General features: G+C 44.8%; 1 protein-coding gene across 1 annotated transcript; it reads left to right on the plus strand.

The window, feature by feature from the left end:
• Positions 1-33262: 33262 nt before the first annotated feature.
• On the plus strand, positions 33263-58786 carry LOC130863911 (UL16-binding protein 1-like). Its single transcript, XM_057754249.1, has 5 exons — positions 33263-33278; positions 56161-56421; positions 56733-57011; positions 57571-57702; positions 58746-58786. Exons 1-5 carry the CDS (start codon positions 33263-33265, stop codon positions 58748-58750), a joined length of 693 nt encoding a protein of 230 aa, XP_057610232.1. The 3' UTR covers positions 58751-58786.
• The last annotated feature ends 13303 nt before the right edge of the window (positions 58787-72089 follow it).

Genomic DNA, 72089 nt, shown 5'->3' on the forward strand with positions numbered 1-72089 from the left:
CTGAAACTGTAAGCCAGCCCCAATTAAAGGGTTGCCTTTTTAAAAGTTGCCGTACTCATAGTGTCTCTTCACAGCAATAGAATCCCTAAGACAGTCCTAAAGTTGGTTTGGCTACTGAGCTGAAGTCTTTGCTGTCAAAGCCATCTTCAACTGCCCTTGAGCTTGTGTGGTCCCTGGGAGGGAGATAAAGTCACACAAGTCTGGCTTTCAGATTAGAGAGCATCAGACACAAAAGAAGACTCCTCACTGATCCCTGTTAACATTTTAATAGCGCTTACAGCAATGGTCCTTCTTGAAACTGCCATGCTTGCCTTGACACACATGGCTTTGGGGCTGAGCTGAGTCAGGGCACAGAGACCTGTTCACAAGGCTGTGATCTGTGGGACGTGATCTGAGTGAGGTTTGCTTCTTTCTGTTCTGCTTTAATTTTCACTTAATTTACCTAAACAAACCTTATGAGTTGGGTCCCCTCACAGATGAGGCCATGTGCCTGCCCAGCCCTCTTCCCTCTGACTCTTCATCTACCTGGATTGGAGGCTTCTCTCATTCTAGCCCAGGGTCAGGTGTCACCTGAACAGTGAGATGTTACACTGTCGTATGTGGTAGGCCCTGGGTCAACAGAGCAAGCTTAGTGTCTGTTCTTGCGTCTCTGGCACGGTTGATGAATTTTATTTATATCACCAAGTGGTTTAACTTGATTGATAAAACATTGTGGATTTCAGATTTCAGATTACTTTGCTAAAGGCCTGCTTTCTCATTCGATTTTTTTTAACAAACACAACCTTGCCATGAATATGCTGTCAGAAATGTGGGTGTATGGATAGATATGTTTGTATCTTTCTACAATATCAGTATTTATTGAATAATGATGAATTCACAATCTTATATAAGTTTCTTTGGCTACAATTTGCCAAGGAGTTCCAATTATTTCTGATAAATGGTCACTGGCAAATATGAGTTCTTTTATTCCAATATCATTTACTAATTTTACTCTCAGATCTTATATTACATATCACACAGTATATATGTGCATGTGTGTGTATGTGTGCGTGTGTGCACCTTGCATATATATGATGTATGTGTGTATGTTAGGGAATATCAGAAGAAGATACTTGTATCATGTGTGTACTTGTATGTGATATGTGTTATGGAATGGTCATATAAGGATTAACAAATCCACACACAGAAGCTTCACTCAGCACAGAGGTAGAGATTGGTTCAGATACAGTTGTCCAGATAAGATATTATGGAGCCAGCTTGAGAGCTGCAAACTAACAGGGCTCAGCCAGGTTCAGGGTTGAATGGATCTACACGGGGTGAAGTCAGGACCATGGGATGGGGGCGGGGAGGGGAGGGACAGAGTCAGGATGACTGGACTACATGGGTAGGAACAGAAGCATGTGATAGCACTGAGCTGAAGCACGGGGGACAATCAGTTCTCTCCTTGTTGGTCTCTTGATACACGCATGGGAGTCTGCGGTGAGGTTGGAGGTGGGCATCAGCATTGTTGTGTTAGGTTGTGTTGTGGAATAGTATTTCAACTATGTCAAGATGCATTACATTATGTGAAGGTGTGTTACATTTGTTTATGATGCCTTTGCTGATGATGTAAAGATGTGTTACATTTGTTTATGTCAAAGAATAACTATGTGAAGATGTGTTACATTTGTTTATGCTGCATTGGTTTAATTCTGTAAAGATGTGTTACTGTTTCACTTTGCTGACCTAAGGCACCTGACTAGTCTAACAAAAAGCTGAATGGCCAGTAGCTAGGCAGAGGAGGGCTTGGCAGGGCTGTTGGGGAGACAGAATAACTAGGAGGAGAAATTTGGTTCAGAGATGAGGAGAGAAGAGGAGGCTAAAAGAGAAGGATTCACCTGGGGTCAGAAGACAGGCAGCCGCCAACTAGCCAGAAATAGAGACAACAGGAAAGTAAGATATACAGAAAGAAAGGTTAAAAGCTCCTAGGCAAAACATAGATGAAGAGAAACAAGTTAATTTAAATTATAAGAGCTAGTTAAAAATGAGAACAGGGGAGGGGGAGAGGAGTGGGAAAAGGGGGAGGGGAGCGGGAGGGGGTGATGTGTGGGAGGAGGGGGAGGGAAATGGGAAACGGGGAGGAGGCAGAAATTTTAATTAAAAAAGAATAAAATAAAGAAAAAAATGAGAACAGGACAAGGCCATGCATTTAGAGCCAACAATAAATTTCTGTGTCGTGATTTGGGGGCTGGTTGGTGCCCCCTACCAAATAAAAGCCTGTTACAGGTGTTTTCTTCTTTTGGGTACAGGTGAGGGTGCTGCTCCTCCTTCAGTTTGGAATATTTAAATTTTTTTCAGGTCTGATTTTCAGATATTATCTTATTTAGAGTTTATATTGCTGTAGTGAGACACCATGACCAAAAATAGTTTATTTGGTTTACACTTCCACACTGTAGTTCAACACCAAAAGAAACTAGAACAGAAATTCAAACAGCTGGACCCGAAGGCAGAAATCTAAGCACAGGCCATGGAAGGGTGATGTTTACTGACTTGCTCCATCGCTTTCTTATAGAGCACATGACCACCAGCCCAGGGATGGCACCACCCACATTAGACTGGGCTGGGCTGGATCCTCTGCCATCAACCACTAATTAAGAAAATGCCCTACAGTTGGATCATATAGAGACATTTTCTTAATTGAGGCTGCCTCCTTTCAGATAACTTTACCTTGTATCAAGTTGACATAAAACTATCCAGATTAGATACGGTTATGATATTTCCTCATTCTCATGTGTCTAATTGATTTTGATGATGTCTTTTCACTTTTAGGAATAAGGTATTTATCTGACTTTCCTTTATGGGTGGTGCTGGACGGAAAGCATGTCTATGTGCACAGGAGATGCCCAGGCATCAATCTGTTGCTTGTAAAATGGAGCCGCCATGGGCAAGACCCAGTCTGAAAGCCTTCATTTTATACAGTAAGGAGTAACCTAGAGCAGGGCACAGCACTACCTCCCCAAGGTCGTAGTCTAAGAATGAGAGAGGGAACAGGAATAAAGCAGGATAGAGTCGCTGGTGACAATGACACGTTCCCTCTTAATAAAGTGAGGCATGGAGATGGTTAACTTTAATATTTCACAACATACTTGGTCAGAAGTGACATGGCACAGATTCCCAACATCATCGGGTTTTCTTTTCTGGCTGTGATGTAGAGAGATGGGGATTGTTCCCGAGAAGTCCAAGAGGTAGCTGTTGACAATGACTGAGGATCAGACTAAGTTGAGGAAGCTGAGGAGCAGTGTGGAGAATCACCTAGTGATGAAAAAGAGGTGTCAGTCACAGTGGGCTCCTGCCCCATCTGCATCCTGCTCTACTCCATCTCAGAAGGACACTTCTCCCCTCTCACAGACTGTGCAGCTCAGCTTCCCAGGGATTTTTTTTTCTTTTTCTTTTGGATGAATTTATTTCAAACCTTTCTGCCATTTTGTCCTTCAACTGAAAATGACATTTTGAAATATATTTTAAAAAGGACTGAATAAAACTAAAACAAGTAAAAAGGTCGGTCAGTAACCAGCATTTCTGGTTCTCCGGGCCTTTTACTATAGTTTTTTGGTTCATTTGAGACTAGGTTTTATTTGTGGCCCGAGCTTGGTTGGAACTTCCTGTGTACCACAGGCTCTTACTTACCTCAGCTTCTCAAGGCCTGTGCTGACAAGTGTGTGCAACTACACCCGAGTTCACAGTTCATGAAATGTTATCTTCAATACTGACCTTCCAGAGGAGACATCACGGTCATGCAGATGGTTTCCTCAGGGCAAGGCTCACCCACTGCACTTGGGGTGTGCTGACCCCTGCGATTTCCAAAAATGCAGGAGTTTAGGAAGCATAATTTGCAGTACATCTCCCCTAGAGTGGAAAATAAATAAAAATGATCATGAGATAATTACACCTGCTCATAAAAAAAGCAAAACAAAGCACAGAACTTTGTATTTACAGATATTAGATGTCAATCTTTTTACACTAAGCATGCTTATAGGAAATATTTTGAAATAATAAATGAAAATCGGAGTCTTGTCCATCTTCACCACACTTCTCTGTGCTCACTCTAGACTGCATATGGCAAAATCTAACCACAACAGTGCTGAGAATGAGCTTCACTTTGCTTTAGTAAACAGGTCATTTCAGTTCTAAAGGACACAAATATTAGCATCGTAGATCCATGTGCACTAAAGTCTAGCATAGTACATTGATCAAACGAGATTAGGTTTTTTGTTTTGTTTTGATTGACTGTTTGCTTTGTCAGGATCTCACCATGCAGTCCAGGCTGGGCTTGAACTTGGTGATCCTTTTGCCTCAGCCTCCTGAGTGTTGGAATTCTAGGTATGTACTGCTGTGCCACCTCTTAAATAATCTTTGTCTATTCTATTTTTGTCTTAAAGACTGTCATAAACCTATAGCTACTAATGCACAGAGTATTCTATTTGGTGCTATTATCCAATAAACTTTTTATTGGGACCCATGCAATGATAATGGTGGTGATGGTGATAATGAATGATAATAATAATTCCTCATCTTCCATTTTCTTACTTTGAGATAGGGTCTCTTCCTGTAGCTTGGATCAAACTCGCTACACAATCAAAGATGGCCTTTTATTCCTGATCCTCCTGCCTTTGCTTGCCGAGCTCTGGGATTCTAGCTAAATGCCCCTGTGTTGATCAGACACTATACCAGACATTAAATATAAGTTACACTAATAGCATTTTGCCTAAACAATATGATATTACAATGCAAACATCAGAGCAAGGGATAGTCTTGTAGGTCTTTAAATGACTCCATCAGACAATTCCCAGTTCCAAACAGTTTACAATCTGAAAAGGTTTTATATGTGTCCTCTCAGGCCTCACTCCTGCTACTCACACGTCCATGTTCTTACGTAAAGAAAACTGAAGTTGAAATGCTTGAGAACAAAATAGATAAACTAGTTGACAAGTGTCTTTATTATACTCTTCCTGCTCCTTTTCCTACTGAACAGAACTGTCGAGCAGTGTCCCTGTGGTCACCCTGCTGTGCCAGAGCACACCACAACTTGTGGCCACTCCTTGTCCTAGGTCAGTGAGACAGCCCTGTGGCTAAAGAGCTGATGTTTACAAACATGGTAACCCGAGCTGAATCTCTGGAACAACAAGTAAAGATGGAAGAACTGACTCCCCAAGTTCTTGTTCTTTTGCTGTGATGTGAATAGATTCAAAGCAGGAGAACTCTACTAGAGCAAATGCAATACCCAGGACGCATACTGGGAGAGGATTTCATGCATCTATGTGGGTCACTTCCTCAGCCTAAGTTGAATGGACCTTACCAGGTGCCAATGGCCTGCCTGTACCTCACCTCCTGTAGTGTTTAACTTTTCACAGCCATGGAGACACCACAATGACTGGGCCAATGACTTTTCAGATGATAAGTCTTTCCTTATATGGAAATGAGTGGTATCTGGAAACTGTGAAGCCTTGAGGTTGTGATTCTGATCTGGGGGCAGTACTTTCCATTTTTGTCTACAGTTATATCTCATTGCATCCTTTCTGCTGGGCAGGTGCCTGGCATGTACTACTCTCCATGCTAATCCACATGTGTCTTCAAGATGTTCTTGTGTCGTGGTATTTAGTGAGTCAGTGCAGTCAATCTGTGGTTCCTTCTTGTCAGTATCAACAGTATACAAAAGAGTTTGATCACAGAGACAAATCCCACTAAACCACTATGAATACATTCCTAACTCACTGTCTCTTTAAATAAAAATGTCAGCAGCTACTCAACTGTGTGTTGTAGGGAGACAAGAGAGACAGAATGAGTAAGGTGGGGCGTCCTAATTGATTGTGTGAAAATGACTTGACCAATGTCTCTGCAGTGAGTACAAGGCAAGTGCCATGGTGGTGGCACATGCAAGTGAGGCATTCGGGAGCTGCTTTCATTCAGTTCCTAGTGTCTGAGCGGAACATAGTATATTGAACTGGCAGCTGGACTGTCAAAATGTCAGTGTTAGGGGCTGGGAGGATGGCTCAGTGGGTAAGGCCCTTGCTATGGAAGCATGAAGACCGGAATTCACATCCCCGATACCCAGTGGGACACGTGTTCCATGTCCTCAGCAGACTAACCCTACCAAGAACCAGAGTGAGACCCCAGCCTGCTCCTTACCTCCTTGGGGATGAGATTTCTTCTTAACACACTTGTAAATGCAAATGCAAATAAAGACAGACAGGACGCTGAAGCTGACAATGAAGATGACAATGGGGATGATTACTTCTGTGATGCTAGATCCTTCCTTACTGGGGGACTGCTTGGCAGATGGAAGCTGGGTGGTGTTCGTGGTAGATGGAAGCTGGGAGGGAGATGTAACAATTCCAATATCTGGGGTCCTTGATGTTGATCCTTAAAAAAAAAAGTCAGGAAAACTCTGGATAAAGCTGAAAACCAATCCCCATCAGCACCTTCTCTCCCAGGGCAGCCCGAGGGGCTCATGTGTAATAACTGTTTATAATTCCTGAGCAGAGAGAGGAGTGGAGCTGGCTGGATGAAATCCTTGCAGAGTTTATGTTATTAACAAAGAAAACAAATGTCTCTGAAACTATGAAACAAAGGACATATTAACTGTGGTTACAACATTCTGGATATCAGGGCAATTGCTGCTGTTTAATTGTGGCAGAGAAAGATAACAAATCCTTACAAAGAGATGTGTGGCTGGAGGAAGGGCAGCTATAAGTAAGAAGGAAAAGGCTGGAGGTTTACAGTGATGCATGCAGACCTCAGGCCCATTAGCAGGCCATGTAGTGCCTGGGCCATTGGTTAGTAGGGAATGAGAAATGCTGGGAGGTGAGATGGGAGGAGAGATCCTCATGGTCATCACTGACTTCCCAGGCAGGAAGACTACCAAGAACTCACTCACTCAGTCTGCCAGATCTTCCATTAGGACCATATGCTGACATCCACACAGGGAAATCATCAGATTTTCAAGGTAACTGCCATGTCTTCCCCACCATGAGGAGGTTTCCATGTGAAAATCCATCTCACTACTTACTTGTCATTTTCTCCCAGTGCAGTAATAATTTCGTGAGGCAGAGACCACAGTCTCCTATTAAGAATGTTTCTAGATGTTTTACTAGTTCGGTGTTTTTCTTCCATTTGTCTATACCCGGAATGTTATTCTGAATCACTGTCCATTTCCTGTTCTTTAGATAAAAGATGAAGGAATACTGTTCATCAAGAGTGAAATTGCAGTAGGCATCAATGATTTGTCCTTCTTTATATTGAGATTTCATGGTGACCGGCAAGCTGTGATTACCTGCAAAGGACACACAAACCGTCACCTTCTATCCTTTATAGAACCATCACCCCCTCCAAGGTCAAATGTTTCTCCACATGCTTCAGGGAACTGTATTCTTTCCTGCCCAGCTTGTTATTTCTTACCCAGTGGGTACCAAGGACTTCCAGCCTGTAACAGTATTCAGCTCTTTCATGCACATACAACCACAGCCCCCTTCCCACCTGGGCTCTGCCCTTCCTGGACCTGATTAGCAGTTTCTATCTTTGTGTCCTGTCCTATACTTACCCGTGGTCAGGACTCCCTCTTCTTCCATGGTATGTAGCTGCTTCCACAACTCTTCTTCAATGTCTTTTAGTTTGGGGAACAAATCTGCACATTCCTTTGGAGCATTTCCCACCTTTCTTGTGTTGTCCTTATCATCGGAATGGAGAGGCACTCCACTCACTGAGCACTGTGGTATGGACTCTCTAGGTTTGGAACCAGTCTTCAAAGTGAAATTGCAGCTAAAAATGTATATATCTGTGAGAGAAACATGCAGGAGAGGTACAAAGTGGGAACAGGAAGCCATAGAAACCCTGGTTATGCAACACCAAGAATCCTTCTGAAGCACAAAAGAGCAGGAAGAGAAACCTTTGTTCCTGATGTCCACCAGTTTCTGGATCTCATTTCCTTGATTGTCTGAGGGTGGTAGGACTCTCAGATACACACAGTGTCACCAAACGGTTTTATCTCACAAGTACTTTTAGTGACTTTAATCAAATGTTGAGGAATAAAATATGCCAGATAGTATCTGTTCCTGGGACTGAAAATCTACTGAACACACAGGGAAAGGAGGCATCATAGAACACGTGGTAAATTCAACATGGATCCTGGTTTTCAGGAAAAGCCTCCTGGAGTTTTGCTGCGAATTGGCATGGGAAGGGGAGCTGTCACCTGTGAGCACAGTACTCATGCGTGTACCCACTGGGCCACTTCACACAACAATGTTGGGCATCAGATGCCAGATTCCCCTTTGTTAGACCACACCCCTAACTCATTCTCAAGAAGAGATCTCTGTAACCTGCTCGAAGCCCCAACCTGTCTCCTTTTCCTCAGACAGTTGTTTCCCAGCACACTTATGGCCCCTGGTCTCCCAGAGTTTTACTAACAGCAACAGAAGACACAATATCCTAGAACTGTTCTGTTCAGCAGACCATACAAGCAAGTAGGCAAGACCCAGTGAGGCATGCACACATATATTCTCCTCTGTGTGTGTGTGTGTGTGTGTGTGTGTGTAGACTTGACTTGAAATCTAAAATAAACAATACTTTATAGTAATTTTTAACAAGTTTGCAATACCATTACACCGAAAAATGCAAAGTGATGTTTTAAAAATCCCTCTTTCCCTCCTCCCTCTCCAAAACTTCTGCTATGAGGTGTGCTGCTGCAGGTTTAGGGGCATCCTTTCCTGTCTCCTTTGACCAGCTTCCTCTTCCCACTCCTCTCTGCCTCTTCTGCCATCTTTTCTTCTATCTCCAAGGTTTCCCCCACTCTGCTTCCCCCTTCCTCCCACTCTTAAGACTTGAATTTGTCCTTTAATGGCTGGGATCCTTTCTCACTCAGTACCTCCTGCTGGGAGATTGGTGGACATGAACATGAGCCCTCCAGAGTGGAGAACTGGCTTTGTGGTTGTGAACTAAAGGTCACAACCTGGACACTTTAGATGGATCAGATAGAATATGCATCAGGGATTTCTGAGAAAAATCCAGTGAGGAGTTGATGAAAGGAAACTGATTTAGCTGAAGCAGGAACAGTGAATTATGATGGTGACTTAAAGAAAGCATCCCTGAGTTCAAAATGTGTCAAATAATAATAATAAATAATAATAGTAATAAAAATAATAAAATTGCTCTGGGAGAGTATTTTATCACAGTAATAGAAATGAAGCCAGAACAACACCAGGTCCCCTTGACATACTGCAGTGCTCCAGGAATGGCTTCCTGGACCTGGTTAAAGGATTTCCATGCCCACACTGTAAGACAAAGAAAATCTAGGCTGCTTGAATCTGGTAGTATAGGAGTGATGACCAAAAAATCTCAGAGAAGTGTATGTGCCAGAGTGGATGGAACAGCAAACATTTCCAAGGGAAGTGTGCAGAGTCCATGCTGTCTGTGGAAGCTGGAGCATCCCTGCTGAGAAGCACAGTGAGAAGGACCAGGGAGAAGAGCATCAGCATTGCTGTAAACTCAGGGATGGTGATGATGGATCAAGGCTGGGGTGGGGTTCGGAAACTGTATTCCTGAGTCCCAGAAAATATGGTACAGAAAAGATGCCATCAGGTGGAGTGGTCAGGAGACAGGACCATCAAGGACAGTGGTCCATAGATGAGTAAGGGAGACCACCCACCTTGAAGCCTAACTGCTTAAGGGGGTCATGACTAACAGAACACACAAATCCTAAATAAGATAGATTCTTAGCCAGCTGTATGTGACTGCATTTTAATAACTAAAGACCAAGAGATGAAAGGAGTCTGAAAGTGGTCGACCCAGAGCTCCTGTGTCCGCTGTTTAAAGCTGAACCACTGAGGCTAGAGAGATGGCCCAGCAGTTAAGGGCACTTTCTGTTCTTGCAGAAGATCCAGGTTCATTCCCAGCAAAGACATGGTAGCTCACAGCTGCTTGTAAATTCTGTTTTAGGAGATTGTATGGTGTTTAGGTTTCCAAGCACACACATTGTACGCATACATAATGCAGTCAAGATCTTTTTCACATAAAATAATATATCTAAAAAACTGTATAGCTAAACGGCCTCAAAGACAAACAAATTTCCTTCTTAAGAGGACAGATCAGGTCCCAACAAGGAGGGACCACTCAGCTACACAGCATGTGCAGTGGTTTTTCCTGTATATCTTCGTAACTGCCCTGTGACTCAGGTGGGAACCCCTAGATGCGACTGTGAATGTCCTGTTCCCAGAGGGTTGTGGAATTCGTCCCTCATCTAGAGGAAGCTGCCACCTCCCCCTCAGCAAACCCAGGACCTCCTCTTGTCATTTCTAGATGACCCAGAAGTCATAGGCATCACAGAACCCACTGCTGAGTGGGAAGCATGCAGCTTTGGCAGTTCCTTTAGAGACACTCTGTTGGGATGGCCACCAATAATGGTACATGGGGTATTCCCTAATCTGGGGTCAGAAGAACGGACAGAGTCCAAAGATGCTGTCCCATCAACAGCGTGATGACTTCTGCTGCTGTCGCACTGAATGTAGACTTGAGGACTTGATGTAGAGAGAGAGACAGTGAGGCTGCCAGGTTGAAAAAAAAATATTGTCTGCCATTTCCAGAACAAGAGAACCCACTCCTGCCCAATGAACACCTTTATCTGATGTTATCTCCCCAGGATGCAGACAACATGGGCCTGGAAACATCGACAGATGCTTCCACAGGTCCACACCCAAGACCATTCCCAGGGTCCTCCATAGAGCACAAGGTGTTTCAGTCCCTGATTAGCTGAGGTGACTTCAGACATAGGCACAGACTGTACTTGCTGGAGAGGGGCTAAAAGGCACTTTATGGAAGGGAAGGTTAGGATTCTAGTTGGGCAGGGAAGGGGACTGAGCAGGCTGGGGTGGTTTAAATATCACTTGGGAATTGAGCTAAACCTGGTGACAGAAAGCTGTTATCCCAGCATTTGAAAGACTGAGTTAGAGAAGAGATCCCTGCAGATTCCATAGTGTGGGCCCTACTGGGAAATCCTGTTTAAAACAAAACAACCACAAGAGAAGGAGGAATGAAGAAAAAGAAAAAAGTAAGAATGTGTGTGGCTGTGGCTGTCTTGTCCCTAGAAGTGTCTACTGCCATCTGCTGGACAAATGTCTTGGGAAGGTGGGAAGGAAAGTTCAAGGACAAAGAGGCCCCAGAATGGTGGAGGGCTTGTGAGGAATCCCCCAGAAGGCTGTCTTGAGATCCTAAACTGCCTTAGGTCAGGAGAGCTGTCTGAGACCACCTTCTGAAGGGGTTTTCAACTGTGCCCAGCACGTCCGGTCCTGGTGACTGAGATTTAGGTTTTCTACATGCCCCCCACCCGTGGTGCCGAGGAGGCTACCAGATATCTCCTTCTGCCACCTAGTTCTCTTCATTCTTGTAGCCCCTGCCCCACTCTTCCTCCATAACTCCCCCCTAACCTCTTCAGTCCTCTGACTTCTGGGTTGGGTAGGCCAGGGCGCCCAGTGGCTGCCCTGTGAAGCCCAGGAGCTCTCTGATAGCCAGGAGTAAAATGAACTTCCTAACTTAGTCCCCCATGCTGCAAAGTCCCTCCATGTAGACCCTGGGAACTCACCATCCTGTACCGTTGGCCACAGGCAACTTAGTAGAACCAAAAGGGTGGCTACAGCCTTTGCCATGGTTCCTTCCTGAGAGCCGGCTACCGACAAGTGTGGCTGAAACTGTGGAGAGATTTGGAGAGATTAGGGGTCCTCAGTACAGCTTCGCAGAGGACTCTGTACAGGGATTCGCGAAAGTTCTGAGCACTGGGGTGATGAATTCAGGCTTCCCCATGCTCCAGTCGGTTCCTAGTTCCCATCTTTTCCTACAACTCTTTGGGGTCCCTCCTGGGCCCCGGGGCTCTGATTCTCCCTCCCTGCCTACCGTGGTCCCTGTGGCGTGGAAGGTTCCCTGTGAACTAAGAGGGGAGAACACTGTTGTCCTGGGCTCTCACACCCCCACACCCCGCCACCCGCAGCTCTGAGCCTCAAGGACAGTGAGCAAAAGAATCAGGAAGATACAGAATGATTAAGTCCGCACCTGCTGGTGGTATCTGCGCAGAGGGCAGACAGAGTCTGAGGAACATATAGAGGAAAGTGCCTGCCCTGTGAGGTGTCCATGCCCACTTCATGCCCAGTGCTTCCCTGGAAGTTCCAGTCCTTGCCAAAGTAGCAGCCTCTGAGTCCTTGTTCTGGCAGTGCCCCTGCCTCTCCTGCAGCTCCACACACCCTGAATCTTTCAGACTCCAGCCTGCTCTCTTCCACTTCCTCGTTCTCAAGTTTCTCTTCCACCCCAGACTCATTTGCCCCTTCAGGTCCCTTCTTACCACCCTTCCTGCACCCTCAGTATTTCTGCTGTCCCATGGCTCGCCACTGTGAGCCGCCCCCAGTTCTTTTTAGCCACCTCCCACCTCCATTTCTTTCCTTTTACTCTCTCCCTATTGAAGACAATGGTCAGCAAGGCTGTGCTTTTCCCTTAAGTCTGTGAACCTAAGACATTTAGGAAAGTTCTGGAAAAAAAAAAAAACTCCCAATCTAAAGTAGCTTCTCGGGCTGGAGAGATGAGTCGGAGTTAAGAGCACCAGCTGCTCTTTTGGAAGACTGAGACTGGGTTCCCAGCATTGAAATAAAAGCTCACAACCTTTCATTCGTTTTGCTTCACTTTTTTGAGGCAGGATTTCTTTGTATATCCCTGGCTGTCTCGGATCTCACTCTATAGATCAGGCTGACCTCGAACTCAGATATCGCCTGCCTTTGCCTCTGGAGTTCTGGAATTAAAGGCTAAAGGCCTATACCACCAGGCCTGGCAGTTCACAACCTGTAACTGTTTTTCCAGGAGAGTCTATGCAAGCTTCTTGTACTGATGCAGGCTCTGCATATGGTGCGCACACACACAGAGTAATACTAATAATAAATAATAAAATTTAAAAGGAAAGTTAACTTTTATTTCTTTCTACTTTTGCCAAACCAGGAATTAGCAAACTACTTTTTTAAAGATTTATCTCATATGTATACAGTGCTCTGCTTGCATGTATGCTCACCCACCAGAAGAGGGCACCAGATCTCATTACAGATGTAAGCCACAATATGGTTTCTGGAAATTGAACTCAGGCAGCCTGCAAGAACAGCCAGGACTCTTAACCTCTAAGCCATCTCTACAGCCCAACTGGCAAACTCTTTAATACTCAAGACAGAGGAGGCAGGGAAGCCTGCGGGGAAAGGAGAAAGATTAAAGAGTAGAAATAAAATAAATAACAGAAAGTGCTATTTAGATATTAAAACTCAGCTGTGGTTTCCCCCATCAAATGATCCAGATCCTAAAGGTAGCTCCTGGATTATTTACTGGGGTTAAGCCAGCACCCTCCAAGATGAGCAAAGAGATCTTATTGGACAGAAACTATACAAAACTACAAATCCCCATAGAAATGCTCTCAAAAACAAACAAGTCTATGCTATATCCCTAAGACATGGTATCTGGCAGAAGTAAGTAATGCCTTCTTGAATTTATTCATAGGAGACACTTAAATATTCATTACATGTTAATTAATTAACTCCCCTCCCCCACACTGCCATAAATTTTAGCTACAAAATTGTAGCTCAGACTCCACAGATATTTAAAGTTCCCGGCTCTTCCCTACCATTGAATATTTATAAAGGCCGCCATTCATAACTGCTTTGTTCTGGTTTTCTCACTTTTTCAATTCAAAAGTAAGAAATTGCTGTCAGTAGAAAATGGGGTGCTGAAATGCTAATTAATTAAATTAAAAGCACAGGCCTTTAATCACAGCACTGAGGCCCAGGCAGGAGGATCTCTGTGAGAGGCCAGCCTGGTCTGCAGGGAAAGAGCCAGGGCTACACAAAGAAACCCTGCATCAAAACATAGCCTCCCACCCACCCCCGAAAAAAGAATAGAATCCAGTTATAAAGAGTTGGAGAGAGAGCTCACTAAAGTGACAGCCACAAAAGCATGAAGAGAAAGACATGAGTTCAGATCCTAAGCACTCCACAAAAACATCTTCATCTGTAACTCCAAGGCTCTGGCCACCGCCAGCGACTGTAAACGAGTTGCAGGCACCGCGGTCCCTCGCCGCCTCTGTTCGCCTCCCCCTTAAGCCCGCACCGCCAGCGCTGCACCGAGAAGAACGCGGCCGCGACTGCGCGTGCCCGGATCGCGCCCTCCTTCCCGCGGGGACCCCAATGCAGGGCCCGCGCCCCCCTTAAAAGGCCCTTTCCTGCCTCGGGTAGGAAAAAAAAAATCCAACGAAAGCTTCCTTCCTTCCTTTCTTCCTTCCTTCCTTCTTTCTTTCCTTCTTTTTCCGTGTAACTGTCCCCAAAACGGCGGAAACTGGAGGCGATCTCTAGAAAATTCTGTCACAGTCGGCGTCGACGAGCGCGGGAAGTGGAGAGCGGGGAGAGCAAAGGCAAACTCTTGGCCGCCGGGCCCGCCGCAGCTCGGCTGTGCTTACCTGTGAAGTCGGCGAGAGGCGCCTGCCTCTGCCAAATTCAGGGGGTTCGTTCTCTGCAGCCGAGTCGGGAAGCAAAGTGGCCGGGCCTCTTTCCCACTGCCTCGGTTTCCCGCACTTGAACTTCCCGCGCTCGCTCGCTCTCCAGGTGCGAGGCCGGCGCGAAGGTCACAAAGCGCCCGGGCTCCCGCCCTACCGCCGCCAAACCCAGTCGTCAACGCGATTGTCCCCAGGGTCCCCTCCAGAAGCCTGCGCTCCCTGGGGAGGCCGAGACTCCGAAGTGTTCCCCTGCCTCCACTCTGCTTGCAGTGTCAAAAACGCCACAAAGTGACAAGCACTTTCGCACTCCTTACCTCAGAGTGAGATACCCACAGATTCCCCCACCAGTTGCTTCCTAGTCACTTGCCCACTCCTCCCCCGAGTTAAGTTTTCTCCTCTTTCCCAGAGGCGCAAAGAAGTGGGGGAGAACCCCCTACCCTCCTTCCCCTCCGCCGACCGCTTTAGCGCCGCCACTGTCTCCACCAGGGATTGTCCAGGGCTTCAACTTCCTTCCTCTTTACAGCTGCGGGGCGCCTTCGCCTCTGGAAGGCAGCCAGTTGAGCGGTTCATGTGCTTTCCTTCGCGATCCTTGTCCCCGCTGCTTCCCAGCTGGGTCAAAGAATGGCCCGAACAAATGGGAAAGGCTAAAGATTTGTCTGCTTCTGCACTTTCCTTCCCCCACCCCCACCCCGCCCACAAGGCAATTCTCAGAGTAGTGAATCCACCATGTGCTGGTTAAATGTATACATTCAGCCATTAAAGAGTGGGCCCTGGTCTCACACCAGTTGCTACCCAAGGGCTGAATACATGCCACAGGTCAAGAAAATAAGAAATGAAGTTCTAAGCTTGTATGGAGTTTAATTTGACCTTTTTGAGACTGGAAGAATGCTTAATAAAGTCTGAAACTGGCACTTCCTTCCACATCCCAAATGGGATTTCTATTGACAGCTTCAGTGGGTTAGGCCTCTGTTCTAAGGGACACTGGGAGTTCTACCTCAACTTAGAAATCCCTGGTAAAGTGCCTAGACAGAACAGCCCTCTTAATGTACTCAGGCAAGATGGCTGAGCTCTCCTAAATAGCAAACCCTGCCTTTGTCAGGGCGTCGAATCTGGATCAAGCTAGTATTGTATTTCGATATTGACAGTTTTCTGCTTATGGACAGGCTGCAAACTGGCTTTAGGGGAGTTTATGGTTCCCCTTTTCTACAAGGTTCTGACTCAGAAAGTCATTAAGGTTGCAATACATACCTTGATGCCAACAGGAGAGTTTGCTATGAAGGGAAAGGGGATAAAGCAGTAAGGTGTGATTTCAGAGAAGGTGAGGCAAGTCTGATACGTTTCTGAGGGGAAAGGGAAAGCAGTGGGGAAGTAAAGGAAAGCTCCGCCCCCAGCTGTACTGTTTGTTTTGCATCTAATGAACCTACAGAGGCCTTTCTCTGCTATTGTTGCCTGGGGTCTAGAATTTACATATATCACAGATGGAAATTCCATATTAAAAAGCCTTTCCCTAAAAAAGATTTTTCCTCAGATTTAAGCCTACCCCTCTGCTGATGTCCAAAACAGGAGGATTACCTCAGTTCCTTATTTTTCTCTGTATTTTAATGTCAAAAATCCATTCATACCCCCCCATCCACCAAAATGTCCATTTGTAGATATGCTGAAGCCAAAGTAATTTTATGTGGAAAATATTTTAACCAAGTTATGGCACTCACTCTTCAAAAACAATCTTCTCAAAATGTCATCCCTAGTGAATGTCAAAACCTCGAATATAATTCTGTAACTGTCACAGCACAACCTTCAAGTTAGAAACTTTCACTTCCTGTCCCCAACACTAAGCAGGTCCTGTCCTTTAGGATGCAGGCCTCTGCTGGAGGAGGACATAGGCTCCCCCCCCCAGCCAGTTCCCCCACCCTCTGAAGATGCCCAAGAAAGAATGAAGTCCAGTAGCTTTGTGTTCTGTCCCACTCCATGGGCACTGCACAGACACGGTGCAGAGAATTACACAGGAATGAAGCACTCATCAGATAAACATGAATGATTTTTTTCTTTCTGTTTTAGAAGAGGCTTTTACGTAGGAGAAGTTCAGATACTTGGTAGAAAAAAAAATTGAATTTGTTGTCACTTTTAAGTGTGGTTTTACAGATGAACTGTATATTTGTGAAGGTGTATGTGTTTGCGTGTGTGTGTGTGTGTGTGTGTGTGTGTATTTATAGGACAGAGATTAACCTCAGTGTGGATCCATTGGTTCCATTCCCCATACTTTAGGACACAGGTCTTTCACTGGCCTCAACTCTCTGAGTTGGCTATGGTGTTTGGCCAGGGAGTCCCAGGAACCCCAGCTCTGCCCAGACCTGCATCTGAAAAGATCTTGAACTCACTCTGGATCCCAGCTTCTAAAAGTTAAATATAGTTATCTAATGGGGAGCAAGTGTGGGGAGAAACCAGGAAATAAAAGAAGGTCCAAGAGATGGGAGAGAGGGTATAAGGCAGAGATGAAGAAGGACAGCAGAACATGAATATATGAAAAGGGAACGGGAGTTACCGGGAGAGGAGGGTGCAGTAGAGCAGGGTGGGGGAGGCTGTAGTGGTGTCTGTAGTGCAATGTGTGTTTTTCATGTCAGTGTTGCCTCCATGCTGTGTTTACTCTATAGTAGGCACTGTAAGTTAAAACACAGAGGAAAAAACTGTAGGGGGTTTTGACAGTGGTCACCATTGTTGGCCTGACTGTCTTAGCAGATATGGAGAATGGTTGAGATGCTCTGTGTCTGTGGGAGTGTTTCCAGAGGGGGGGTGAATCACAGCAAGATCCTCCATCAGTGAGGTGATCCAGTCAGGTCACACCACAAAGAGGAAGTGTCTCTATTACTGTTGCCACTACAGGTATTCTTTAGTGAAAAGTCATGGATCTATGTCAGGGGTTGCTAGCTTTCACTGTCAGATTGCCACTGCTGAGGCACCCAGCCTGCTGGACTGAGCAGTACTGAGTTCTCTGCCTCTAATTGTACCCAGGACAATCTGTCAGCCGAAGGTGTCAGTTCTAGGAAATGACTCCTGGATGGAGCTCATGGCAGTGTCTAATTGGAGAAGCACCTTGCTTGGGCAGAAGTCAGACTGGCCCACCTGCAGCAGGAAAAATACATTCAATGTCATTGTGGCCCCTGCCATGGTCCTGGGCCCTGGGAGAGAGCAGCCTGTGGTCCTGGGCTATCAGAAGGCCCATTAGCCTGGGAACTTTGGGTGATCTCAAATGCTTGTTTCTGGAGGTGGCCCCAAGGTGGCAAAGGAGCAGGACAAAGGATAACCATGGGGGGAGGGGGACTTGCAAAGGGCGCCAGAGGAAGTTGCATGAGGAAAGAGACTCCGTTTTTTTCGCTCCCCCCCCCACCCAAAAAAGAAAAAAAATAATCAGCGGGGAAAGAGGAGAAAAAGGAAGTTGGGCGGTGGCTGCAGGACAGAAAAGAGAAATAGACGCGACGTTTACCTTCGTGTCCCCCGTGGAAGGATGGGGCAAGAGCCCTGACCCACGCGACCAGGCAGTGCGGCTCAATCTCTTACCCTGGCTATCAGAGAGCATGGGGCGGACAGAATGGACAGACAGACACCTCTGCCTCGCGCGGACCGGGTGCAGAGCAAGCCGCTGGGCAGGTCAACTTTCTCTCAGGTTCGCGCGGTGGGCAGCGATCGCGGGGTTTGGACCACAGAACTCCCTCCCCGTTTTCTTCGACCCCCAGGAAGCGATTAAAGTTTTCCGTCGGCCAGCGCGCCCCTTGGCAAGCCGCTCCCTCATGTTTGCCTCCTCCTCAGGTCGGAGGTTGGCGGGGCGCTTGGCAGACCCGTCTGCTCCTGCGTTTCCCCAATCCCCACTCCCTGTCGTCCTCCACTTTTCGCGCCCGGCCACCGCCGCCTTACCTGGGCAAGGATGGGAGCCGGCACTAGACAGCAGCTCCTGAGCGCAGAAGGGCGAAAGGGCGGGCGCAGGGGTCGCGAGGCGGACCTGGCTTGATGGCCTCTGCCAAAACGGGCGACCTTAAACAAGCTGCAGGACTCACGGTCCCCGCGGCCGCCGCTCGCCCCTCCCACACGCCCGCGCCCGCCCTCGCCGCCTGGGCTGCACGGAGAAGAACGCGCCCTCCTTCCTGCGGGGACGCAGCCAATTCCAGACCAGCGTCCGGCCGTGCTCCCTTAAAAAGCGAGGGAATAAAATCCAGAGGAGGCTTTCTTTCTTTTTCTTTTTCTGTTTTCCCCCTGTGCAACTTTCCCCCAAGTGGGGGAAATGTTTTTATTAGTGAGGATGTCTATGCTCAAAGCTAGTTGCGGAGTCTTCTTGGCTCGCCTGTACACACACACACACACACACACACACAACACACACACGGAGAGAGAGAGAGAGAGAGAGAGAGAGAGAGAGAGAGAGAGAGAGAGAGAGAGAGAGAGAGAGAGAGAGAGAGAGAGACGTGCTGGCGAGAGGCGCCTCTACCGCATACAGCAGGTCCCTTCTCGGCAGCTGAGCCTGGAAGCGAAGTGGCCCGACCCCTTGCCTCGGTCTCCCGCTGTGCTAGCCTGCCTTCTCTCTCTCTCTCTCTCTCTCTCTCTCTCTCTCTCTCTCTCTCTCTCTCTCTCTCTCTCTCTCTCTCTCTCTCTCTCGCCACGCGCCTCTGATACGAAGGCCACACTGGCGGAGAAGTCCACAGGAACGGCACGCCGGGCCTGGCGTCCTCCTGCTGCCACCGCACCGAGTCGCCACCACGATCGTCCTCAGCATCCCTCCTGAAGCCGGCGCCCCTGCCTCGGTCCGACTGCGCTCTGCGTCCCCGCGGGAGGCTGAGGCTTTCGTCCCTGCCTTCCCAGGTGGAGTGCTCACCTCCACCGCAGCCACCTGGCACCAGGTCTCAAAAAAGCAACTAAAGTGACAAATTCGAAGGGGTGGGGCGGACCCAAAAGAATCCCTCTCCCAGCGCGACAGTGAATGCCCAACAAGACCACACAGGCTGACTCCCTTCCTCATGACCCTCCACACACTTCTCCGTGTGCGCACAAAAGGAGGAAAAAACAAGTCTCTTCTCCCCCCATTTTTCCTTTCCCTTTTCTCTCTCTTCCTCTTTCGCACTCCTTACTTCAGAGTGAGATGCCTACAGACTCCCCCACCAGTCGCTTCCAAGCCACTTGCCCACATCTCCCCCCCCCCACCCCAGGATTAAGTTTTCTGTTTTTCTGATCTCTTTCCCAAGACAACGGTGAGGTTCCTTCCCTCTCTAGATCTAGATCTAGAAAATTTCATCCTCACCTGGAAAGATGGCTCAGTGGTTAAGAGCACTGCCTACTCCTTCGGAGGTCCTGAGTTCAATTCCCAGCAATCACATGATGGCTCACAACCATCTGTAATGAGATCTGGTGCCCTCTTCTATTTGATGCTCTCTTCTGTCATGGTGGCATACATGCAGATAGAGCACTCATATGTATAAATAAATATTTAAAAAAAAGAAAAAAATCAGTGAATGACTTTGGCACAGGCCAAGTTGCAGATTAATTAGAGATTAGATCCCATCAGCGCTTCTTAGCCCCAAATTTTCTCTTTTCTTTTTCTCTGTCTCGTGTGTCTTTCTGACAAATGAATGCTCCAGGGCTGCAGACACAGTGCTCAAGTGCTCCTCCAGTCAGGACAGGGGAGAGGGAACCCCATGGTGTCTGCCACCCATGGGCTTCCCCTTTACTGCTGCTGAGCCTTTGCTGCAGGAAGGCAACCAATTGAGAGGCTTGGCCTAGGCAGCAGCCCACAAACACTGGTTCAGGTACATTTCTTAGCACTCCAATCCTTGTCGCTGCTGCTTCTGAACTGGGTCAAAGAATGGCCTGAACAAATGGGAAACACTGAGAAGGTTACAGATTTCTTTGTCTGCTTCTGCACTTTCCTTTCCTTCCTAAGGCAATTCTCAGAACAGTGAATCCAACATGTGCTGGTCAAATGTGTGCGTTCAGCCATTAAAGAGTGGGCTCTACCACTGAATACATGCCACAGGTCAAGAAAAATAAGAAATGAAGTTCTAAGCTTGTATGGAGTTTAATTTGCCCTACTCGAGACTGGAAAAATGCATAATAAAGTCTGAAACTTGCACTTCGTTCCTCATCCTAAAAGGGATTTCTTTTGACAGCTTCAGCGGGTTAGGCCTCTGTTCTAGGGACGCTGAGAGTTCTACCTCAACTTAGAAATCCCTGGTGAAGTGCCTAGGCTATAAGATGGGACCTCCAGCTTAATGTGGTCAGGAAAGATGGCTGAGCTCTCCTAAATAGCAAACCCTGCCTTTGTCAGGGCGTCAAATCTGGATCAAGCTAGTATTGTATTTCAATATTGACAGTTTTCTCTTATGGATACACTGCAAAATGGCTTTGGGTGAGTTTATGGTTCCCCTTTTCTACAAGGTTCTGGGGCAGACAAAGCCATTAATGTTGCAATACATACCTGTTTGTTTTGCATCTAATGAAGGCTACAGGGGTCTTTCTCTGCTATTGTTGGCTGAGGCCTAGAATTTAAATATATCACAGATGGAAATTCCATATTAAAAAGGCTTCCCCTAAAAACTAAGATTATTCTTGATTGAATTTTTTCACCTAAATAATGTTCTTTGAATAATTTCACAAAATAAACTCTTAAATTCTTCCTCATGCCAGTGAAATTACCCTAGATCACCACCTATTACTTCTGTTACTGTAGAGACCAGCTCTCCAACTCCCAAATAGATGTACATGGTTTGACATGTGTTTTGGAAAACAGGTACTAACTAATCTTGCAGAGTTTAAATGAGTTCATAAAATAAGCTTCACATATCTTGTGCACAGCCATTGACTGGTTCAGGGGTGTGCAGCACGGACAGTCTGGTTAGTGAGAGCTATTGATTACCTCAGACCACCACCAGAGGATTGATTTTAGTCCTTGAATTTAACCTGCTTCAAGGACAGCTTCATTAGCAGACAGGAATTCCATCTTCTCCCCGTTTCTTCCCAACTCTTGAATAACACAAAGTGAAATGGCCAAAGGCAGACTACAAGAGAAAGAAAGGCCATGAGTTTTGTGGTAACCTAAGACCTTTCCCCCAAGAAAATCAAAATTAATTTCAAATTCTTCTTTCTAAAACTCCATCCATCTCAAAGTCATTCTCTAGAAAATTTTAGGTGAGTGATATTTCTATTTCTAGTGTGTGCATGTGTGTGTGTGTGTTTTCATAGGCGTTTATTCGATAGCCTGAATTTTTTCAACTAGATTTTGGGGTTTGATTTGATTTGGTTTTGGTTTGAAGTCTTCTACTGCAACTCAGGCTGGTCTAGATTTGTAGCAGTCATTTAACTCGGCTTCCTAAGGGCTGAGGTACTAGGTGTTTGCTGTCATGTCCACCTGCCCTTCCTACAACATCCCTGAGATGAAAAGATGCCTGAAAATAACATTATGTGCAACTTTTTTTCAGTAGTAAACTATGGTAGCAAGAACAATTGAGGCTTGCCCTTACCAATAAGGAAAGATGTACATCGAAGATGTATGATGGCCCATTATCTTAGAAGGAATCTGTGAGGAACAACCAATCCGAGAAGGCCTATTACAGTCAAGGGTTTAGAGAGTATGTCTTACATAGAAACATACTCTGGTGAGGGTTGGCCAACAGAAATGGGGATGGTTTGATTGGATACAATACATTGTGTCTCTGCTCCCGAAGTCACTGTGGAAACTTTGTCTCTAATTGCTATAGCCCTACATAGTGGAGATAGTGAAGATATTGAAGACCTGTCAGAATAAGGACTTTAAAAACTGCCCCTCCTCAAACCTGGAACAACACCATCACAGACAAGCAGAAATGCCATTACAGCTAGATGTCAATTTTGTTCTTCACATAAATTGGTGCTGTCATCAGTACATTGGACCACTGTTGGTGGAGGTTTCTTGTTCATTCCCAGCCACCCAGACTCAAAATAATCACACAGAAATTATATTAGTCACAACAATCTTTGGCCAATAGCTTATGAATACTTTTACCTAACTCTTACATCTTAAATTAGCCCATTTCTATTGTTTAGTATTTTATCAGAGGCTTGTGGCTAACTGGTAAGTTTATGTCCAGTGTCTCCTTCAGCTGCTACATGGCCTCTCTCTGACTCCTCCTTCTTTTTTCCTCTTTCTATGCTTGGAATTCCTGTCTTGTTTTATTCTTCGCTGCCATTGGCCAATGCAGATTCTATATTAACCAATGGAAATAAAACATATCCACAACCTACAGAGAGGAATGCCTTACCACATCACTTTTCCTGGAGGAAAGGAATATGCTAATAGAATTTCCTTTGCCATGCCCTCCACCTTTTAAAGCAGGGGTGCTGAAGTGGAGTTGAGGGAATGCTCACCTGGGGAAACTATTTCCTCTTCACGTGTGCATTGCACTAGATGGCAGAGGGGCCTGAATGAGAAGCTTGGCCTCTCCTCACCTCCACACAGAGACCAACCCTGACCATGAGTAGGAGTCAAGAAATGAACTAAGTGCCAGGCGGTGGTGGCGCACGCCTTTAATCCCAGCACTCGGGAGGCAGAGGCAGGCGGATCTCTGTAAGTATGAGGCCAGCCTGGTCTACAAAGGGAGTTCCAAGACAGGCTCCAAAGCTACAGAGAAATCCTGTCTCGAAAAAAAAAAGAAAGAAAGAAAGAAAGAAGAAAGAAAGAAAGAAAGAAAGAAAGAAAGAAAGAAAGAAAGAAAGAAAGAAAGAAAGAAAGAGAAAGAAAGAAAGAAAGAAAGAATTGAACTAAGCAAGTGACCCACTCACGGAATGGGACAGGAGGATGGTTCTTGTTTTTGTTTCTGCTTTCTTTGTTTTTGTCTCTCTGGGTGACTTAACTGAACCAAAAAAGATTCAGGTCCCAACAAGATGGGCACAGTTCTTAAGCCAGGTGTTCACATACTAGAGAAAGCCACTAGTCAATGCAGGGAAATAGAACTGAAAGATACACAGACACACAAATGCACATAACTCACACACACATACACACAGTTAAGACAAGCAGCAGTGACAACAACATATTCATACATGTGAAAGGTCGGGGAATCTAGTGACAACCCACAAGGTTTTCAGCCCTTGATCAGTGGCCTTGTCAGACTTCTCCCTTGTGTAAAAAGAGAAAGCGCCTTAACCACACTTCCCTCTGGACCTGATAGATGAGGTGACTTTCTGATTTGTTGCCTTTTGGGGTGCAGACTTCAGACTCCTCTGAAGCCCTAGGCAACAGTGTATCGAAGGGAGCCCTGGAGACCTGGAACCCAGGTGGCACACAGTCCCTAGGACAGTGGATCTCAACCTTCCTAATGGTGTTGTCCTTTAACACAGTTTCTCATATTGTGGTGACCCCATAAAGTTATTTTTGTTGTTCATTCATACTTGTAATTCTTCTAGTGTTATGAAACATAATATAAATATATATGCAAGATATCTGACATGTGGCTTGTGATCACTTTGAAAAGCCCCTTGAGCCCTCCAAAGGGTTGAGACCCACAAATTGAGGACCACTTCCCTTGGAGCCCCTTGACCACCACAGTCTTCTCTGTTCCAAGGGTCTCCAGTGTCTTTAGGTCTGGCTCTGGGATCTTGATCAGACTTCCAGAAACGTTGTGGGGTATTCACCAGAGAAGACAGCTCAGACATGGATTTAAGTTAATAGAAACTCTTTATTAGCTGGTCAGCAACCACACTGGGTATTTGGGACCCAGTGTAGCACCAAGCATTTTTCAGGCTGAGCTTTTATGGGGAAAAAAATGTTCTGTGTGGACATGCTTTAGTCAAGAATGGTTAGCCAGAAGTGGGAGTACAGAAGCCAGAAAGCAAGGTTGGTACATTCAGAGACTATCCCTCAACTATGAACTTGGATGGATTAGGCCTTTGTTTTAGTTTTGGCAGGTAGTGCTGTCTATGTGCTGAGTTTTACAGTGTGAATGGCACTTTCATCATGGAGTCAGCTGTGCTAAGATATGGGACCCTGTTACAGTTACCAGTGATTTCTATTGAACAGCTGGTCCTCAGTTTCCATTTACTATGATTAGTTGTTGCAGGTTCAGTGATACCTGAGATGTTTGAATATTACCTGTTACATACACAAGAGTGAAAACATCACATTCCCACTAAGGAGATATGATTATCCTGTTTCCTGTGCTAGGGATGTGTACATAACCAAGTTTTTTTTTTCCAAATCTCTGGTTCAAGTAGTTTCATTAGGACAAATCCAACCAGGGCACACCAAGAGAAACAGTACCAGGTGATAAGAAAGGGCCCAAGTGACTGCACAGAGTGAAAAACATGAAATGCTGTGTCTGCAGCATCCTCATTCATCTGGTAGAGGCTGATGGAAAGGGAGAGTGGTGGCACCAGATGAACTCTCATGACTTCTCTGGAGCATCTTCAACCTACAGCAAGGAAACACATCTTTTGAAGGGTCTGAGGAAAGCCTGGGTCCGTTCCCCTGGGTGTCCTGTACCAGTCATCACCACCCCACAACCACCCTCACTGAGGGTCATTCAGTTTCCTCCTCCATCACCCCTGGGCTCTCCATCCTGGATCCCCTACTGTCTTCCTCCTTCTTTCCCAAATCACAGAGCCCTGGGCCTTGCTGCAGACCTGGGAGATCAGAATAAAGTAGTGATGACTAGCTCTGCTTCCTCACTCAGGGCCTAATGGGGGTGGGGGTGGAAGAGATGGGGGATCTCTATCCAGAGGGGCCCTGGGTACTGGTTATCCAGGCTGAGTGGGGTTCCAGACATCATTTCCCTTTCGTTCTAAAACTCTCAAAATCTGAGAATGGCATCACACCTGTGGGTGTGACTGTCCCTGCCCCACCTTGTCCATCTGAGCAGCCCAGATGGGAGCTGCAGAGTCCAGGAGCAGCTTAGTCCCATTTGTCTCCAGTGGAGACACTGCTCCATTGGTTGTGGAGCCTGCTGCTGCTGCTTGATTTATTTCTATTTTATGTGTATGAATATGAGTCTGATAGTCTTTAAGTGTTCTGTGTAAATGCCTGGTGTATGTGGAGAAGAAGGGGCTGGATCCCCTGGATCTGAAACTGTATAGTTGTGACTACCCTGTGGGTTCTGGGAATGGAACTTGGGTCTGATGCATGAGTAGCTCGTGGTCTTGCTACTGAGCCATCTTTTTATTTGTACCATTTTTTATATTTATTTATATCACTTTATCTTTGTCTGTGGGGTGGAATCTTATTCCCTCTACACATTGAGTGGGACTACCATGTGTTTTTGTGTTTCTGTTGACTCCTCATCTGCATAATGAAATCCTCCTGATTAGGAACATGCTGTGTTCCCCCCTCCTTTCCCACCGGTCTGTGACATGATTCCTGTCTTGTCCAGGCTCAGGGTACACAAGCTATTGCTAGCAGGTGACATGAACTCCAGATCTCTTACGTCCTATCTCAATAAGATGCTCAATAAGATGAGGGACTCCAGTAATTCACTCTTGCTTCTTCACTTCTTAGCCTCCTGTCCCTCACCCCACTCCCAATACAACACACAGTACCTGTCATTGTCAAGGATTTTCATCAGAAAACATAGAAGAAGGAAGTAGGGAAGGATTAAAAGCAGTACAGTGATCTTAGGATCGATGGCCAGGGATGAAGACTGGTCCACATCTGGAGTAGTGGTTGTTGAGGCTGAAGGGGAAACACAAGTTGAGTCTTTGACAAGACCTCAAATCTTAGAAAATCTCACTGTAGTTTCTGGGTTCTCAAGTAATTCAACAACACAGAGTTCCACCCCTGTTGCTGTGGATAACTGTTTAGGTGAGCGGGTCCCCTGACCTCAAAAGACTCATGCAGCTATGTTAGGAAGAGCAGGATAATGATGAGTCCTAGTCTTTCCTGCTGGCAGGAGAGCAGGCATGAGGGTGACCTGTGAGGATCGTGACAGGGAAGAAGAAAGATCAGGTGAGATGAAAAGCAACAGTGATTCTAGAATGAAGAAAAGGCTGGGAAATAAAGACTCAGACTGTGACAACCAGTGAGAACCACAGAGAGTAAACAATGTACACACAACTAATGAGATAGGAGAGGGTGAGGGAGAAGTGACTGGTGGAGTAAATGGGTATCAGCACCAGAACTCATGGTGATTAGATTATTACACACCCCACGGCACCCATCGCCTGCCTGAGTTTCCACCCCATCTTCCCAGTTACCTGCAGGCTCCAGCTTTTCTTCACAGTGTGACTCGAACTCCTCAAGCAATTTCTTGCAGTCCCCCTGTAAGGTCACTTTAAAGAAGCGAGTAAAATCTTTCTCCCACATCTCCTTCATCCAGCTGGATCCAGGATCAACTTCAGTCCACTCTCCAGTGCTTGAGTCAACATGGACCATTTTGTGTCCATTGAGGCCAAAGTCCCAGGATCCATTGAAATGTCCATCTGTTTCATGCCAACAACACAGCCTGGCCTGCAGAATGAGGAGCTCTGTGCCCATTGGAAAAAGATCAGCTTCTGACCTTGATGAATCCTGTCTGTCTACCCTCCTCCCTTCCCATCCTCTGACCTTGCTCTACCCTCCACATTTTAGCCTTGGTGCTGGACCTCTTTGGTGGGCCTACCAGAGATTCGTATCTCCCTCCATGAAAGCAATGAATATCCCTAACTTGTCACAAATCCTGTTCTTTCCTTTAGGGGGCCATCTAATATGTTCTCTTATTAAACTATAGCAGTGGGGATTGAACCTAGGACCTCATGTATGCCAGGCAAGCACTCTACCAATGAGCTAAATCCCCAGTACTATGCAGCCATTTGAATCTTACCTCTGATTGTATTATTCTCCTGTTTCATGTGACTCATTAGCTCTTTTAACACATTAAATAAATCTCGCAGAGTGTCGATCTGTGTTTCCCAGATCTTTGTGGTACTCAATCTATTTCCTAGAACACCATTGGGATAACAGTTTTTGACACTGTTGGTACTGTTACAGTAAATAAAAAACATTTTGTTCAGTTGGCCTGTGACTTCCTGACTCCATTTTCTAGATGTTGGCTTTTTAACAGTGGAGTTGTAGCAAAGAGAAGCAGCATCTGTGAAGGAAACATGCAGTGAGGTTAGGGATGAGAAGCAGGGGCACAGAGACAGTCTCTGCCTGTGGAACAGCAAAGTCCTCTGGAAGGGAATCTTTAAAAAGAGAAAGAGAGAAATAAGTGTTGACCAAGGTTTCTGTCTCACCCAGTCCTGCCCGGTCCAGCAGCCGTTCAGTCGCAAAGAAATCACACAGAGGTCTACAGTAATTATAAACTGAGTGACCTAGTATCTCAGGTGTCTTATTGACTCTTACACTTTATATTAGCCCATAATTCTTGTCTGTGTTAGCCACGTGACTTGATACCTTTTTTGGCGAGGCAGTCACATCTTGCTATCTTGCTTTCTCTCCAGTTAGGTCATGACTGTAGACTGAAACTTCCCTCTTCTTAGAATTCTCATTGCCCTGCCTCTACTTCCTGCCTTGTCACCCTGCCTATACTCCCTGCCTGGCTGCTGGCCAATTAGCATTTTATTAAAATACAATTGACAGGGCACAGACCATTGTCCCACAGCAAGTAAGAAATCAATCAGTCAATCAATCAATCAATCCCAGGCTGAGTTTCCACTGTGGTAAAAAAGTTTAACCTTTCTCTTCTGCTTGAAGATACAGATCAAGGTGTGGCCCACCCCTGCTCTCCACCAGGGCAATTCTCTTCTCTGTTACCACATGATCTTGCTAAGGGAGGGCCCTGTCAGTTATGACAGGAAAATTCAGGATGTCTTCTATGCATCTGTTCATCCTGGAGAATCTCTAGAACCTGCTCATGTAGACTGTGTGGAAACAGGATGGTGCGTGAGGCTGGGGGGGCAGAGTGGAGCAGGGTGAGGATGGAACAGAGGTTGCATGGACACCGTTTTTACTCATCTGTACTCAGATCATAGACTTGAACATCTTTGCTGGTTAGATTCTATTGCCAGTTTGATAAAGCCTAGAGTCACCTAAGAAGAGACTGTCTACTGAGGGGCTGTTTTCACTATTAATGATGAAGGAACACCCGGCCACTGTGGGCGTTATCATTCCCGGGGAAGGTGGTCTCTGGCTGAATAAGAAATCTAGCTAAGCAGGAGCTGGTGATGCAGACAGCAAACAACATCCTCCATGGTTCCTGTGTGCCTCTCTGGCTGTGAAGTGAGATCTTGGTCATAGATAATGCTGTGTGGAATAGCATGTGGGCCTGCCTCTGAGTGCCTGCCCTGACCTCCCTCAGTGACAGACTATGGCTTAGAAGTAGGAGTCAAATAAATCAATTTCTCCCTTACGTTGCTTTTGGTACCGTGTTTATCACAGTAACGTAATGAAACCAGAACAACACACTCCAGATTCCCTGGACGTACTGCAGTGGTCCAGGGATGGCTTCCTGGACCTGGTTAGAGGCTAGCCCACACTACAGGACACAGAAAATCTAGGCTGGTTAAATCTGGCAGTAGAAGAGTGGGGATCAAGAATCTCAGAGAAGTGCGTGTGCCAGAGTGGATGGAACAGCAAACATTTCCAGGGGAAGAGTGCAGAGTCCATGCTGTCTGTGGATGCTGGAGCATCCCTGCTGAGAAGCACAGTGAGAAGGACCAGGGAGAAGGGCACCAGCATTGCTGGAAACTCAGAGATGGTGATGATGACTCAAGGCTGGGGTGGGGTTAGGAAACTGTATTTCTGAATCCCAGTAAATATGGTACAGAAAAATTCCATCAGGTGGAGCTGTCAAGAGGCAGTAACATCAAGCACAGTGTTTTATTGAAGAGAGGTCTTTTGATTGACCTCTGAGGCCACCAGACACATATGTGGTATAAATAATACATGCAGTTAAAACAAATAAATCTAAAAAATAAACCAGTTAAAGCTGAACCACCTCCCAGACAGACCAAGATTGTCTTCCTAGGAGGCCCAATCAGATTCCAACAAAAGGGACCATTCGGGCCCCACAGCAAGTGCAGTCATTCTTTCTGTATTGCTTCATTACTGCCCTGTCACTCAGATACAAACCCTGAGATGCTATTGTGAATGTCTGGTGTGGTTATTTGAATGAACCTATCCTTTACAGAGTAGGGTGTTTGAATTCATGGTTTCCAGTTGGTGGCAGCTGCTTGGACAGGTTCAGGAGGTGTGGCCTGGCTGAAGGAAGTATGTCACTGGGGCTGTGACTTTGAAAGCCATTCCCATTTCTTCATCTCTGGACCATGCTTGAGGTTTAAGATGTCGGCTTTCAGCTGGGCATGGTATCACGGGGCTCTAATGCTAGCACTTGAGAGGCAGAGGCAGGTGGATCTTTCTGAGTTTGGGGCCAACCTGTTCTCCGTAGTGAGTTCTAGGACAGCCAGTGAGACCTTGTCTCAAAAACCCAAACCAAATCATACCAGAACAAGCTGAACTAAAAATATGTGGGCTCTAAGTTTGTGGCTTCAGTCACAATGCCTGCCTGCTGCCATGTTCCCTGCTGGAATAGTGATGGTGGTTGTTGAGTCTCATGGGAATGGAAGTTGAACCTGGTGGAACAAAGTTGTAAACCTAGCATTTGGAAAACTGAGAGGAGGGATTGTTGCAATTTTTATTGTGTGGGCTATTGTGTGAAATCCTGCTTAAAACAAAACAACAATAATAAAAGAAATAAGCAAGGGGGAAACGTACTAATGTGTGCGGTTGTGGCTGTCTTGTCCTGGAAGCATCTATTGCAATCTTCTGGAGAATACCTTAGGAATGTAAGAAAGAAAGTTAAGGACAAAGAGGTCCCAGAATGGTGGAGGGCTTGTGAGGAATCCAGGAAGGCAGTCTTCAGAGCATAGACAACCTTAGGTCCAGGGGAGGTGTGTGAGACCGCCTCCTGGTGGGGTCTTTAACTGTGCCTAGCACATCTGGTCCAGTGACTGAATTTCAGGTTTCCTGTGACCACAGTGGCTGAGGATGCCACCAGGCATTCCCTTCTGTCACCCAGCACTCTTCAGTAACTTGCCCCCTGCACTGCCCTCTGCCCTCACTGTTCTCCTAACTTGTTTAATCTACCAAATCCTAGTGTGGTAGTGCCAGGGAGAGACTGGGCACAGTGGTAGTGAAGTGGGGAAGGAGAAGCCCAGGAGCTTCTATCTAGCCTAGGCATATTGCAAACTTCCTGACTCAGAGCCAGGTTCTGTTCCTAACCCCCAGTCACCCTCCACTTAGACCCTGTGAACTCACCAGTCAACTGCTTGGTCACCAGGCAGCTCAATAGAACAGAAAGGCTCAGCTTCTGAAAACGGTTGCTCAGTGAGTTCCGAGGCTTTGCCATGGTTCCTTCCTGAGACCTGGCTATAGACAGGTGTGACTGGAGCTGTGGAGAGAATCCAGGAGACCTCAGTACTGCCCTACAGAGGACCCTGAGCAGAGATTCCCAAAGGTCCCAGACTCCTGGGCTGTGAATTCAGGTCTTTCCATGTTCCAGCCATGCTGGTTCCTAGTTCCAGTCTTTTCCTGCATCTCTTAGGGGTCCCTCCTGGTCAGATCCCTACTACCAGAGAACCGTGGCAGTCCTTGTGCCCTTAGGTACATGAAGGGCATCATGTGAACTGAGAGGTGAGGGTACTGTGGTCCTGGGCTCCACACCCTACAGTCCCTTCCTCTCACTCACTGGCAGCTGTGCCTTCTGGGACCACTGGAAAGAGAATCAAGAAACTCATCTATGCTTTGGGCTGCTTCTCTGCAGACCTCAGAGAGATGCAGATAAATTTATTTGAGACAGTGTAAGCCCTGTGAGGTGTCCATGCACACAACCATGCCCTGTGGTATTGCTTGGCATTCCTGTCCTCATCAAAGTAGATGCCTCTGAATCACTCTTCTGGCAGTTTCCTCTGCTTCTGCTACAACTTCACACACAGTGAATCTCCCTCAGAGCTCCTGCTCCTTCTCACTTCCTCTTTTGTAAGTTTCTCCTTCATCCCAGAATCATTAGCCACTCCAGGTTCCTTTTCTATGACCCCTCCTGCACCCACATGGTATTTGTCACCTCTCTGCTTGCCACTGTCACTCAACCCCAACCCTTACCCTCCCTAGTTATCCCCCACCCCCTCCATTTCTTTCCTTTTACTCTCTCCCTACTGAAGACAACTGCTGTCTTGTCAGCAAGGCTGAGCTTTTCTCCTTAACTCTGTGACATTGGAACCTAGGACATTTAGGAAAGTTCTGCTATCACAAAACTACTTACAATTAAAAGCAGCTTCTGGGATCTGGAGAAGGGACTCAGAGGGTGAGAACACCAGCTGCTCTTTGGGGACCCAGTCTGGATCCCCAACACTCATACAGCAGCTCACAACCTGGGTTAGTGAGGTTCCAGAGAATTCCATGCAGACTCCTGGCCTCCATAGGCACTGCACACACACAGTGCAGAGAATCACACACAAAGTACTCATCAGATAAAAATGAATGGTTATCTTTTTCTCTTTGAGAAGAGGCTTTTACATAGGAAAAGTCCAAATTCTTGGTAGAAAAATTTTGAATTTGGTATCACTTTTAAGTGTATTTTTGTAGGTGAACTGTATGCTTGAGAAAGAATTTAACACACACACACAGACACACACAGACACACACACACACAGAGGAGTTTTTGAAGTTTTTATTTCTCATCCCTTAACATAGAACAATTTTTTCAAAATCTGATTTTGTTCCTGGATACTTTGCGTGATCTAAAATGCTTGTTTCTGGAGGTGGCCCCAAGGTGGCAAAGGAGCAGGACAAAGGATAACCATGGTGTGTGTGGGGGGGGTCCTTGCAAAGGGCGCAGAGGAAGTAGCATAAGAAAAGAGACTCCGTTTTTTCGCCCCCCCCCCACAAAAAAAGAAAAAATAATAATCAGCAGGGAAAGAGGAGAAATAGGAAACAGGGCGGTGGCTGCACGACAGAGAAGAGAAATAGACGCGACTTTTGCCTTCGTGTCCCCCGTGGAATGATGGGGCAAGAGCCCTGACCCATGGGACCCGGCAGTGGGGCTCGATCTCTTACTCAGGCTGTTGGGGAGCATGGGGCTGACAGAATGGACAGACACCTCTGCCTCGCGCGGGCCAGGCGCAGAGCAAGCCGCTGGGCAGGTCAACTTTCTCTCAGGTTCGCGCGGTGGGCAGCGATTGCGGAGTTTGGACAACAGAACTCTTCCCCCCTTTCCCCCCTCAGGAAGCGATTAAAGTCGTCCTCCACCCCCTCCCCCGGCCAGCGCGCCCCTTGGAAGGCTGCTCCCTCAAGTTTGCCTCCTCCTCAGGTCGGAGGCTGACGGGGCGCTGGGCGGACCCCCAGTCACTGTCGTCCTTCACTTTCCCAGCCTGGCCTTCACCGCCGCCTTACCTGGGCAAGGATGGGAGCCGGCACCAGACAGCAGCTCCTGAGCGCAGATGGGCAGAAGAGCAGAAGAGAGGGCGCAGGGGACGCGAGGCGGACCTAGCTTGATGGCCTCTGCCAAAACGGGCGACCTAAAACAAGTTGCAGGACTCGCGATCCCCGCGGCCGCCGCTCGCCCCTCCCACACGGCCGCGCCCGCCCGCGTGCACCGAGAAGAACGCGCCCTCCTTCCCTCGCAGACGCAGCCAATTCCAGACCAGCGTCCGGCCGTGCTCCCTTAAAAAGCGAGGGGAAAAAAATCCAGAGGAGGCTTTCTTTCTTTTCCTTTTTCTGTCCACCCCCTCGCCCCCCGTGCAACTTTCCCCCAAATGGCGGAAATTGGAGGTAATCTCCAGAACATTCTCCCACAGTCGTAGTCGACGACGGGGAGCCCGGGAAGTGGCGAGTGGAAAGAGCACAGGCAAACTCTTGGCTGGAGGCCCCGCCGCGGATCGCCTGTTTTTATTAGTAGGGATGCCTGTGCTCAGTGCCAGGCACAGAGTCTTTTTGGTGCACACACACACACACACACACACACACACACACTCAGAGGCGTTTGGGGGTTTTTATTTCTCATCTCGGTTTCCCTTAACCAGAACAATTTTTTAAAACTCTGTTTTTGTTGCTGGGAACTTTGGGTGATCTCAAATGCTTGTTTCTGAAGGTGGCCCCAAGGTGGCAAAGGAACAGGATAAAGGATAACCATGGGGGGAGGGCTTGCAAAGGGCACCAGAGGAAGTTGCATAAGGAAAGAGACTCCATTTTTTCGCGCCCCCCCCACCCAAAAACGAAAAAAAAAAAAATAACCAGCGGGGAAAGAGGAGAAAAGGGAAGTTGGGCGGTGGCTGCAGGACAAAGAAGAGAAATAGAGGTGACGTTTACCTTCGTGTTCCCCGTGGAAAGGTGGGGCAAGAGCCCTGACCCACGCGACCCAGCAGTGCCGCTCAATCTCTTACCCTGGCTATCAGGGAGCATGGGGCGGACAAAATGAACAGACAGACACCTCTGCCTTGCGCGGACCGCGCGGACCGGGTGCAGAGCAAGCCTCTGGTCAGGTCAACTTTCTCTCAGGCTCGCGCGGTGGACAGCGATCGCGGGGTTTGCACCACAGAACTCCCTCCCCGTTTTCTTCGACCCCCAGGAAGCGATTAAAGTTTTCCGTCTGCCAGCGCGCCCCTTGGCAGGCCGCTCCCTCAAGTTTGCCTCCTCCTCAGGTCGGAGCTTGGCGGGGGCACTTGACGGACCCGTCTGCTCCTGCTCCCCCCCCTCCTCACCGCTTGTTGTCCTCCACTTTCCGCGCCTGGCCACCACCACCACCTTACCTGGCCAAGGATTATTTTTGTTGTTCCTTCATAACTGTAATTCTGCTAGTGTTATAAATCATAGTATAAATATCCGATATGCAAGCTATCTGACATGTGGCCTGTGACCACTTTGAAAAGCCCCTTGAACCCTCCAAAGGGTTGAGACCCATTAGTTGAGGACCACTGCCCTTGGAGCTCCTTGACCACCACAGTCTTCTCTGTTCCCGGGGTCTCTGGTGTCTTTAGGTCTGGTTCTGGGATCTTGGTCAGACTTCCAGAAACGTTGTGGGGTATTCACCAGAGAAGACTGCTCAGACATGGATTTGAAACCCCAGAGCCCACCCCAGTGACACATTTCCTCCCCAAGTCCAAACCTAATAATGCCCCTCCCTGGTTACCAAGCATTCAAGTTTACGATCCTGTGTGGGCCCATGTGTGCCATTCTTATTTAAGCGACCACAAATATATACTGAGGTTTAAAAAAAAACATAGAAAGCTGGAAGGATGCCTCAATGATTAAGGGCACCGGTTGCTTTTCCAGAGGACCTAAGTTCAAATACAAACACCCACATGGTGCTCACAACAGCAGTTATGTGTAGCTGGAGTTACAGATGACTGTAGTTCCAGGAATATGACACCCTCCTCTGTCCTCCAAGGGCACCAGGCATATACACGGTGTGCACACATATATTCAGGCGAAACAACATTCATACACATAAAATGAAATAATTTTTAAAACTTGTATGAACATTTATCCTAAGCAAAACTCCAAATTTTGATAGTCCTGTTTTCTTGTACATAAATGTTGTTTACTTGAAACAGACATTAAAGATAGCTTTCTGGAAAGAATCTGCCGTACACAGGAAAAGTACTGTTAAAGGAAACTATGAAGTAATATATGCTTACATTAAGCTAAGGAAGGCTTCCAGTTAACAATCTTGATCTATGCCCTAAAAACAAAGAGCAGAGCAAACTAACCTCTGGAAGCCAGAAGAATGAAAACAAGAATAATGAGATAAGGATCTTTTGAAAAAGTAGAAAATACAGATACACTAGAAAAAAATCAACGAAGTAGTAAAACTCAGTGAAGACACTCATTCCTCTACCCCTTGTGCTCCCTGCCCTCACTTGCACATCAATGGGCACGGAAAGTTGAATGACACTCTAATCAATAAATGTGATGCACCAAATGCAGAGGATAAAAGGCAAAAGCATCATCATCCCGTCAACAAATGCAGAAGAAGAAAAACTGTCAAAACTCAACACACTTTCTGATAAAATCTGTCAGGAAATTAAATATGGGAAGAATGTACACACACACACATGCACACACACACACGCATACACACGCACACGCACGCACACACACGCACAAAGACTTACAATATAATACAGATAGCAGAATACTTAACAGTGAGGAGTTGAAGCCAGGAAGGTGCCATTCTCATCTTTACTCAATGTGGCACTAGAAATCCTAGCTAATTGGACAAGAAAAATACATAAAATGCATAAAGTTTAGAAATGAAGAGGTTAAGGAGTCTCTGCTTGCATTTGTCATGATAGCAAGCTTAGAAAACTCTGGAGTCCAACAAATGATGCTAGGAGAATAGATTGAGTATGAACTTATAGGATAAAAAAATCAGCAAACAAAAATAATCAGTTCTATTTACATGAACTAACAACATTTGATCAGAAAATTAAATTAAAAGAACTACTTCATTGCCAGTAACATCAACAACTTCAGCCAAAGAGGTAAAAGATCTGAGAATAGAACTCCAGACAGATGAAAGAAACTGAAAGGCCACAACTAATTGGAGACACACCTTGTATTCATTGATTGTAAGAAATACATTTACAATGTTCATACTAAAGTGACCTACAGACTCAGTGATCTCTCTTAAAATCCCACTAATATTCTCTATAGAAAAAGAAAAAAAGCCAGGCATCATGGCACACTCACTTAATCCCAGCAATTGGTGGGCAGAGGCAGGTGGATTCATGTGAATTCCAGGCCAGTCTGGTAAACAAAAGCAAATTCCAGGACAGTCCGGGCTACACAGAGAAACCCTGTCTCAGAGAAGAAAGAAAGAATGCACTTGCCAGTTAGACGAAGGGCAAGCATGCAAAGAGCAGAGCTTCCTTCTTCGTGTCCTTTAAGTAGGCGGCTGGCAGAAAGCGTGGTCCAGATTAGAGGTGGATCTTCTCACCTCTATCTCAAAAGATCTGTATTAAAACGGTGTCTTCCCACCTCAAAGATCAGGATTAGAAGTGGGATCTGCCCACATGAAATGATTTAAGTAAGAAATTAGTCGCTCACAGGTATGGCTAGGCTTTGGGGTTTTGGTTAAATCCAGTTGTAGTCAATTTGGCAACCCAGAATAACCATCAAATCCACCAAGATGTTTTCAGAGCCTTTAAACATAGAAGATAAGACACCAGGATTAAAGCGCCCACGTTTAGGCACCTCTTACTCCATGTGTCCTGCATCTCAAACATTGATGAACCACTGATGCTTTGAAGAAACAGCACAGGAAGAAAAGTACAAAGGATGCTGTGGAATATTCTAAACTTCTGCCCAAAAAAAGGGGGGTAGTTCCAGTAACAGATTGCCAAGAGGTAAAATTTCACTGGGAGCTTCTCCTTCAAAGTCTAAATCCAAGCCGGGCGGTGGTGGCGCACGCCTTTAATCCCAGCACTCGGGAGGCAGAGGCAGGTGGATCTCTGTGAGTTCGAGGCCAGCCTGGTCTACAAGAGCTAGTTCCAGGACAGGAACCAAAAGCTTCGGAGAAACCCCGTCTCAAAAAATCACAAAAAAAAAAAAAAAAAAAAAAAAGTCTAAATCCAGTTGCAATGATTAAGGCAATGCTATCTCGTCCCAACTTTTTCTGTGACTGCCTGGACACTTCTCACTCTTTCTCCAATAGGCATGTCCACCTTGGTACTGCTTTTGGCACTGTCCTTGACCCAAACTATGGTCCAGGTGTATTAACCAAAATAACTGGGGGTTGTGCAAGGCTAAACATAAAACTAAAACAGTTAAAACAAGTAAATGAATAACAATTGTGGAGTGTCTGGGAAATACTGCTAAGCTCTGCAAAAAAAAAAAAAAAAACTAAAATACTAGGCTACCTTAAATTCTTGTCTACTGTAGTCCCCCACATTGAGCACTGATGTCACTGTGATTTTGTCTTTTTAAAACACTGCACCGCTCAGCTCAGTTACCAAGAGACTTTAGATGCACGAGCTCACACTTTTCTGCCAATTGCTTTAAAAGATGCAAAACTTTTGATTGATTTAATCAGCATCATTGTCAATGACTATCTCACCTGGATCACTTCATTTAGAAGCCCCAGCTTGATCTCTGTGGTATTCAGCCTTGTCCCCTGCCTTCCCTCCCATGAGGAGGTTGCAGGGGAGGTACCTACTGATAAACCTTTCAGGGTCATGGTCCTCTCACTGAGTCCAAAGGAATCTGGGACGGCAGCAATTTTCCCAAATATGAAAACATATAAAATCCTTCTGGATACTCTAGGAAGTAGGTCTCTGTACTGAATTCAGTTCTGGTTCTGATTACAGAGGAAAAGGACAAAGAAGCCGCATTGGGATTAGGAAAGAAAATTGTGAGGAGAACGTCTTCCTCAGTCGCCCCATGCTGAAGTGGGATGCAGTGGTGGGGGATCTGATATTCCGTTTCTGCCTCCCATGAGAGACAAGATTTCAGTTTTCTTGAAAGAGTGGATGGCCAACTGTGTGAGCACTTGAATGCATGACAGGAACATTTGGCCCAGGGAGTTGTCCAATTTCTTGATTTTGTTTGCTGGTGATTCTGTTTTCTCTTGCTCCCCTGACAGGGGGACCTGGACTTTAATCGCTATGATTAACTGGGATTCTGATGGGTTTTCTGGATTCCGCCACTAGGTGGCATCATCTGCATGCAATTGTTTGCTCTGTTCCTCTGTTCCTAGAGAAGTCAGCAGTTTTCTCTTATGATTCCAACACAAGGTGGCACCCCTGTAATTGTTGTTGGTACCTCTCCTCTCCAGGATAGGAAATTTCCAGTTATATCAACTCACTGCTGAAGCCACAAACTCCTCTCCTGCTTGTAATCACACTTGCTCCCTGTCCTCCTTATTCTGCTTGTTCCCACAGCTCATGCGTCTTCCTCTCTTCATTGCCAGGGTTACTGGATTTGTCTACTTAGACCGGTACATAAATTTTCTCCTAACAAAAAGACCACTAACTCTAAATCCTCATGAAGTCAGTGAGTGCTAAAGAGTTTCTCCCAAGGGTTTGCAGGGAATGCTTGCACTGAAGCTGTGAGACTGACTGGCCCCGTGGCACGGGATGGCCATCTACTGGTCCCTGGACCCAGCTATGGCAAAGGCAGTTTGGCTCAGTGACAGGACCCAGGGTACCCTGATCAATTCCCTTATATTGATAAATGACTGATACTTGTTTAAAACCCATCTTTAGATTGACTTAAGATGTTGTGATTCTAGAGATTACTCTGATGTTTAGGTTTCTAAAAAACTCCTGTCATCGGCCGCCAGTCACGTGTTCAGTTCCCTCCCTAGGCTGAGACTTTCTGTTGGGTTCCCTCCACCCTGCCTACTTCCCATCTTCCTCTTCCTCATCTCCCCACGGCTTTCAGACTCATCTCCACCCCTTTCCTAATAAGCCCCAAGCCCTAACTGCTCTCCTGGAGTCCATCTTCCCAACCACAGCCCCACCCAGGATGCAAGAAGAGCAGAGACAAGAAATTCCTTTTGTCCTCAGCAGTTGCTTTGGATGCTGAAAACCTACTGACTTTTGAGTCAACTCGTTCATGTTAATCCCAACTGTGGCAATAAGGCCACACCACAATTTGAGCCAAATTTGAAGCAAACTTGATTTTTTATTGAGGTGGCATCCAAGAGCTGGGGTTTAAAGGGTACAACCCCAAATCCATTTCTTGAGCCCCTTTTAAGGAGTAAAATCACAAATCATTTTACAGAAGACAGGGACAACGGGTCAATAAGGAAACACAAGGGGAAAAAAACTCTTAAAAAAAAAAAAAAAACATGTGGTCACCATGCTGTTAGGGAAGGTTAGGGAGGCTCAGGGAGGGTAAGAGTGTTCTCAGAAACAAGCCAGGGTCTTAGGCTGAGGAAAGTCAGCTTCCAGGAAACAGAGAGCAAAACAAACTTACTTTTAACAACACAGCATCACGGCTTCTGTCAGTGGGAGAGAGCAGCCTTTGACGTGTACTGAAACTGAGGGAGAACTCTAAACCTCAGCTGAGTCAGGAGAGTTACTGTATGGGCACAGGCCTTACCTCAGGGACAGCGGCCCCAAAGGCAGAACTGAGTTCTCACTCAAGCCCTACACTGGTGAAGGAACAGGCGAGTAAACATTCATATGGACAGCAGGTGTGCTTTGCTCCCCTTCATGCCCAAGCCATGAATCACAAGGAGAGAGGACTACTGACTGCTGAGGGGAAGACTTTAAAACAAGGAGGTAATTGTGGCTCTAGTTTGGCTCCCTAAAGAGGTGACTGTTACGGATTACAAGAGGCATCAAGCAGCCAATAAGGAACAAGCCCCAAAAAAAGAGAGAGCAGATCGGGCAGCCTGCCAAGCCCAGAGAGATGCGTGCAGAGCCCATTCCATCCAGCCCATTGCCTTTCTTCATTCATAGCTCCACCCCTAACTCACTGACTCCCAGTAGGAAGAGGATAAGGCCCTCTCCCAAACTGCAACACAGGATCCAACTGAATAGTGGAGCTTGCTGTGTTGTAAGGAGGGGGGGGGGCTTTGCTTGTCCTGGCTGCCCGGCTAGCTTACACCTGAAATAACCACACAGAAATTGTATTAATTAAATCACTTCCTGGCCCATTATCTCTAGCCTCTTATCAGCTAACTCTCACATTATGATTTAACCCATTTCTAATAATCTGTGTTCACCACGAGGTCGTGGCTTACTGGGAAAGATTCAGCACGTCTGATTCTGTCAGCTCCATGGTGGTTCTCCCTGACCCTGCTTTCTTCCTCCCAGAATTCAGTTCTGTCTTCTCTGCCTACCTAAGTTCTGCCCTATCAGGTCAAAGCAGTTTCTTTATTAATTAACTAATGAAAGCAACACACAAACAGAAGGAACTCCTACACCATTGCTGGACTCGAGAGTGTTGTTTGTTAAAAAATATGCAGTGGGTCCTGGGCACAGAGACTTGCAGGTTCCCAGGAGAGCCACCCAAGCGGGCGGATGTGAGCCCATTGTGTCCAGAGCAGGTCCCCAGTGCAGAACCCAGAGTGTCTCTGCCGGGCTGGCGGCTGTATACAGGCAGTCCCAAAGCAGAGAAGGCTACCCGGTCTCAGAGCGGTGATGGCGGGCCATGGGGCAGGGGGAGCCAAGTGGCGGCAGGTTCCCAACAGCAGGTGGGCACGTGTAAACAGACACATAGACACAGAAAATAGGCATAAACATTTATTAAAGGGAGGAGAGAGAGAGAAAGGGAGACAGGGATAGACACGTGTGCACACCAGAAAGGGGACAGTAAGAAGAGAGTTTCCAGATGGGACGAGTGGTCAGAGGTCACTGGGAGTGGGTGTGGCTTGTCCCTTAAAGGCACAAGCCACCAAGGAATAACAGAGAGCATCCTCACTGTTGCCCTCAGATGCCTTGTGGTACATCGACTGCCTAGACCACACACTGGGTGCCATCAGACTGACTAAAGTCTTATCTTCCAGGTTCCAGATTATGTCTCTCTGGGCGGTGGCTGCTCAGGCTGCCTCTCAAAGTCTCTCCTGCACTCAGGTCAACCCAAGGCAAGAGACAAACAGGTTCTCTCTGTCCATCTGAGGAGAGTAGCCAATGATAAGAAATGGAAATTTGACCTCCCAGAGATGAAGCCTCCTCACACCAGGTATAGTTATCTATTAGTATGTGTTGTTATCTTCTCAGAATGGATAGAAGCCTTTGCTACTCAGGGGGACACTGCTCTGACAGTGACCAAAATTCTTTTAGATAAAAATATTTCTAGGAGCCGGGCGGTGGTAGCGCACGCCTTTAATCCCAGCACTCGGGAGGCAGAGGCAGGAGGATCTCTGGGAGTTCGAGGCCAGCCTGGTCTACAAGAGCTAGTTCCGGGAGGGGCACCAAAGCTACAGAGAAAACCTGTCTCGAAAAACAAACAAACAAAAAAAAAAAAAAAATATATATATATATATATATATATATATATATATTTCTAGGTATAGACTGCTCCTGTCAATCACAATAAGATAATGGGCCTGCCTTCACTCTCTCCATAGCTTAAATGGTCAGTAATGCCTTAAATGTAACCAGGAAATTGTGCCTACTGACCTCAGAGCTCAGGACAGGGTCCAAGGCAGAAGTGAACTATTAGGTCAGCCTTCTCTAAATTAATTATGGAAACCAGTGAAAATTGGTCCAAACTTTCACTCCTGACCCTTCCTAGGGTGAATTGTACCACCCATAAGACAGCATTTACCCCATGAGATTGCCTTTGAAAGACACCTGTGGGGTCCCTGCTAACACCTCCACCAGCAGAGGGTTGATCCACAGGAAGCAAGTGTATCAGCGTAAAATGAAGGCAGACAGAAATTGTAATAATATATACAGCTTTAATTAGGAAAAAACTCACAGAACGCGTGGTTCCAGCGGAGAACAGGAAAGCAGAAGGGGCGGCGGGGAGTGCGCCCACAATCTTTATAAGTAAAAAATATCCTCGGCGGACCCTGCCCTACCAGCAAGATGATTGTCTGGGTCTCCCCTACATCTCCCCTTTTTGTCTAAATAAGATAGAACCAAACCAAATACAACTATATACAATAGGAACAAATATTAATACACTAAACATTTTATTCCAAGGAGTCTAAATAATGTAAAGAGTAACTACAATTATTTAATCTTCAACTCTGTCAAAGATCTGAGAAGGGAATTAATATTACTTAACAAACGAGAGATATCCAAAATGTGCAACAATTGACAGAGACAACTGACTACCTGGGCAATCACCCAAAGTCTCGTTTGCAATGTTGAGTCAACCAACTTTGGCTAAGGCCTAACATAACTGACATACCATTATTAAAGGCAAGGAACTTTCTTAGAACTATCCTACCCTGTCTTGGCAAGATAAGACAATCCTGTTTCATCCACTTATGAACATTCTGTATCTTTGTCAGTAGTTGAGGTATGGGTTTTTCTTAACCCAAAGGCCAGTTTTGCCAAGAAGACAAGCTCCCAGTGGAGTGTCTTTGGTGCTCAACGTTCTCTCAGGAGTAGAGCGGTATTGCCAGGAGTGATTGTGTCTTGTTGGCACAGAATTCAAGGTTAGATTAAAGGCCATTTTCTACAGCTCTTTGAAGAGGCTGAAGATTATACTATCTATACTAAATATAATCTCTATGTATCTAAAAGACCTGATTAACCTAAAAATAAATATGACAAACATATAATTCTCAATACCTATCTAACTTGAAGACTAAGAGAATAAACAACTGTGCAATATATGAAGACAATGATCTTTAACTGTAAACAATGTCATTACATATCAAATGTAAATAATGTTATTATATAAATAATATCAGAGGTACATTGTAATATGATAAATGTATCAATACAATATAGACAAAGTTATAAGCATACTCTTATACAAAAATAGAGGTAGGAACACTCACATTCAATATTCAATATATCAATATACAAGAAACAATACCAATACAATTTTCTAAAAACAGTAATTCACAAATACCAATCATCCCATCAAACCAGTTACTCCCCCCCTTTATTTTTTGAAAATACCCCTAATTCCATAAAATATCTCCCCCATCCCCTCAGCCCTAAACCAACCACTAAATGATGTCCCTAACCCTGAGGGCAAACTCTGTTGGGAGAGGGGACATTGTCCTCTAAGATTGCTTCTAGCTGACATGGGGGCGACGTTCTTCTAAGGGGGTCCTGTGGAAGCAAATGATGGTAAAATTCCCAAATTAACCTTTGACCTAAAAAAAATGTAACTAGCCTCTAAGCATTTTGAGAAAGTCCAGCCAGAGTGTTGTCAAAAATGTGCACCATTCGAAATTGTCTCGTGCAATTAGTACCAAAAAACAGGTCTAATTTTAGAGCTTAAAAAAAATTCATGACGTGATAATAACCAGATTGAGTTGATGTCGTGGGGCCCCATCTTCATCCTGGAAACTTCAAAGATTACTGTAGGAAAATTTGTTGCTTGTTATGGGAAATTTAAACATTAACAACAAGGACATATACTGACATATAAAGAAAGACACAGATATGAGGAAAGGCAAAGAAAGTTTATTAAGTATATAATTATTCTTATTCTGTCCCATTTCATGGCTCCTGACCTGAGACAGAAACTCTGAGATATCTCTTATCAACAGGCTTGGAATTGAAGAGGGACTGAGCCATAGTCCAATGCCAAAACCAGCTCTACATATTTATAAAGAAATGTTTAATAAGACATATAAAAAATTAATACTTTTGGAACATATATAGTTTTATTGCCAATCCTTAGTGGGTCGTAACTAGTTTCCATCCATCAATAATTAAATATTCAGGGTCCCTTAAATTATTTGAAGATGAGTATTTTCCTGTGGAGATAAGAAAAGAACCCTGCCCCCAACCTATCTGTATTTCTTACCATCAGTATGATCGCCATCCTTGTGAATGAATTGTTATTTATCTTTTCCAAGTGGTTTCCCTTCTTCAAACCAAACCTTTATTAATTTTGACGGTATCCACAATTTTTCCTCACCTGTGGAGACAAGAGCAAAACCCCTTCCCCAACACAGCACATCTCCTGGCTTCCATTGTGAGGTCAGCACATCCTTGAAATAAACTGGTTGATTTAGTTCAGTAGATTTTTCCATTATCCAATGTCTTTCAGCAGCCGTTGTTCCCTTCTCATTAGCGTTGAGAAAATTCAAGGTTAACAAAGCATTATGTAACCTATTTCTGGGGATGTTTCCCACCCCTTTCTGTTTGTTCAACATATCCTTTATAGTTTGATTTGATCTTTCTATGACTGCTTGACCTGTAGGATTGTATGGTATACCTGTAACATGCTTGATATTGTAATAATCAAAAAACCGTTTCATTTTCCTAGAGACATAAGCAGGATCATTATCCATCTTTATTTGTGTAGGTATACCCATGATAGCCATGACTTCTAATAAATGAGCGATTACTGAATCAGCTTTTTCTGAACTTAAAGCAGTTGCCCATTGAAAGCCAGAACAAGTGTCAATGGTGTGATGAACATATTTTAATTTGCCAAATTCTGCAAAGTGGAACACATACATCTGCCAAATTTCATTCCTTTGAGTGCCCTTTGGATTAGCCCCTGCAGGCAGTGGTGTTTGGTTATAGAAAGAGCAAGTAGGGCATTTCTTTACAATCTCCTTAGCTTGTTGCCATGTAATAGAAAACTCTTTCTTCAAACCTTTGCTATTAACATGATGTTTTTTTATGAAATTCAGAGGCTTGTAGCAAACTACCAATCAATAATTGATCAATTTCTGCATTACCTTGTGCTAGAGGACCTGGCAGACCCGTATGGGATCGGATGTGTGTTATATACATAGGGCAAAGCGTGTTCCTGATCATATCTTGTACCTGGATAAACAATGAGGTTAGTTCTGTATCATCAGGTATAAATTCAGCAGTTTCAATATGTAAAATAAATCTTTTTGCATATTGTGAATCAGTAACTATATTAATAGGTTCTTTAAAATCCCTTAGCACCATAGCACCATAAGAATGGCATATAATTCTGCCTTCTGAACAGAATCATAAGGACTTTGTTCCACCTTACCAAGTCTTCTGATTTGTAACCTGCCTTCCCTGATTTATTGGCATCAGTATAGAATGTACGGGCTCTGGTTATTGGAGCATCATGGACGATTCGAGGAAGGATCCAAGAAGTTCTCTTTATGAAGTTAAGCCTCTTGCTTTTTGGATAGTTGTTATTAATGTCTCCCAAAAAATTAGCACAAGCTCTTTGCCACGGTTCATTATCTTCCCATAATTTCTTTAGTTCATCAGCAGTGAAAGGCACTATAATTTCTGCTGGGTCTATGCCTGCTAGTTGACGAAGTCTCAACTTGCCTTTTATAATTAACTCAGAGACTTTTTCCACATAAGTTTTCAGATTCTTACTTGGTTTATGTGGTTAAAAGATCCATTCCAAGATAATATCATCTCTCTGCATTAAAATTCCTGTAGGAGAAATTTTTGATGGTAGTATGGTGAGAATACAATCGAGCTCCGGATTCACCCTATCCACATGTGCCTGTTGTAATTTTTCCTTAATCATTGTCAGTTCCTTTTCTGCTTCAGCTGTTAATTCTCTGGGACTGTTGAAATATTTATCACCATCCAAGGTTTTGTTCAGATGAATTATTAGATCAAGTGTTATCCCAATAGCTGGTCGTAGACTGGAAATGTCTCCTAACAGTCTTTGAAAGTCATTAAGAGTCCGTAGGCGATCTCTCCTAATTTGTGCCTTTTGTGTCTTAATTTTTTGCAAACCTATTTTATAACCTAAATAATTAACAGAATCTCCCCTCTGAATCTTTTCAGGAGCAATCTGCAATTCCCATTTAGGTAAAACTATCTTTATTTCTTCAAACAGTCTGTCCAAGGTATCCATGTTTGAATAGGATAACAAAATGTCATCCATGTAATGATGTACTATCGATTTGGGAAATTTCTTGCGTATCATTTGCAATGGTTGATTTACAAAATATTGGCACAGGGAGAGGCTATTTAACATGCCCTGGGGGAGGACAGCCACTGGTATCTCTTCGAAGGTTGGGAATTATTATAAGTAGGTACTGTGAAGGCAAACTTTTCTCTATCTTGTTCTTGTAAAGGTATAGTGAAGAAACAATCCTTTAAATCAATAACTAGGAGAGGCCATCCTTTTGGTAATAAAGAAGGCAAAGGAATTCCAGATTGCAGAGTGCCCATAGGTTGAATAACCTTGTTGATAGCCCTGAGATATGTCACCATTCTCCATTTACCTGATTTTTTCTTAACCACAAATACAGGAGAATTCCAAGGGCTGGTAGATTCTTCTATATGTCCAGCATCTAATTGCTCTTGTACCAGCTGTTCTAAAGCCTGTAACTTTTCCTCAGCTAAAGGCCATTGCTTTGTCCATATTGGTTTCTCAGTCAACCATTTTAGAGGCAAGGCTGTTGGTATCTCTGAAGGGACATCAATTGCTTTGTGTTCTTGTACAGCCCAAATGGCCGGTTTTCTCCGTTTTTGATATCTTTTAATATTATTCTCAGAAATATAGGCTCTAGAAGTAGCAGGAATGTTAATTTGGGTATTCCATTGTTGTAATAGGTCACTACCCCATAAATTCACTGCAATATTGGCTACATATGGCCTTAATTTTCCTATTTGTCCCTCTAGCCCTATGCATTCAACCCATCTCGTGCTCTGCCTTACTCGAGATAGGGTTCCAATTCCCAGGAGCAGAACATTTCCATCCTGAAGAGGCCAATACTGATGCCAAGATTCTGGGGTAATGATACTTACATCCGCATCTGTGTCCAGCAGGCCAGTAATAAAAATGCCATTTACACACACTCTTAGCTTTGGTCTTTGATCACTTATAGAAGTTTGCCAAAACACACGGAACTCATCCTTCTGATCATTATTGCTTGTAACAGTAAGCATAGGGCTTCCTAATTGTCCTGTCAAGGCACATTCTCTGCAGTAACTGGAAATGACTAAACCATGTTTGCCATGGGGGCCTGTGAGGCTCCCCCTCTCGTTTCCCGTCTGTAACAGGTTGCCTTGTCTATCTCTTGTAGACCTGCATTCATTCGTCCAGTGTCTGCCTTTCCCACATCTTCTACATAAACCTGAAGGCTGAGTCCTCCTATTTCTGTTATTTCTAGAAGACGCATTATTATTATATCTGAAAATTCGTTGTCTACAATTCCTTTTCATATGACCCATTTTGCCACAATTAAAACATTTGGTATTCTGGTGGCTTCTTTTACCATTGGAAATTGCTTCTTCTACCCATGCTTCAGTGCCATAGTCAAATGTATCAACATTCAGTGTATGCAAGACCCATTCTTCCAAGGGTGCTGATCTGAGCTTTAAAGGCCCTAAGATCCTTTTGCATTCCACATTTGCATTTTCATAAGCCAAAGACTCAATCATTATACGTCTTGCTTCTGGATCAGATATCCCTATTTGTACAGCTTTAGTTAGTCTTTGTAAAAAAAATCACTAAAGGGTTCTCTCTGACCCTGTTTAACTCTGACAAATGATTCCATTCTCTGTCCTGGGTCTTGCACCCTGTCCCAAGCCCTTAAGGCTGTTGTAGTACATATGGAGAGTGTGTTTTCATCATAATTAGCTTGTTCCTGAGGGTCGGAAAAGAGCCCTTCACCTAGAATTTGATCTAGGGAAATCTCAACTCCCTTCGCTCTTTCCTGCTGTTCTAAAAGTCTAGCCTCTTGCCTGAATAAGCATTTCCAGTTCAATTACGGTCCACTCTCAAGGACTGCAGAACTCCATTGGAGTCAGTCAAAGGGCGTGGCCTGGTTTGTTCCGGCCCATGATTTTAGCATCTCTTTAACAAAGGAGGCGTGCATCCCAAAAGTCATAACAGCCTGTTTAATTTCTTTGAGATCATTCATACAGACAGGCTCCCATGTATCTTCCTTGATGACCCTAGGGTTTCTGGAACCAATCACTTTCTCTGTTGTTATTACTGGAAAGGTAGGTAGAGCTGTAGGTAGAGCTTTGTGGGAATTGTCTCGGAGAGATTTACCCAAGAAGGAAGCCCAGTGTAACCAGACTCAGTGGGCAGTATTGGTTCAGACTTTGAAAGTTTGACCCCAAGTAGTCTATTTCAGGCATTTCTAATCACCACACAATTGGGAAAATGTTTCCTGTTGGATATTAACTCAATCCCATGTACACAGCAAAGCTTAATACAACAAAACTCATTTCAAGAACAAGTGACATCTTCCATAAAGATGGGTTCTAGGGGATTAACTGAGGACACAAGCTCAAGATCAGGGTTTGGAGGAGAATCCTGCTGTGATTGACTGAGATAAACAAGATCAAGATAAGGATCTGGGGTAGCTGTTGTGGTCTGACCATATAAATAACACAGAGGTCACCAGACTATTAACCCCATCTCTTTCCAGCCTTCTGGGCAGAAAACAGGTTATACATCTCTCTTGACAGAAAAGACAATTCTGTGTGTTTAATGGTCCCCATCCCCCAGACAGCATTTCTCCTTAAAGTTCTGGCTATCCTGGAGCTCAGTCTGAAGACCAGGCAATAGCAAAGCCATTCTCTCTACTCCCTGGAATTTGTGACCTGAGTCACAGGTAGAACCTGAGAGTTATTGGTTTATGGAACAACTGCAGCCCAAAGACAGGGAGGAGCCCAGAAGTGGTGTGAGTTGGTCACAGCTGGTTGATAGGGTGAGCAGGGGTCTGTTAGTGGTGAGAGTTGGGTGTGGTCTTGTTATAAATTTCTGGATTCTGGTATAGTATGCCAAAGCACCAGCTGAAGGCATGGACTTTACACTGCTTCTATCTTTCCTGATACTATTGCCCACGGTTGCTAAGGCCACAACTGCCGGTGAGTGAGATAAAGGGTCTGCAGGGAGTGGGGTGAGAGCTCAGGACAATAGCATGCTTCCAGGGACAAGGCAGCCACAACAACACACATGGCCACATTTTTTTTACCTTCTTTCTTTCTGATCTAAAGCAGGATTTCAAACCATAGCACACCCTATAGAATCTGCCATAATCCCTCTCTCCCTCGTTCTTCCGAATCCCTTATTAGATTTGTCCCTCCAAGCTCAGCCTTGATTCCCATGTGGTTCATATCTACCAGTCTGTTCTCCCTCCATATGCATCCATCTTTCCCTGCTTTACCACCCATAAAGTAATTTACCCCATCTTCCACCAGGTGGCAATTTGATGTGGGATTCCCCTCTGAATGCTGTAAATACCCTTGGTCAATAAAGAACTGTCTTGGGCCTGCACAGGGCAGAATAGAGGTAGGCAGGGAAAACTAAAGTCAATTCTGGGGAAAAGAAGGCAGAGTCAGAGAGATGCCATGTAGCCCTGCTGGAGACAGACACTGGACAGAACTTTACATGGTAAGCCACAGCCATGTGGCAATAAGCATATTAAATTAAGATGTAAGAGCTAGCCAATGAGAGGTTAGAGCTAATAGGCCAAGCACAGATTCAAATGATAAAGTTCCTGGGTGATTATTTCAGGGCTGAGCAGCTGAAAACAAACTAACAGCCCTCCGCCAACAAATTGGTGAAATTCCCTAAGTGATTGTTTATAAATGTTTGTTTACATTTAAAAGGGATATGCTATAGAGAATTGCATTGGTATGAATCTTGCTCTATTGATACAAGTTTTAGGTCAATTTTATTATATATATAATAATATATATATATATATATATTTGCTCTTGATTAAGGTATTGTATCTGTGTACCTCATTTAAAGATATAATATGTAATTTAAAAATATATGTTAATAATCATCTATAATAGTCAAGCTTGTAGTCAATTTAGATTTGTTTTAATGTTTCATTTTTATATATTTATTTTAAAAAACTATCCTTTTTCACTATACATACCAATCTAAGTTCCCACTCCCCCCCTGCTCCCTCTATATACCCACCTACCCCACCATCATCCAATCCTCAGAGAGGGCAAGGCACACTGTCCAAGGCCCTTCCCACTATATCCAGGCCAGGCAAGGCAACCATGTAAAGAGAATAGGTTCCCAAAAACCCAGTGCATACAGAAGGGATTAATTTTGGTGCCACTGCCAGTGGCCCCTCAGTCTGCCCCAGCCATGCAACTGCCAAACACACTCAGAGGGACCAGTTTGGTCCCATTCTTGGTTCTTCCCAGTCTAGCTGGAGTTGGTGAGCTCCCACTAGCTCAGGTAGACTGTTTCAGTGGGTGAACCCATCATGGTCTTGACCCCTTTGCTCACATTCTCATTCCTCTCACTCTTCAACTGGACCTCGGGAGCTCAGTCCAGTGTGCCAATGTGGGTCTCTGCCTCTGTTTCTATCAGTTTCTGGATGAAGGTTCTATGGTGATATTTAAGATATTCATCAGTTTGACTACAGGGCAAGTCAAGATTGGGCCCCCTCTCTTCTATGCTTAGGGTCCTAGCTTGGGTCATTATTGTGTATTCCTGGGAATTTCTCTAGAGCCAGGGTTCTGCTAACCCTATAGTGACTCCCTCGATCAAGATATCTCTTTCCTTGCTCTCATCTCTGTCCTTCCTCCATCTCGACTATCCCATTCCCTCAAGTTTTCCTCGACTCTCCCCTTCTCCCCTCTTCTTTCCCTTCCACCCTCCCTTCTACCCCCACCCCCATGTTCCCAATTTTGTCAGGCAATCTTCTCTATTTCCCCTGTTCCAGGTGGATCTATATATGTTTTACTTTGGGTTCACTTTATTGCTTAACTTCTCTAGGATCATGAACTATAGGCTCAATATTCTTTGTTTATCACTAGTATCCACTTATGAGTGAGTACATACCATATTCATCTTTTGGGTCTAGGTTACCTCACTCAGGAAAGTGTTTTCTAATTCCATCCATTTTCATGCAAAATTCAAAATGTCATTGTTTTACCACTGAGTAGTACTCCAATGTGTAAATGTGCCATATTTTCTTTATCCGTTCTTCAGTTGAGGGGCATATAGACTATTTCCACATTCTGGCTATTACAAATAATGCTGCTATGAACATAGTTGAACAAATACCATTGTAGTATGATTGAGCATCATTTGGATATATGCCCAAAAGTGGAATTGCTGAATCCTGAGATAGGTTGACTCCCAATTTTCTGAGAGCCACCATACTTATTTCCAAAGTGGTTGTACAAGTTTGCATTCCCACCAGCAATCAATGAGTGTTCCCCTTACTCCACATCCTCTCCAATATAAGCTATTATTGGTATTTTTGATCTTAGCCATTACTGACAGGTATAAGATGGTATCTCAAAGTTGTTTTGATTTGTATTTCCCTAATGGCTAAGGATGTTGAACATTTCCTTAAGTATCTTTTGGCCAGTTGAGATTCTTCTCTTGAGAATTCTCTGTTCAGTTCTATACACAATTTTTAATTGCATTATTTAAAATTTTGATGTCTAATTTCTTTAGTTCTTTATATATTTTGGGGATCAATCCTTTGTCTGATGTGGGGTTGGTGAAGATCTTTTTCCATTCAGTAGGCTGCTTTTTTGTCTTATTGACTGTGTCCTTTGCTTTACAGAAGCATCTCAGTTTCAGGAAGTCCCATTTGTTTATTGTTGATCTCAGTGTCTGTGATATTGGGGTTATATTTAGGAAGTGTTCTCCTGAGCCCATGCATTGAAGACTACTACCCACTTTTTCTTCTGTCAAGTTCAGTGTAATTGCATTTATATTTAGGTCTTTAATCCATTTGGACTTGAGTTTTGTACATGGGGATATATATGGACCTATTTTCATTCTTCTACATGTTAACATCCAGTTACACCAGCACCATTTGTTGAAGATACTTTCTTTTTTCCATTGTATAATCTTTGCTTCTTTGTCAAAAATCAGGTGTTCATAGGTGTATGGATTAATATCAGGGTCTTCAGTTAGATTCCATTGGTCAATGTCTCTGTTTTTATGCCAATACCAAGCTGTTTTCATTACTGTAGCTCTGAAATAGAGTTTGATATCACAGATGGTGATGCCTCCAGAAGTTCCTTATTATACAGGATTGTTTTGGCTATTCTGGTTTTGTTTTGTTTTGTTTTGTTTGCTTTTCCATATGAAGCTGATTATTGTTCTTTCAATGTCTGTGAAGAATTGTGTTGGGATTTTGATAGGGATTGCACTGAATTTGAAGATTGCTTTTGGTAGGACTGCCATTTTTACTATGTTGACCCTACCTATCCAAGAGCATGGGAGATCTTTCCATTTTCTGGTATCTTCTTCAATTTCTTTCTTCAAAGACTTAAAGTTCTAGTCAAATAGGTCTTTCACTTCCTTGGTTAGTGTTACCCCAAGATATTTTATGCTATTTGTGGCTATTGTGAAAAGTGATATTTCTCTGATTTTCCACTCAGCTTCTTTATCATTTGTGTATAGGAGGGCTACTGGTGTAGGAGACCCTTCTGTTTATGTCTTGCTTTCATTGGCTAATCAATAAAGAAACTGCTTGTCCTGATAGAGCAAAACTTAGGTAGGCAGAGAAGACAAAACTAAATTCTGGGGGGAAAAAAGCAGAGACAGAGAGCCACCACAGAGACAGAGATGCCAGGTCAAACATACTAAATCTTTCCCAGTAAACCACAACCTCATGGTGACATAAAGATTATTAGATATGGGTTAAATCAAGATGTGAGAGTTAGTCAATAATAGGCTAGAGATAATGAGCTAAGCAGTAATTTAATTAAAACAATTTCTGTGTGGTTATTTCAGCTGTAAGCTGGCTGGGCAGCTGGGATGAGAAGCAGGCCCTCTCTCCTCTTACAGGCTACTGATTTTTTTTGAGTTGATCTTGTATCCTGCCACATCATTGAAGGTATTTATCAGCTGTAGGAGTTCTATGGTAGAGTTTTTGGGCTCAATTATATATACTATCATATCATCTGCAAATAATTAAAGTTTGACTTCTTCCTTTGCAAGTAAATTCCCTTGATTTCCTTTTGTTGTCTTATTGCTATAGGCAAAACTTCAAGAACTGTGTTGAAGAGATATGGAGAGGGTGGACAGCCTTGTCTTGATCCTGATAGTAGAAGAATCATTTTGAGTTTCTCTCCATTTAATTTGATGTTGGCTGTCACCTTGCTCTATATTGTTTTATTAGATTTAGATATGTACCTTGTATCCTGATCTCTTCAAGACCTTTATCATGAAGGGGTGTTAGATTTTGTTGAATGCTTTTTCAGCATCTAATGAAATGATCATGTGGATTTTTTTTCTTTTAGCTTATTTATATGATGAATTACATTGATAGATTTTTGTATGTTGAACCAGCCCTGCATCTCTGGGATAAAGCTGACTTGTTCATGGTGGATGATTTTTTGATGTGTTCTTGGATTCAGTTTGTCAGTATTTTATTGAGTATTTTTGCATCCATTTTCATGAGTGAGATTAGCCTGTAATCTCTTTCGTGGTTGAGTCTTTGTGTGGTTTCAGTATCAGGGTAACTGTAGCCTCATAAAAAGAGTTTAGCAATGTTCCTTCTGTTTCTATTATGTGGAAGACTTTGAGGAGTATAGGTATTAGCTCTTCTTGGGAGTTCTGGTAGAATTATGCACTAAAATCATCTGGCCCTGGGTTATTTTTAGTTGGGAAGCTTTTGATGACAGCTTCTATTTCCTTGTAATGTATAGGTCTATTTAAATTGCTCACCTAGTCTTGATTTAATTTTGGCATATGGTATCTATCTAGAAAATTGTCCATTTCTTTTACGTTATCCAATTTTGTGGAGTACAGGTTTTCATAGTATGACCTAATGATTCTCTGAATTTCCTCAGTATCTGTTTTTATGTCCTCCTTTTCATTTCTAATTTTGTTAATTTGGATGTTCTCTCTGCCTTTTGATTAGTTTAAATAAGGATTTGTCTATCTTGTTAATTTTCTCAAAGAACCAGCTCTTTGTTTTATTGATTCTTTGTATTATTTTCTTTGTTTCTATTTTGATGATTTCAGCCTTCAATTTGATTATTTCCTATCTTTCACTCCTCCTGGGTGAATCTACTTCTTTTTGTTGTGAGCTTTCGGGTGTGCTGTTAAGTCCCTAATGTGAGCTTTCTCCATTTTTTTATGTGGACGCTTAGTGCTATGAACTTTCCTCTTAGCACTGCTTTCATAGTATCCCATAGGTTTGGATATGTTGTGCCTTCATTTTCATTTAATTCTAGGAAGTCTTTAATTTTTTTCTTATTTCTTCCTTGACCCAGGGGTGGTTCAGTAATTCACTGTTCAATTTCCATGAGTTTGTAGACTTTCTGAGAGTAGTATTGTTGTTACATTCTAACTTTAATCCATGGTGATCCAATAAGACACAGGGGTTGCTCCAATTTTTTTGTGTCCGTGAAAGTTTGCTTTGTTACTGAGTATGTGATCAATTTTAGAGAAGGTTCAAGGAGGTGCTGAGAAGATGGTATATTCTTTTGTGTTTGGGTGTAATATTCTATAGATGTCTGTTAGGTCCATTTGATTCATGACGTCTGTTCTCTTATTTCTCTGTTAAGCTTCTGTCCATTGCCAAGAGTGGAGTGTTGAAGTCTCCTGCTTTTACTGTGTGGGGTTTGATGTGCAATTTAAGTTTTCGTAATGTTTCTTGTATTAGGAGCATAGATGGTCAGGACTGAGACTACATCTTGTTGGATGAGTGTGAAGTGACCTTCTGTCACATGAGGGCCTGCTGGTTGTGGGCACCATTCTGTAACACGAGGAGCAGGCTTGTTGGGGTTTCCATCCTGCCCAGTTTCCACAGCCATTTAGCTCCAAAGAAAATCACACAGAGGTATCCATAAGATGATTGGCCCATTAGCTCAGGCTTCATATTAGCTCTTATAACGTATATTAATCCATTATTCTGATCTATGGCAGCCACATGGCTCGGTACCTTTTTCAGTGAGGCAGGTCACACCCTGCTTCTGTCTTTCCCTAAGAGATATCAGGGCAGGTACTCAGAGACAGGCTCATGTGCTATTCCACACAGCATTATCTATGACCAAGGAACTCACTTCACAGCCAGAGAGGCACAGCAGGATCCATGGAGGATGCTACTTGCTGTCTGGATCACTAGCTTCTGCAGAGCTATATTTCTTAACCAGTCAGAGACCACCTACCCAGGGAATGGTAATGCCCACAGGGGCTGGACATTCCTTAATCATTTACAGTCAAAACAGGCCCTCAATGCACACTCACTTCTTAGGTGAGTCTAGCCTGGATCAAACTGGCAGTTAGAGCTAACCAGCAAAGATGTTCAAGTCTATGATCTGAGAGTACAGATCAGTAAAAAACGGTGTCCACGCAACTTCTGTTTCATCCTCACCCCGATCCACTCTGCCCCACGAGCCTCACACACCATCCTGTCTCCACACAGTCTCCATGAGCAGCTTCTGTAGATTCTCCAGAATGAACAGGTCCAGAGAAGACATCCTGAAGTTTTCCTGTCATAACTGACAGGGCCAACCCCTAGCAAGATCATGTGATAACAGATAAGAGATTGTTGCTGTGGGACGTCTTACAGCTAGCGGTTACCCGCCCACTGGGCGTGGCCTCTTACACTATATATGCCAATGTAGAGCATGCATCCAGCCTCTCTGTTGTGGTTGTGAGATTCGTTTTCTGATCTCCGTTCAAGCAGAGGAGTCTGATTTGTGAGTCTACCCCTAAATAAATGACCATCTATTTCTCAATTCTGAACTACTGTGGGATTTCTTTTAAGCACCACAAATTGTTGGTGGAGATCAGGGGTTGGCCACACCAGAAGCTGCATCTTCAAGCAAAAGATAGACTATGTTTTACTTAACTCAGTGGAAGCCCAGTCAGCTCTCCAGCGGGGCTACATGGCTTCTCTCTGACTCCACCTTTCTTTCTCCCAGCATTCAGTTCTGTCTTCCCTGCCTACCTAAGTTCTGCCCTGCTATAGGTCCAAAGCAGTTTCTTCATTTATTAATGGGAATCAAGCATACAGAGGGAAATCCCACGTCAGTCAGCCATTTTATTTTATTTACTTTATTTACTTAAGATATTTATTTATTTCTCTCTCGTTTTTAAAAGACTCCCTTCCAACGGATTTTCTTGATCCACAGGCAGAGATTGACTCTGAGCCCCTGCTCCTCATCCCTAACTTCACTGCATGTTTCCTTCACAGATGCTGCTTCTCTTTGCTACAGCTTCACTGTTGGCAAGTCAAGGTCTGGACCATGGTGGCACAAAGTCCAAGGCCAACTGAACGAAGAGACTTTTCTTTCATACAACAGCAGCAACAACAACTACCAAGTTATTGGTGTTCGGGGGAACCGACTGAATGCCACAAAGATCTGTGACAAACAGGTTGACACTCTGAAAGATGGAGTTGACCTGTTCAAAGAACAAGTGGTTCACATGAAGCGGGAGAATAAGACATTCAGAGGTAAATTTCAAATGGCCCCATATTCCTGGGATAGAGTGCTTGCCTGGCATCCGTGAGGCCGTAGGTCAACCCGCACTGCCACAAACTAAATAAAAGAACATACTAGATGGGCCCCTGAAGGAAAGAACAGGATTTGTGACATGTTTGGGACATTCAATGTTTTCATGGAGGAAAAAAATGAATCACTGATGATCCAACCTAAGAGGTCCCGCAGCAAGGCTTTAGGGTAGAGCAAGGTCAGAGGATGAGAAGAGAGGGGAAAGGGCAGGATTCATCAAGGTCAGAGGCTGATCTCTTTCCAATGGGCACAGAGCCCCTCTTTCTGCAGGCCAGGCTGTGTTGTTGGCATGAAGCAGATGGACATTTCAATGGATCCTGGGACTTTGGCCTCAACGGACACAAAATGATCCATGTTGACTCAAGCACTGGAGAGTGGACTGAGGTTGATCCTGGATCCAGGTGGATGAAAGAGATGTGGGAGAAAAATAAGGATTTAACAAACTTCTTATCCAGGATCTCACAGGAGGACTGCAGGGCCTGGCTTAAGGAGATGATCATGTCACTCTTGGAAGAAAAGCTGGAGCCTACAGGTAACTGGGAAGGAGAGAGAACTCCGTGTGTGTGTGTGTGTGTGTGTGTGTGTGTGTGTGTGTGTAGTAATCTAATCACCGTGAGTCCTTGGGTTAATGGTCATTCTTTCCGCCATTCATTTCATTTCTCTCCCTCTCCTATTTCATTAATTGTGGATACATGGTTCTCTCACTGCGGTTCTCGCTGGCTGTCACAGTCTGAGCACCTTGTATTTCCTGGCCTTTTCCTCATTCTGCACTCACTGTTGCTTTTCATCTCACCTGATCTGTCTTCTTCCCTGGCACCATCCTCACAGGTCATCTCATGCCTCCTATCCTGCCAGAGGAAAGATGAGGCTCCCTTATTATCCTGCTTCTCCTACCATAGCTGCCTGAGTCTTATGAGGTCACAGAACATGCTGTCTCTCCCTTCCTACTCAGGATCCACCTAAACAGTTGTTACATAGCAATGGGGGTGGAACTCTGTGTGTTGCTGAATTGCTAGAGAACCCAGAAGCTACGGTGAGATTTCCTCAGATTTGAGGTCTGGTCAAAGACTCAACTTGTGTTTCTACTTCAGCCTCAACAACCACTACTCCACACGTGGACCAGCCTTTGTCCCTGGCCATCAAGCCCAACATCTCTGTCCCACTGATAATCCTCCGCTGCTCCCTTCTTCTGTGGTCTCTGGGGAGAATCCTTGACAATGAAGGTACTGAGGGCCGTGCTGGGAGTGGGTGAGACAAAGATGGGCGAGGAGTGGGGAAGCAGGAATGAATTCCTGAAGACATGATGCTGCCCCTTATCTATAGCATCTTATTGAGAAAGGAGGCAGGAGATCTGGAGTTCATGTCACCTGCTAGCAATAGCTTGTGTATCCTGAGCCTGGACAAGACAGGAATCATGTCACAGACCAGTGGGAAAGAGGAGGGAACAGAGCAGGTGCCTGATCAGAGCAGGTTCCTAATCAGGAGGGTCCCATGATACAGATGTGAAAACATTAGAAACACAAATGAAGAATGTGGTAGCTCTACTCAATGTATAGGGAGAAGAAGATTCTGTACCACAGACAAAGATAAAGAAGATATAAATAAAGAGATGGTACAGTGGCAAGACCACTTCCTGTTCATGTGTCGGACTTGGGTTCCACTTCCAGCAACCCTACAGCTCCGGGTCCGGGAGATCCAGCCCCTTCTTCTCCACAGACACCAGGCATTCACACAGTGCACTTACAGGCATGCAAGCTTATGCTCACACGCATGAACTCACAGTGAATAGAGCAGCGGCCTCCAGAACCCTGGAGCAGTGTTCCCACTGCAGGCAGGAGGACCGAGCCGCTGCTGGAGTCTGCTTTCATCTGGGCTGCTCAGATGGACAAGGTGGGGCTGAGACAGTCACATCCACACCTGTGTGTGTCACTCTAAGGCTGAGAAATAATGGAGAAGAAGGCTGGATAGGGGTCCCCATGACTCCTCCTGCCCCTCCCATCAGCCCCTGAGTCAGGAAGCAGAGCTAGTCACCACCACTTTATTTTGAACTCCCAGGTCTGCAGCATGGTCTGGGGCTCTGGGACTTGGGAAAGAAGGAGGAAGACAGTAGGGGATCCAGGATGGAGAGCCCAGGGGTGATGGAGGAAGGAACTGAATGACTCTCAGTGAGGGTGGCTGTGGGGTGGTGATGACTGGTACAGGGCACCCAGGAGAACTGACCCAGGTTCTTCTCAGTCCCCTCAAAAGATGTGTTTCCTTGCTGTAGGTTGAAGATGCTCCAGAGAAGTCGTGAGAGTTCATCTGGTGACACCACTCTCCCTTTCCATCAGCCTCCATCAGATGAATCAGGATGCTGCAGATACAGCATTTCATGGTCTTCACTCTGTGCCGTCACTTGGGCCCTTTCTTATCACCTTGTACTGTTTCCTTGGTGTGCCCTGGTGGGATTTGCCCTTAACATGGAACTACTTGAACCAGAGATCTGAAAAAGGACATGGTTGTGTGCACATCCTTAGCATAGGAAGCAGGACAACCAGATCTCCTTAGTGGGAATGTGAACTTTTTACTCTTGTGTATCTAGGTCCATGTGAGACAGACTAGAAAGGCCCCACCTCTGCTAAGGTATTTGCTTGGAAGTTAAATTTTGTCAAAAATATTGATTTTGCAGTAGATATTTATTATAACCACACCTTACTAGGCAGCCATATCTAGAACAAAAGAAAAAATGTCTTTTATTTTTAAATGTCTATATATAATATAGTCATAAGAGAAAATGTAATCTTTTATAATATTATTACTATTATAGGTTAGTCATACACTAGGTAGCCTAGCAATGCCCACATTCACAGTGAGAACAGAGAACCCGGAAGCTGCTCAGTCTGACAGGCTGGCTGTCCTGCAGTGACAATCTGGCAGTGAAAGGCAGAAGATCCTGGGAGCTGGTGCTGCTGGGTCCACATCCTCCTGGTGCAGCTCTGGGTCAGTGCTGCTCTCCACTGTGTCAGAGAAGCTTCTTCTGCACATCCAGACCTGGGATGGAAGGAGAGTGAACTCACACAAGTTTCCTCTGACTGCACAGGGACACTTTGCACAAGTGCACTAGCACTCACACACACACACGTGACACACACACACGTTACACATACACAGTGAAAGCATAAGGACTTGAAAATATGGAGAGATCACTACTGAAAACATGTTTTTGAGGTATGGCATAACTGTAGCACAACATGGAATGAAACTTACTATGTAGACCAGGCTGACCTGGAACTTGGAGATCTTCCTGCCTCTATGTCCCCAGCACTGGGCTTAAAGGTGTGTGCACCACACCTGACTGATTCTTGGGTTTTGAGCTCTTATGTTGTGCTACTAAAGTATTACTAATGTAAGATGCACTATTTCTCCCTAATTAATTTGTAACTACAGTGGCATTAAGTAGACTGGCCATACTCAGATATCTCAGGCATCACTAAAGGAAACCTGTAACAACTAATCCTAAGAAAGAGAAATTAGGACTATTTGTTTAGTTGAAGTCACTGGTAATGTCTGTCCTTACTTCTCCTTACTGGAAGCCATCTGATTGCTGACTTGGCATCTTTAAAAAAATGCCATCTTTCTATTCAGATGTTTGTGAACTTTCTTCTTGTGATTGTTTTGCATGTGTTCCTGTTTCTACAAATGTGTATATGACTGCGTTGTGTGACTTTTACATAAAATTTTCAGAGAATTCTCTTGTAATTATTTTACTTCTCAAGGTTTGTGGCAATGGCTATTTCATTTGTAATAAAATAGCTGTCATATTTTCTTTGTTCTTTGTCAATCTGTATAAAGACCCGTCGAATTCAGTATTCATTATTTTGGTCTGGAGGGGGTTGGAGGTTGAGACAGGGTTTCTCTATGTAGCCTGGACTCTGTTCATCTGAGGGGACTAACCCTGTCAAGAAATGGAGGTTTGACTTCACAGAAATCAAGCCTCTCACACCCAAGTTTAAGTATCTGTGTGTGTAGACACCTTCTCAACTGGATAGAAGCCTTTGCTACTCAGAGGGGACACTGCTCTGACAGTGACCAAGACTCTTTTACATAAGATCATTCTAGGTTCGCACTGCCCTTGTCAATCGGATCAGATGATGGACCTGCCTTCTCTTGTCCACAGCTTAAACGGTCAGTAAGGCCTTAATGTCACCTGGAAATTGTGCCTGCTGACTTCAGAGCTCAGGACAGGTCCAAGACAGAACTGGGCTCTTAAGCCAGCCTTCTCCACGTTAATTTTGGAAATCAGTGAAAATTGGTCCAAACTTTCACTCCTGACCCTGCTTGCAGTGAGATGTTCCACCCAGAAGGCAGCATCCACCCCATGAGATTGCTTTTGAAAGACACCTGTGAGGGTCTCTGCTAACACCTCCACCAGCAGAGGGTTGATCCAGGGGAAGCAAGAAGGAAGCCCTATTTAACCTGACTCAATGACCAGTGTTGGTTCAGACTTTGAAAGTCTGACTCCAGGTAGTTTATTTTAGACATATTTAAGCATAGAAAATAGGGGAAAAATGTTCCCTAGTGACTATTAACTCCATCTCTGCACAGCAGAGCTTAAAACAGGACTACATGGAAACTCTTCTCAAGTGCAAGTGACATCTTCCATAAGGATAGGATCTACAGATTATCTGAGGATACAAACTCAGGATAAGGATCCTGCTGTGATTGACTGAGATAAACAAGATCAAGATATGGATCTGGGGTAGCTGTTGTGGTCTGACCATACAGATAACACAGAAGTCACAAGGCTATTAACCCCATCTGTCCCAGCCTTCTGGGCAGAAAACAGGTTATATATCTCTCTTTGAAGAGATGACCCTGTGCATTTACTATTCCTGATTTCCCTAGTATTCATCAGTGAGCACAAGGACCTACATGTTTCCTGCACCTCCCATTTCCCTAGATTGCACTGACTGTCCTGGAACTCGATCTGTAGAGTAGACCAGGCTGACTTCAAATTCAAAGAGGTCTACCTAACTCTGCCTCCCCAGCGCTGGGATTAAAGGCATGTGCCACCACCGCAGGGCCCCTTTGTAGTTTTGTTTCTTTATTTATTTTGTTTTTTTCCAGACAGGGTTTCTTTGTGTAGCCTTGAATGTCCCAGAACTAGCTTTGTAGACCAGTTGTGGCCTCAAACTCACAGAGAGTCTGACCAATTATGTCAGACCAAGGGTAAGCACAAAACTAATAAACAACGCCTAGATTGTAAGATTTTAAGTTTTAAACTGAGGGGATGATGGCCAAATTGTTGTGAAGTAATAATATATTCTAAGTAGTAATGTATTCTAAGCAATTGTAGTGTGATTGTTTTGTATTTTACATGAAGCTATGTTCAAATTTTTGCTCTTTTAATCTTGTTTCCCATGAAAGTTAAGCACTCACATAAGTACTGATTTATGAGCAGGAGAGAAGAATGTCATCCACAGAACGAATGACCAAATACCTCAGGAAATTTAACCAGCACCGACTGAAGCGCTTAAGTACAGAATAGTGATCTACTGGGAGGCTAGTTTTCATCCCCTAGGGTAGAATTTTCCAGAGGTATTGGAACTGTGGGAGTCAGCTAAGTATGGGCAGGTTCTTTACTTCCAACCATTACCACCTGCCAGAGTAGGACTCAGCCATCCATAAATTTAATAAGAGGCCTCAGTCTCAGTAGTTTACCCTGAAGCAATACCTGGTTGTGGGAAGAACCACAAGCTGAGATTACCCAACCACCACTCAAGAACAGACCATTCAAAGGAAATGCCTAATATTCCAACTGCTGTAGATAGGATCACCTGCCAACACACACTCACCAGGACACCCCCAGAGAAATGTCAGCCAATCAGGGGTCCTGAACCTCAAAAACCCCTCACCCCCACCTTTACTACAATAAAAACCCAATTCCAACTGAGCTCAGGGCTCTCATGTTTATTCCAAAACGTTAAAAATTCAGAGAGAACAAGTTTGCAAACTTGCTTAAAATAAAGGCTCTTTGCTTTTAACATACAGGAATCTGTCTCCTTGTTGGCTTTTGGGGGACTTCATGGATTTGACCATAACAGGGACATTGGCTGTTGATTGTTTAAAGTAGGAACAGAGAATGGAAAAAAAATGTTCCCTTTTAGGATGTAAAGGAAGAGAGAAAAGGCAGTCTTGATCAAGTATAGTAATGTGATGTTGGTGAGGAATCACAGTAGAAGCAGGGAGGCCTGACTGGAGGGTCCCCGCTGTTTGCATAGTCACATTTATGCACCTATGATCATGTGATATTCTTTTTTTTTATTTAATTTTTTTTTTTTTTTTTTTTTTTTTTTTTTTTGGTTTTTTTCGAGACAGGGTTTCTCTGTGGTTTCGGAGCCTGTCCTGGAACTAGCTCTTGTAGACCAGGCTGGTCTCGAACTCACAGAAATTCACCTGCCTCTGCCTCCCAAGTGCTGGGATTAAAGGCATGCGCCACCACCGCCCGGCTGATCATGTAATATTCTAAATTTATTCTTTGTCTTATGAATTGTAAAAATGGAGGAGTTCAAGTGCTGGTGCATGCTTTTAATCCCAGCACTCTGGAGGCAGAGGATGCAAATCTCTGAGTTCAAGGTCAGCCTGGTTTAGAATGAGTTCCAGGACAGCCAGGGTTAGACAGAGAAAATGTGTCTCTGAAGAAGGGGAAAGGGGACTGGACAGATGGCTCAGAGGTTAAGAGCACTGACTGCTCTTCGAAAGGTCCTGAGTTCAGTTCCCAAAAACCACATGGTGGCTCACAACCATCTGTAATGAGATCTGGTGCCCTCTTCTGACCTGCAGGCATGGAGGCTGAACACTGTGTACATAATAAATAAATATTTAAAAAAGGGGGGGAACAAAAAAGAAAGCAACAACAACAAAAAAAAACTTTAAAAGTTCAAAGGACCATCCAAAAGTTCTTTATCCCCTAGTTACAATTTTTTTTTTGACCTAGAAGTTGGGCCGGTTTTAATTTTTCCCCAAGAGGAGGTCAGTGGTCAGAGGGGAGGTGGGAGTGTGGAGGAAAACCTAAGAGCTGGGGTAGGCTAGCCCTAGGGTCAGACAGTGGAGGAGACATCTCCCCACCCCCACCCTCCCCAGACACCCGTCCTTGTGTGTCATCAGACCGCAGGAGCTGAGACGGTCCTGACAATGGGGAGTGCAGCCTGGAGAAGGGCGCCCCTGGGAACCTGCTGCCTCCTTCTCCAGGTGGGGATAGGGATAGGGAGCCTTGGAACTTTGAGCTTCCTCCTGATTGATCAGCATCTGAAGGGGAGGAGCCCAGAAGTAATGAGATTCATAGGCTAAGCGGAGTGGGCGTGGTACGTGGTGAGTAGAGGGCGGGCCCTGTATATGTTATGCTGATTCGGGCTGCTCCCTGCCTAGACACCAGCTGAAGACACTGACTTTAAAAAAAAAAAAAAAAAAAAAAGAATTTTTTTTTTTACATACCAACCCCAGTTTCCTTTTCCTCCTTTTCTCCCCCCCTCAACTTCCATCCATCCCACCCCCATCTACTCCTTAGAAGGAGTAAGGCCTACCTTGGGTAGTCAACAAAATCTAGTATACCAAGAAGAGGCAGGGCCAGGCCCTCCCCGCTGCATCAAGGCAGAGCAAGGTATCCCAGCATAGGGAATAAATCATGGTCCCACTGGCCCCCAAACAGTTCAAGCCACACAACTGTCACCCACATTCAGAGGACCTACTTCCGTCATATGCAGGTTCCCCAGCTGTCAGTCCAGAGTCCCTGAGCTCCTAGTAGCCCAGGTCAGCTGTCTCTGTGGATTTCCCCATTATAATCTTTAATCCCCGCTTGCTTTATGAAGTCACAGATTTTATTCTGTCTCTGCCTTTTCTGATTCTGTTGCTTAGGGTCCCAGGGTGAGTGAGATGAAGGCACCCCGGGCTGTGGGAGCCCAGGACAACAGTGCCCTCCATGCCCCAAAGGAGTAAGGCAATGAGCTGGCAAGTCAGAAACCTCCAGAGACCAGAGCTATGGTGCTCTCTGGCCCAGTGTGACGAAATCGCAGTGTTCAGGGAGGGAGGAGCAGAGGCCCTGGAGAAACCCCAAAGAGATGTAGGAAAATAGGGGAACTCCGTGTGTCTGGAGGACCGGGAGGCCTGAATTCATAGTCCAGATGCCCGGAACTTTGCGAATCTTTGCGCGGGGTTGTCTTTGGGGCGATACTGAGGTCTCCCCCATTCTCTCCGCAGCTCTAGTCACACCTGTCGGGTGCTGGGCCTCAGGAAGGAACCATGGCAAAGGCTGTAGCCACCGGACGCAATCTTTCCCCAGTTCTTTGCCGTTTTGTTGTATTGAGCTGTCTGGGGTTCAAGCTGCCCACCGGTGAGTTACCCAGACTTAAATGGAGGGGTGAGGGAGGGGAGCATTGGGCTACAGAGTCGGGAAGATAAAAGTCTCCTCAGGGGAAGCTCCAGGGCTTCTTTCTCTTCACTTCCACCGGAATTTAAGTCTCTGCTCCCTGGTCCTTGCAGCGTCCCTGCCCCATCCTCACAGATGAATCAACAGTTAGGGGAAAGTCACTGTGGCAGGGCCGGAAGGGGCTGCATGAATGAGAAAGGCACAGCGGCAGAGGGGAGTAGCAGCTAGTGAGGCCCTCAGCAGCACTGGGGTCCACTGAAGCCTAACCCAGTCACCAGTGTGGAGCCCTCCAGGAGGCGGTGTCAGACAGCTGCCCTGGACATAAGGCAGTCTATGCTCTGAAGACTGACCTCCCGGGGTTCCTCACAAGCCCTCCACCATCCGGGAACCTCTTTGCTCTTTCTTTCACATCTTCTCACCACCTCCCCCCCCCCTTTTTTTTAATCAAAAGATCACAATAGTTGCAGCCGTGGACAAGACAGCTACAACCACACTCATTGGTAGTTATTTCCTTTCCTTTTTCTTTACCTTCTTTGTTTCTCTTGTTGTTTTAAGGTGGGATTTCACACCATAGCACCATAGCACACACTATAGAATCTGCAATTGTTGTAATAGGAGCAGCAGGCTGCGTTCCCACCACCTGGCTCCCAGCTAGCCTTACCTGAAATAATTACACAGAAACTGTATTCATTTAAACACTGCCTGGCCCATCAGTTCTAGCATCTTATTGGCTAGCTCTGACATATTGATTCAACCCATTTCTAATAATCTGTATATCACCACGTGACCGTGGCTTACCCCGATGAGAGGAGAGCCATGGTGTCTGCCTGACTCTGCTTTCTTTCTCCCAGAATTCTGTTCTGTCTACTCCGCCTATCTAAGCTGCTGTCCTATCAAAAGGCCAAGGCAGTTTCTTTATTTAACCAAAGAAAGTAACTCATAGACAGAAGATCTTCCTACACCATGCAATAATCCCTTCTCTCTCTCTCTCTCTCTCTCTCTCTCTCTCTCTCTCTCTCTCTCTCTCTCTGTGTGTGTGTGTGTGTGTGTGTGTGTTGTTGAAGGAGGCCACTTGTTTGTCCCAGCCTCCCAGAACAGAAATAACAACACATAAACTGTATTAATTAAATCATTGCTTGATTCATTAGTGCTAGTTTCTTATTGGCTAACTCTTACACACTAATTTAACCCGTTTGTATTAATCTGTGTATTGCCGCATGGCTATGGCTTACTGGCTAAAATTCTGGCATCTGTTTCTGGCAGGGCTACATGGCTTCTCCCTAACTCCTCTTTCTTTCTCCCAGCATTCACTTTAGTTTTCCCCACCTAGCTCTTTCTGCCCTGCTCTGCTATAGGCCAGTTCCTTTATTAAGCAATGGTATTCACAGCATACAGAGGAGAATTCCACATCACCTCCCCCTTTCTGTTTAAATAAAATGAAGGTTGAAACTTTAACATAGTAAAATTACATACAACAAAACATGTATCAAGCAAGAATTACAGTTATAATATTTATATCTTCTTTATTTTTATCATAACTAAGGAAAACTATAACTATAACTACATATTCTTCAACCCCATCAAAGACTCCAGAAGGATATAATATTACCTAAGTAAACAGGAAGTGCATTGTAAGCAACTTCCAAAACTCTAGAATTGACAGAGACTTCTCATTACCTGGACACTCACCCAAAGTTCTTCTGTACCATTGGGGCATCCTCTTGAAGGAGATTGGTCTTGCCAGGAGCAGATGTATCTCACTGTCATGAAAAGTCCTAAGTTCGTAAAACATTTTAAATGCCATATTCTTTAGTCTTTGAAAGGTTTGAAGAATGCCTATTCATCTGAAATATATCTCTGTACATCTAGAAAATCTAACATAACTACAAGCTGACTATTATAGATGACTATCTATTAACCTATATTTTTTAATTATACATTACATTTTTACATGGGCTGCACAAACAATACCTTAATCAAGAACAGAAATATACATATAACAAAATCAACCTGAAATTTGTATCAATAAACCAAGATCCATACCAATGCAAATCTCTATAGCATATCCCCCTTTAAAAGTAAACAAATATTTGTAAACAATATTTGGGAATTTGGACATAGTTCTCTAGACTATTACTGCTGACTGGGGACACTGTCATTCAGGTCTTTCATGGTGTATCCTGTGTGCTAGGTTCATCTTAGTCAGCAGTTGGGCAAAGTAATTTTTTGGAGGGTATTCTCAGTGACCTTTCAGGGGGTCTTGGAGCATCAAACCATATTAATCTGGAAGCGATCCATAGGTTCTCATCCTCTGTGGGAAAAAAAAGAACCTCTTTTCCAAAGCAACTTATCCTTAGACTCAAATTTTGAATTCAAGAAGCCTTTAAAATATCTATGCCGGTTTAGCTTAGCAGCCCCTGCAATGAAATGTCTCTCTATACTTAGCTCATTCACAGTCAAAAAATTCAAAGAAAACACAATAATATACATAATCCAGTCTCTCTGTATATTTTCCATCTTTGCATGGATTATTCTTTCTTTACTCCTTTTAATGTATGACTGTCTCTACTCTGTCTCTTTAATGACTTGTTTTATTATTGTATAACTCTCTCTACTATTTTTCTTCCCTCTCCCAAGCCTATATACATTTTTTAAACACACGGTATCTTGTTTAGAGGTCTTTTATGTCAGAATCTGTCCTGTTGTATATCTAAAACTCTTTACTGTCCAGGGGTGCTTCTTAAAATGTTAAGCACTTCTTAAAAACTTAAACTATGCCATTACTAGGAGAAATATGGCACTGTCTGCTTGCACCATGCAGCACAGCACAGCACAGCAGAGGTGCGCAGCACCTCTGAGAGCCATGCACAGTGCCCTATCTCTAGACACACAGCTGGTCCATGTTGCCACCAAGCAAACCATAGCACATTGCCCACAAATCCAATTCAAATGCTCAGTCTCCTGAAAGCGCCAGAGGTTGTGCTGGAAGCATGGCCCAGACATCCTGCATTTCAAAGGGACATGGCTCTTTTTTCTGCTACTGCTGAATCAGGAAAACCTCTCTTAAAGGAGCTTTGGCACACCACCAGCAAACAACAAAAAGCTGTGTTAAACTCTGTATTTTGTATTTCTAGAATTCCTTTCCAAGCCCTCTAAGGTTTTAAGTGGATTTTAGTTGGCCACATGGGTGCCAGTTTGTTGGAGGAGGCTGCTTGTTTGTCCCGGCCACCCAGAATTGAAATAACACCACAGAAACTATATTAATTAAATCGCTGCTTGGCCCATTAGCTTCTTATTGGCTCATTCTTACATATTAATTTAACCTATTTCTATTAATCTGTGTATCACCACATGGCTGTGGGTTACCAGCTAAAGTTCTGGTATCAGTCTCTGGCGGGGTTACATGGCTTCTCCCTAGCTCCTCCTTCTTTCTCCCAGCATTCACTTTAGTATTCCCTGCCTAGCTCTTTCTGCCCTGTTTTGCTATAGGCTCAAAGCAGTCCTTTATTAACCAACGATATTCTATATAGAGGTGAATCCCACATCACGCAGCCTTCCAAGCTCCTGAATCACAGATTTGTCACACCAAGCTCAGATTCAACTCCTATCTGTATCATCATCTATCAGTCACGCTCACCTCCCTTTCCAGTGCTTTTAACCAGACCACACTTCAAACCCATAGAGTGCATTTAAGCCCTCTTCCACTGGATGGCAGTCTGTGTTCATGCCTGAAGACATTCCAGCTAAGCCTGGGCTGACATGCCTTGTCCATTAGGGTCTGACAATGTTACTGGGTGGAGAGTATGAAATCTCCTGCCCTCCTAGGCCCATACAGTCTACCTCCTGGGAGATGTCATCAGATACTGGTGTTCATTTAGGAGGAGTGGGTTTGTTTTTTCTGTAAATAGAAGGCACTAAATATCTTCAACCTGGCAAGTCTCACTGTATCTAACCTGCATCAAACATTCAGGTCTACATTCAATGTAGACAGAAGGTAACAAGTTGATAAATGGGAAATCAGATTTGTCCTTTGTCCATTCTTCTGACCCCAGATTAGGAAATATCCCAAAAACCAGTATCAGTGCCCATTCACCCAGAGTGTCTCCAGAAGTACTGTCAAAGCTGCATGGTTCCCAGTCAACAGTGGGTTCTATGACATCTGGGTCAGCTAGCAATGACACAAAGAGGTCCTGGCTTTAGGAAATGCTGCTCAATCCATTGCTGCCCAATGGAGTCCTTGCATTCTACCATCATGAGGACACTCCTTGAAGCCTGAGGTGTTTGCTGAGGGAGAGGTGGCAGCTGACTAGAGAACTAACCTCAGTTTCTTCATCTAGATAAGATCTCCACAACCATCTGGGAACAGGAGAGGTTCTGTCAGACAAGAGTCCTTGTCTCTCCCTGCCAGGCAGCTGTGAACACACAAGGGGCTTGTTCTGTCCCTGCAGCAATGTCTCACTGCTAGACACCTTGTCTGAGTGTGACCTGTGCACTTAATAACCTAGAGGGAAAGAGCTAACCTCATGATGTCTGCCTGAGACCTGATGGGCCTCTGATAGCCCAGGACCACGGGCTGCTCTCTCCCAGGGCCCAGGACCATGCCAGGAGCCACGGTGAATTAGAGTGTATTTTCCCTGCTGCAGGTCGGTCAGGCTGGCTTCTGCACAAGCAAGGCAATTCTCCAGGTAGACACTGCCATGGACTCCACCCAGGGCCATTTCCTAGAATTGATGCCTTGGATTGACAGATTGTCCTAGGTCATAGAGACCTAGGACAGGTTCAGCCATGTCTCTAGTTGCTTTCAGGTTCCAAGAACAAAGTTGACCAGGTGTAACAGAGACAGTCTGTGGTGCGGGAGAATTGTCTGTATTCTGTCAATCATGTTATAAATAAACGCTGATTGGCCGGGTAGGAAATATAGGTGGGAAAACCAGACAGGAAGTAGAAATGATGTAATGAGAACAGGAGAATTCTGGAAAAGAAAAAGTTGATTCCTCCCACTCCTGCCCGGATCACTGAAGCAGCAGGATGTGATCTGCTTCACTGAAAAAAGGTACTGAGCCATATGGCTAACATAGATCAGAAAAATGGATTAATCAAGATGTGAGAGTTAGCCAGTGAGAGGATAAAGCTAATGGGCCAATCAACTTATAATTTATGGAGACCTATGTGTGATTTTCTTTGGGGCTAAACAGTTGTGGGGTACCGGGCGGGACAGAAACCCCCGCTCATGTTACAAGTCTGTCCTGTGAAGATATCATTGTTGATATAGTAGCTGTATTGGTCACTTTCTGCTGCTGTGATGAACACCAAGACCACGGTCACGCACAGAAGGAAGGGTTTGGGATCTTAGAGTTTCAAAGGACAAGAGTCCATCACCTCACCACAGAGAAGCATGGCACCTGGGGTGCATGGTAACTGGAGCAGCAAGCTTAGTATTTTTAGTTTGGTTTGGGTTTCTGAGACAAGGTCCCACTGTATAGTCCCTGCTGACCTAGAACTCACTACAAAAACAGGCTGGATACAAACATAAAGTTCTGACTTCCTCTGCCTCTCAAGTGCTGGGATTAGAGCCCTGTGATACCATGCCTAGCTGAGAGCCTGCATCTTAAACCTCAAGCAAGGTCCAGACTGGGTTTGCTTGTTTCAAAGCCACACCCAATGTCATACTTCCTTCAGACAGCCATACCTCCTGAACCTGTCCAAGCAGCTGCCACCAACTGGGGACCAAATATTCAAAATTTAACTTTATAGAGGACAGGCTCACCCAAACCAGCACACCATCCATTCACAGGAGCATCTCTGGGTTCATCCCTGAGTGACAGGGCAGTAATGAAGCAGTGCAGAAAGAAGGACTGCATTTGCTGCGGGGCTGAGTGGTCACTCTTGTGGCCCTCCTAGGAAGACAATCAGGGTCTTTCATAGAGGTGGTTCAGTTTTAATCATTATTTTGGGTTTTTTTTGTATTGACTGCATGTATGTATGTGCATCACATATGTTCTTGGTGCCTTGGGAGGACAAAAGAGGGCATTTGGTCTCCTGGAACTGGAGTTACAGGCGGTGGTGAACCAACAAGAGCAATTGCTGAGAATCAAACCTGGATCCTCTGCTTCTACTTCTAAGCCATAGTCTGTCACTGAGAGAGGTCAGGGCACGTTCTCAGAGACAGACCCACTTGCTATTCCCCACAGCATTATCTATGACCAAGGAACTCACTTCACATCCGGAGAGGCACAGCAGGAACCATGGAGGATGCTGCTTGCTGTCTGGATCACATCTTCTGCAGAGCTAGATTTCTTTTTTTTTTTTTAATATTTATTTATTATGTATACAATATTCTGTCTGTGTGTATGCCTGAAGGCCAGAAGAGGGCGCCAGACCTCTTTACAGATGGTTGTGAGCCACCATGTGGTTGCTGGGAATTGAACTCAGGACCTTTGGAAGAGCAGGCAATGCTCTTAACCACTGAGCCATCTCTCCAGCCCTGCAGAGCTAGATTTCTTATCAGAGACCACCTGCCAGGGAACAATAATTCCCACAGCGATTGGGCATTTCTACATCATTAACAGTCAAAACAGCCCCTCAACAGACACTCCCTTCTTAGGTGAGTATAGGCTGGATCAAACCGACAAAGTAAACCAGCAAAGATGGTCAAGACTTTCCTTCCTTCCTTCCTTCCATCCTTCCTTCCTTCCTTCCTTCCTTCCTTCCTTCCTTCCATCCTTTCTTTCCCTTTCCTCTCTTTCTTTTTTTTTAAAGACATTATTCCAGAATGACATTTTTGGTCCAAAAACTGTCTGTGAGGACTGTCTCGGTGTTCTTCATCCCTAACCTCACTGCATGTTTCCTTCACAGAAGTTGTGTCTCTTTGCTACAGCTTTGATGGAGGAAGGTCATTGGCTAATAAAGAAACTGCTTTGGCCCATTTGACAGGCCAGCCTTTAGGTGGGTGGAGTAAACAGAACAGAATGCTGGGAGGAAGAGGAAGTGAGCTCAGATGCAGGGCAGCTCCTCTGAGAGACAGAAGCCATGCTCTCCTCTCCAGAGCAGATGCGATGAAGCTCCGACCCAGGATGGACGTAGGCTAGAATCTTCCCAGTAAGCACACCTTGGGGTGCTACACACATGAATAGAAATGGGCCAAGCAGTGTTTAAAAGAATACAGTTTGTGTGTTGTTATTTTGGTGCATGAGCTAGCCATGAGAC

This window comes from Chionomys nivalis, chromosome 2 (genome assembly GCF_950005125.1).
Source record: "Chionomys nivalis chromosome 2, mChiNiv1.1, whole genome shotgun sequence".
In the NCBI taxonomy this organism is placed as follows: domain Eukaryota; kingdom Metazoa; phylum Chordata; class Mammalia; order Rodentia; family Cricetidae; genus Chionomys; species Chionomys nivalis.

What these genes read in the sequence shown, in the direction of transcription:
- LOC130863911 (XM_057754249.1), top strand. An exon ending in GGAGAATAAGACATTCAGAG is followed by an intron (nt 56,422 to 56,732) that starts GTAAATTTCAAA and finishes CAATGGGCACAG; the next exon opens with AGCCCCTCTTTCTGCAGGCC. An exon ending in AGAAAAGCTGGAGCCTACAG is followed by an intron (nt 57,012 to 57,570) that starts GTAACTGGGAAG and finishes TTTCTACTTCAG; the next exon opens with CCTCAACAACCACTACTCCA.